Source organism: Anoplophora glabripennis, unplaced genomic scaffold, assembly GCF_000390285.2.
Source record: "Anoplophora glabripennis isolate ALB-LARVAE unplaced genomic scaffold, Agla_2.0 scaffold454, whole genome shotgun sequence".
Classification (NCBI taxonomy): domain Eukaryota; kingdom Metazoa; phylum Arthropoda; class Insecta; order Coleoptera; family Cerambycidae; genus Anoplophora; species Anoplophora glabripennis.
Genome location: NW_019416575.1, coordinates 81,688 through 153,776, shown reverse-complemented (window position 1 = coordinate 153,776; position 72,089 = coordinate 81,688). Strand labels below are relative to the sequence as shown.

General features: G+C 32.8%; 2 protein-coding genes across 5 annotated transcripts in view; both read left to right on the top strand.

Moving 5' to 3' along the window:
* Positions 1–21,550, top strand: part of LOC108912358 (macrophage mannose receptor 1) — a 36,045-nt gene extending 14,495 nt beyond the window's left edge. The window contains exons 5-10 of the mRNA XM_018717566.1: positions 5,403–5,497; positions 5,730–5,838; positions 16,284–16,544; positions 16,879–16,967; positions 18,471–18,579; positions 21,099–21,550. Coding sequence (XP_018573082.1) covers positions 5,403–5,497; positions 5,730–5,838; positions 16,284–16,544; positions 16,879–16,967; positions 18,471–18,579; positions 21,099–21,463 — 1,028 coding nt within the window. The 3' untranslated portion in view covers positions 21,464–21,550. The remainder of the gene's footprint in view (positions 1–5,402; positions 5,498–5,729; positions 5,839–16,283; positions 16,545–16,878; positions 16,968–18,470; positions 18,580–21,098) is intronic.
* Positions 21,551–30,078: 8,528 nt separating this feature from the next.
* LOC108912373 lies at positions 30,079–62,698 on the top strand. 4 transcript variants are annotated; one of them, XM_018717572.2, is made up of 25 exons: positions 30,079–30,152; positions 34,469–34,562; positions 34,716–34,810; positions 38,840–38,948; positions 39,069–39,332; positions 39,457–39,551; positions 39,925–40,033; positions 40,095–40,355; positions 40,663–40,776; positions 42,780–42,890; positions 42,981–43,124; positions 43,186–43,290; positions 43,371–43,391; positions 43,538–43,627; positions 43,681–43,797; positions 47,480–47,572; positions 47,632–47,694; positions 47,748–47,807; positions 49,711–49,755; positions 51,583–51,669; positions 51,783–51,848; positions 51,932–52,005; positions 53,612–53,720; positions 61,855–62,203; positions 62,235–62,698. In XM_018717572.2, exons 2-25 carry the CDS (start codon positions 34,481–34,483, stop codon positions 62,476–62,478), a joined length of 2,907 nt encoding a protein of 968 aa, XP_018573088.1. In that variant the 5' UTR covers positions 30,079–30,152; positions 34,469–34,480; the 3' UTR covers positions 62,479–62,698. The 4 variants fall into 4 exon arrangements, with proteins under 4 accessions (XP_018573088.1, XP_018573089.1, XP_018573087.1 ...); XM_018717573.1 differs by having other exon boundaries at positions 51,756–51,848; positions 61,855–62,169; positions 62,309–62,698; XM_018717571.1 differs by having other exon boundaries at positions 51,756–51,848; positions 61,855–62,170; positions 62,202–62,698.
* Positions 62,699–72,089: the final 9,391 nt, after the last annotated feature.

The window sequence follows — 72,089 nt, the reverse complement described above, 5'->3', positions numbered from 1 at the left end:
AGGGGATGCTTATTTTAACCTCTTCCAAGGGGCAGAAATTTTCGAAAAATTGTTGAGAAGTTGCACATGCATTAGTAGAAAATTTGTGTAAATTGACACACTTTATGGAAATTGGTCTTTCGGTGATATTTCCCGAAAATTTGAAATGTCCCCTTTTTATTACTGCACAAAACTCTTCATAACCACGAAGCCAAATGCCCATTTGGAGGCGGCAGGGTCCAAAAAAGGGTCAAAAACAACTTTTTTAACATATGTATGTATAATGTAGCTTGTTTAACAATGATTAACATATATTTGATAGAAATCTGTGAAATGCTCTCATGCTGGCATGATGACAGATTTTGAAAAACTGTTCTATGATGTTCGGAAGTATTTACTACGAGTATTTCCAAAAAATTTCTTATTTCTGTAGAAAATAAAAGTTTTAGTAGAAAAATATTGACATTTTAATTTTAAGTCTAAACTTACGCAAAAACGGTTGCCGTGTCATGGCGTCTACGTGACGTCACAACTATGTTTGTCCACAGTAAACATAAGGTGCTAATACTTTGTGTTGCAAGATTCATTAGTTAAATAAAAATATAAAGTTACCATAATAGTATTTGCATTTTATTTACCCTCAAATTGTACTTTGGCATAATAATGGATACACATTATATTTTCATGAAGACTAAAACATTAAGAAAATCTGATACATAGTAGTCATCAAATGTAACATTAATTATTTATACTTTTTTATTTGTACTGTAGCTGCAATCCAGCTACACCGAAATAGCCCGTTTGAAGTCCTGTTAAATACATCCACGTTAAAAACAGCTTTGATATTAATCTCGACTCTTCTCATAGACCTAGTAGTTTATAAGGTTTATGACTCTTCTTCAACTTTCATGTCATCTTCATCAGTCCATACGAGTTTTTTAAAAAATGTGTCGCAGAACTGTTCTTTGTATTTCAGTACCAATTTGGTACCAATTTACCAACATGGTCTTTTTGATATTTTATTAACTCGCAGTTGTTGAACTTTCTTTTCTTTCCTTATTCTAGAAACTTTTCAAATACCTAAAGTTTCCTGATTATGGTTTTGGTAACACAAAACTAAGCAACTGATAGTTAACACAAAATGTTTAAACGAAGATAAATACTGCGGATATTCGAAGTACAAATGAAACAAAATGACATTTACATAGATGTAACGTAATTCGTTCTGATTGGTGTTCAACCTATCATGGCGGTTTGCTATATTTTGTAGTTTTATTTTATCAAAAATATTATCTATCTCGGTCACAATATAAAAATAAATACGTTTTTTATAATCCATGAATCATATTTCATTAGATAAATACATAATTTTAGTGATTCTTGGTTACTGTCATCATTCCTATTACTGCTGACATTAGAGTAACTCGATGTGCATACGAGGAAGTTGTCAAGTCGGATTTCACACATCATTTTGCCCTCAATTTCATACACTTTTTTCAATACACATGAATTTAAAAAAAAAATTTTTGTTTTAATAGTGACGATTTTTATTTATATTTATATTACTTCTTACATTCATATATATTTTTTTCTATTTGTATTTTATTTATATTTTATATTTAATCTTTTTATTATTGTTTCAGTATGAATATTATTTTACTTGTAAATCTGTATGTTCATTTGATTTAGTGGACGAATTTTACTAAAATATTATGGGATTAAATATGTTATTTTGATAAAAAGCTGTTAACGATTTTTATTTATACCAGGCGTAAAGTCAATATTAGAAATCCATGAACAGATTTGCTAAATAATGTTAATGATGCAGGTCATCGACTGCCACAAGTAAATCCTAATGATCTTAAGGTTAAGAAAACTTATATAAATCTATCAGTTATATTGACATTATGCTTAGCATAAATAAAAATCGTTAATATTTTTTTATCAAAATAACTTTTTTAATCTCATAATATTTTAGAATTAAATAGAAAAAATATATACAGGGTAGCCCATCGAAAACGTACCGCAAGGCATTACAGGGTAGTAATGAACTTTTCGGAAAAATCCAAAAACAGGTAAAGTTTGCTTCTGAGGGGGACAACTTTTGGCGCAAAAAGCATAGCAAAATCTTCAACCCCCTAAGTGGGGGTGCCATCCCCCAAATTTTTTTAAATGGGAATGGGGGTCAAGTGGGGGGTCATTAGAAAGGGCTTTTAATTCTCTATACATCGATTCTTACTTTTTGAAAATCGATCCATTATTTTAGAAAATATGCAGCTTTGAAAATACGAACAATATTTTTGACGAGAAATGCGAAAATCGATTTAATTTTACTTCAAAACTTACGGTATTAGCTTGGTAAATTCCTTCAAAAGAATTCGCTGTTTTTTTTTTTGATTTGCGAATTCTTTAGCCTGATTTTGGTGAGCAAAAAATTGTCCGCTTTTTGTTTCGTATTTAGATAGGCCACAAGAAGTTGCTAGATAACTGTCTTGTGACTTGTAGTTGAAGAGTACCAATACTGCCGAGTCTTTTAAATTGATTAATTATGGTGTACTCAATTCCAGAAAGAGTAGAAATTATTGAGCTTTTTTTCAAAAACAATGAATGCGGAAATCGGGTCGCCGAACTGTTCAACCAACGGCATCCTGAGAAACATGCGTCTGGAAAAATTGTTCGCGAATTGGTGGCCAAATTTCGCGAAACTGGCTCCGTTCATAACAAAAAGAGGCAGGTTGAAAATCCGGTACTAAATGAACCTACGGAAATAGCGGTATTGGGGCAAGTGGCAATGGATAGTACGCTGAGTACAATGCAATTGGCTACTGCGACAGGAGTGAGTCGTACAAGTGTCCAACGAATATTAAAAAAATACAAATTCCATCCTTATAAGATTCGGCTAGTGCAAGAGCTAAATGAAGACGATTTTGATCGTCGTTTGCAATTTTGCGAAATAATGACTGAACGAGCGATAAACGATAATTTCCTCTTTAATGTGTGTTTTTCGGACGAGTGTACGTTCTTCTTGAATGGTTTAGTGAATCGCCATAATTGTCGTTACTGGGCTGATACCAATCCAAGGATTTTCCATGAGACACACTCCCAACACCCCCAGAAGTTGAATGTATGGGCAGGTATTTTTGGAAATTCCATTGTAGGTCCTTTTTTCCTTCCTGGAAATTTGACAGGCGATATGTACTTGGATTTACTACAAAATGTCATCGACCCAGCTCTAACAAATATCATAGAGGACGACCCTGCTTACAATGAACACGAACTGATTTTCCAGCAAGACGGAGCTCCTCCACATTACTCGCTCAATGTGCGCAATTACCTAAATGAGACGTTTCCAGGACGCTGGATAGGACGAAGAGGTGCAATTGAGTGGCCCCCTCGGTCACCCGACTTAAATCCTTTAGATTTCTTTCTCTGGGGGCACATTAAAAGCAAAGTTTACAGCACTCCACCTGATACCTTGGAAGATCTGCGAGGACGAATCATTAATGTATGTCGCGAAGTAACACCGCAAGTGCTCCAGAATGTTCGACAACGGTTTGAAGACAACCTGTATCATTGTATGCAAGTTGGCGGACAACATTTTCAGCATTTACTTGACTAATACCGTAAGTTTTGAAGTAAAATTAAATCGATTTTCGCATTTCTCGTCAAAAATATTGTTCGTATTTTCAAAGCTGCATATTTTCTAAAATAATGAATCGATTTTCAAAAAGTAAGAATCGATGTATAGAGAATTAAAAGCCCTTTCTAATGACCCCCCACTTGACCCCCATTCCCATTTGAAAAAATTTAGGGGATAGCACCCCCACTTAGAGGGTTGAAGATTTTGGTATGCTTTTTGAGCCAAAAGTTGTCCCCCCTCAGAAACAAATTTGACCTGTTTTTGGATTTTGCCGAAAAGTTCTTTACTACCCTGTAATGCCTTGCGGTACGTTTTCGATGGGCTACCTTGTATATAAGTAAATGTAAGAAGTAATATAAAACCATATAAATAAAAATCGATAATATTAAGATAAAATGTGTATTTAAAAAAATGTACAGTATTTTGTGCTTATTGAAAATATACACGCACATCCACCCGCGCACATACACACAAACAAACTGTCCTTTTCAAGGCAAAGTGATATGCAAAATCCGACTTGATAACCTCCTTGTGGTGCACATCGAGTTACTCTAATGTCAGCGATAATTATCGTTATTCTTTATTTGTGAGAGCATTTTACAGATTTCTATCAAATACGCATGTAATCATTGATAAACAAGCTACATTATATGTCAAACACGTTATATTTACTACATTATATGTCAAAAAATTTATAGAGTGAATAAATTTTTCACTGTTTTTGACTCTTTTGTGGGCCCCACCGTATCCAGATGTACATTTGGAGCTTCGTAGCCATGAAGACTTTTGATCAGTAATAAAAAAGGAACAACATATCAATTTTTTACCGAAAGACCAATTACCATAAGGTATGTGCGGGGTTCTTTGACTATTATACCTTTTTTGGTTTTAAATTACATCCGCTAATCTATATTTTTTTGGAAACTTTGAGAGGCTGTACCAGTTAAGGAGTGAACATTTTGCTAAGGTCATTTTTATGCAAAACGTGTTCTTTTTAACTGTAGATTCACCGGTATCATTTGTGCTACTTCTTTTGAAAACATCCTCTGTAATATATAAAGGACATTTATATAAATTATTTTTTGCCTATCTTGTTGAATATCTGATGTCTGAAAAACATATTAATTTCAATCGGGTAAATGTAGAACATTGTTACACAAGATGATTCACAACGCAATAATAAAAAGCAGTAGATGACCAGGGCAATTAACATAACATCTGCCCATTTTTACCTTTCTGTCTAGGAAAATTTGGTAATGACCAAAGTTTTAGGAAATTTTCCTGTGATTTCAAAGACATATATAAAAGAAAGTAACCGTAACACACATTACAGTAGTAACAGAACTAAGAACGATTTGTAAAATCATCCTTAAAAGCAAATGGTGAGGGTATACAAAAACACTTGAATAATAGATATTTTAATAGTGTGATTTTAAGTGCAGCAAATTAATTTTTTTTTTCTAAATATTTTATTACAACTTATTTTAGTAACATCGGTTCTATTTTTAATGATATGTTTTTAATGTTTTGAATAATTCCGTATAAAACTTAAAAAATGCTTCTCAGCAATAGAATGTCGGTATGTACCATAAAAAATTTGATATACGAGTATTGCCTAAGAATATAGGCATAAACTGCATCGTTAGGTAGGTTCGTCGGTTTCATGTTTTGTTTTATAAGTAGAAAGAATAGGTTGGTAAATTATTTCGATACATTTGGTACCTTTTTCGTATTATTATCTTTCCAATTTTATTTTTATTTTATTTTGTTTTACTTTTTTCAGATTGGAAAAGCATATACGAGAATCCGTTTATGTCCGCCAATGTACCACTGTTTCACTTGAACAACAAGAGCTATTTCCTAGGAAGATATTTTAAGGTATCCTACAAAAATAAAACTAATTTAAAAAATTCAATCCAATAAAAATACATTTCAATACTGTTCTGTTACTTTTCCTCTTTCACACCTGCAGAAAAACAATAAATCGTCTTTTTTTCTGCACACGCAGTTGGCTTTTAGGCTTAAATAATTTTCGTTCAAATAAGAGAAGAGTATTGTTTATTGGTATTATTATATTTTTTAAATACATATACTATTTCTGTAATTTTAGGGAACCTTCCAAGAAGCACTTCAAATATGCAAAATGATGCATATGGATCTTGTATCTGTCACATCCAAGGAAGAAAATGACAGAATTTACAAATATATTCGCGACACAAGTAAGTTTCGTTAAAAAATTGTACCCAATAGATAGTCCATGATAAGGTTCTGTAATACCATCAATATCAATATAATTTTCGGATATATGAAAATATTTCGAAATAAAAATAATTCGGAATAAAATCTTTCAACATTTTTCCACATTTTGCAGAAGCAAGTAAATATTACATAACTAATATTTATTTATTTATTCATTCCAAACAGACAAATTGTCTAATTACATGGAAAATCAGTAAATGTTATGATTTTCCATTCTTACAAATAATGTGCATGGTAACAACAGTAGCATGAGAACTGCAGCAATTTACATCAATTAAACATATTGATAATAATAAAAATATAAAGAGAAAAATATAAAAAGAAAAATATAGGGTGCGAATCAAGGTACATAGCTATAATTGAATAAATTTCGAATTCTATTATAAAATTTGTACATCGATGGTTGGAAAAAATCAATATTATGTGTTAATGAGATATGGTTAACCAAACGAGACATGACTAAAAATGGTGAACTGTAAATAGTTTTAACAACAGGTATAAGAAGTAAACGGTAATGTCTGGCTGTTATGGGCGAAATATTAAATTTAAATAATGATAAAATATACGAGTCATTTATAAGATTATTTAGTATTTTATAGACAAAAACTAATGACGCAATACTTCTGCGATTAAAAAGTGTATTCAATTGAAACTCTTGACATAAATGCATTGTTCTGGTAATGTTATAATCAGGAGGTCTGTTATATTTTTTAAAATACAAAAAACGCAGAAACTTTTTTGCACTGTCACATTTATCTAAATGTTTCTTAGGTTGAGAATGCCATAGAACAGAACAGTACTCTAGTTTAGATCTAACTAACGAGTTATGTAATAAAACAAGACATTTTACATTACTTAAATGTTTGGACTCTCTAATTATAAATCCTAATGATTTAAAAGCCGAATTAACAATATTATCTATATGTCCTCTATATGATAACTTTGTATCCACAGTCACACCAAGATCCTTCACAGATGTTACCCTTTTTAAGTTCGGTCTGATTCATTAAGTAAGAAAAAATAATTGGAGCACTATTTCTTGTGAATGACATAATAGAACATTTTTTAATATTAAAATCAAGTTGATTACTAATACTCCAATTAATAACAACATTAATGTCGTCTTGCAATAGTTTGCAGTCGTGATTCGACTCTATTTCTCTAAAGATTTTCAAGTCATTAGCAAACAGTAAACATGTTGAACTTGACACCACTTCCGGTAAATCATTGATAAAAAATAAAAATAACAGGGGTCCCAAATTTGAACCCCGCGGTACCCCAGAAAGTGCTCTAAATTCGTTAGAGTACATATTACCAAATTTTACCATAAAACGCATCTTTCAGATACGATTAACAAATTAAATGTATTATGAGAAACTCCATAAAAACACAATTTTTTAACAATATAGTAACGAACAAAAGCCTTCTGAAAATCTGTAAAAATTGTATCAACTTGAATTTTTCGTTCAAATGCTTGATGAATTTTAATATTAAATGATAAAAGATTTGTTAAGGACGATTTTCTCGGTATAAAACCATGTTGTGATGTAGAAATGAAACTACTCAAGTGGGCCCATATAATTATACAAAATTTGTTCAAATAACTTGGCATGAGCAGGTAACACAGAAATTGGCCTATAATTTTTAATATCTGTCCTCTCACCTGCTTTAAAAATCGGAGTTACACTGGATATTTTCCACGCATGCGGAAATATGCCTTTTGCTAAACATAAATTATAAATATATAATAGTGGTATTTTCAGATAATCAGAACAGCCCTTTATGATATGCGGTGGTATACCATCAAATCCAGCAGCCTTTTTTCCATTAAGTTTTTTCACCGACTTAATGTAATCAGACTCAGTAATTGATAAGATATTAAATATAGGAATGTTATTGTAACTGGTTAAGTAACTGGTATTGTAGTCTGCAGGAACTGATGCATATACTGAACAAAAGTATTTAGCAAAAAATCTAGTATGTAAGATAGGGACATTATTGTCGTAAAACTGTGCATTTTCATATACTAATTTTCTCTTTTCTTTAATATAATTAAAAAATTGTTTAGTGTCCCTAGTTATCCCATTCTCAACCTCTCTTAAGTAATTCTGATGTTCTTTACTGATAAGTTTTTTTAATTGTTTTCTACAACTAATAAATTTATTCTTATATGTGTCAGAAATACATTTTAATTTCCTATACTTCTCTTTTTCTTTAAGCAGCACTTGTATATCTTTAGTAGAGTAACAAGGATATTTATTCCTATAAGATTGTTTAATATTAAATTTCTTTACAGTTCTATCAAATACATCATTAATTATATCATAAAATTTAGCCACAGCCAGATCTACATCCAATTTGCAGGTTACTTCAGACCAATCACAATTCTGCATTATATAGCTCATCTTCAAAAAGTCTGCCTTTTTAAAGTTATATAAAAGTTTACCGTTTATTTCAGAATACTTATGTCCCAATTGATCACAAGAACCAATGTCAATTTCAAGCGCGGGATCATGAGAATCTTGTAACAGTATAGCCTCACATACGACACATAATTTATTATCATTATATGTCAGTACAAAGTCAAGAATATTTTGTTAAAATCTCCTATTACATATACATTAGGACACACTGAATTTTGCTCAACAACGTCATATATTTCAGAATAAGTATTACTATTTGTATTTGGTGGAATGTACAACAAAATAAATGTATAATGAACTTTTCTAAATTTAACATTCACAGCCAATACTTCTGACCGTTCTTGATATTTTGTAACTTTTGTTATCTTTACATTATTTGCCTTTTTAATGGCCATGCAAACACCGCCACCTCTTAGGTCATTTCCTCGATCACATCTAATTTATATAATAAAGTGAACTATTAAATATCTCACCGTCAACTATCCCGCTTACCAACCATGTCTCACTCAACATTACAACATCATAGTGACAATCTAATGTATTGTTCTATACCTCATTAAATTTTGTTCGCAGCCCCCTGCAATTTTTATAATAAACTAACATAAAGTAGATATACCTAAAAAACAAAAATAAACACGACTACAGAAATAATTAATTACAAAGATAAGGAAAAAGAAATATGTATATATGAACAAGAGAGAGTTCCCAGCGACCCGCAACCTGTATATTAATTCTGGAAATCTTCGACGTAAATCCTCTTCGTAATGTTATTAATTTTAATAAACACCTTATCTTGAAAAGTCCATACATTTCGATTAGCATATTTCGCAGCGGCCTTCCTATACAAAATTAAGGTATCTTTTGATAGCTCCTCGTATATTTTTACTCCACTGCCCTTCAAACGTTTTCTATCGCTAAGAACTAATTGTCTATCTCTAGAGTTAGTGAATTTAACAACAACAGTACTTTTTGTGGCTCCGTTTTTACTGTTCGTTTCTTGCTCACCGATTTTTAAATCCGATACTTTACAGTAAATATCTGCTATAGCATTAGGTGAAATATTTAATTTCAACACATCGTTAAATAAATTATTTACCATAGTTTCAGCTTTATCCTTCCCTTCAACATTCTCAAGTCCATTAATACGTATTGTTGATTTTATAAGAGATTTTTCCAAATACTTTGCTCTCTTATTTAACAATATATTTTCTTGTTCGACTTTCTGCAACTTATTTTCTACCTTTTCAATTAATTCCTTATTTTTCTCATGATGAAACTTTCATTCACCTTATCTGCTAAGGACAAGGACAACTTTTACAAGGATATTGTATTTAACTGCGGAGCGCTAACTGATACGTCTACACCGTACACATGCCAGTATATGATATGATAGGTCTGATATGTATTTCTTTTGAAATATCCAGTACCTTATTTACTTACTGTTATAGTGGGGCAAATTTGACGAGTCTAACTCTAATAGTATCTAAAGATAATATTAGAGTTATTAAACACAAACTTTGCCAAGCAATTTACTTATTTACTTAACATACTTATTTACTTATTTATTAGACAAATTTGTCACCACGTGGACAAAGGAACACAAGTGTCACTTAAAGAATAGCAATGCACTTAATGGACACAAATTCAGAATATTCGAGATACTTTAATCCGAGAACAGGGCTTAGAACTAACTGAAATTGAGATTATAACGTCGCAGGCCAGTGACTTCAAACTTCGCTAAAATCACCGGATATACATGGTGTTTTTGAATGGAGTAGCATAAATGATACCAGTGAATCTACATTTCAAAAGAACACGATCTGCAAAAAAATCGCCTTAGTAAAATGTTCAACCCTGAAGAGATATGGGCCATCAAAGTTTCCAAAAAAATTATGAAAATTGGCTGTAATTTGAAAACCGAACGAGGTACAAATAACAAATTTTTTACAGGTTGTTTACTAATACAGATGCGAGTTTTCAACTATTTTTCGAAAATTTTAACCCCTCGAAAGGGGTTGAAATAACCACCCCTCAAGCCATTTTTTGCCATAACTTTTATATTTCGTAAAAACTCGATATCCAAAAATACGCATTAGATAAACTGGTTCTTTTAGAAACTTTTACCTCTCTAGCAATTTTCCTTTAAAACTTTTCGTTTATTAATAAAAAAATAAAATGTATTACCATTCACCTCACACCGTATATGATTGCAATCAATCAAAGAAAAACTAAGTGTGCTGCTGTCATGCCAGTTGTCACAATTAACTCTTCTGTAAGTTGTCACTGTTATCAGCTAAATACTTTTTGGGTGTAAATTAACAAGAATTATGCCAAATTTTACTAATGATGAATATGTGGACATGCTACAAGTGTATTTTGAATGTCGCAAAAACTGTGCTGCGGCAACAAGAGCGTATAATGAGAGATATCCAAATCGTCAAGTTCCCCACAGACAAACTTTTTCGGCGGTAGAACGAAGACTTCGGGAAACTGGAAAAATACAGCCGCATATTGAGGGTACCGGCCGAAGACCTACTGTTCGTACTATTTATCTTGAGGATGCAGTACTTGAAGAGTTTGACGAAAATCGTCAGACTAGTACGAGAAAAACAGCAATGCACTTAAATGTGTCCCATAGTGTTGTTTGGAATATTGTCCATGATAATTTATTATATCCTTTTCACCACCGGCCAGTTCAAGCTCTACTTGAACCAGACATGCATAAGCGAGTTGTTTTTTGCGAATCGTATCTTAATATTCTAAGAAATAATTTGAATTTTGCCTCAAAGATACTTTTCACAGATGAAGCAACTTTTCAAAGACATGGTTTAACCAATATGCACAATCTTCATTCCTGGGCTCATGAAAATCCTCACGAAGTATCTATGACAACATTTCAACATAATTTTAGTTTAAACATTTGGGCAGGAATTGTAGAAAATGTGCTTGTCGGCCCTTTTGTTTTACCTCATCGACTTGGTGCTGTTGAATATTTGCAGTTCTTAAATGAGCATCTACCACCACTTCTGGAGGAAGTACCATTAAATGTACGTCAGGCCATGTGGTACATGCATGACGGGGCTCCTGCTCACAGCACTGTAGTAGTTAGGCGGTGGCTTAATTTAAATTACCCGAATCGTTGGATAGGTCGCGGCAATGAGGCACCTATCTCTTGGCCTGCACGTTCTCCCGATCTAACGCCCATGGATTTTTTCTTTTGGGGACATATAAAAAGTATTGTTTATGCGACCCCAGTTGACAGTGTTGAAGAGCTACAGGAAAGAATATTCGCGGCGGCTGATGAGATTCGCAACAATCCCATAATTTTTGCTCGAGTCCGTAACAACTTTGATAAACGTGTTAGTTTGTGTTTAGAAAGAAATGGCAATTATATTGAAAATGTCCTTTAACTAAGTTTTTTGTTTTTTTTCTTTTTGATAATAAATTATTTCTTAGTTTCGTTTTCATTGTACTTCTAATTTAATAAAATTTTCTGCGACATTCAAACAGTTATTTGTGCAACTAGTGTAAAGGGTGTGTATTTGTTGTACGGTGCATGAAGTTTGCAGCTCGAGACAAAGTTGAGAGCTGCAATCATGTTAAGTGCAACAAATATGCTTTTTGCACATGTTGCACGCAACATTTTTTCTACGATTGTTTTTATTTCAAATTTTATTTAACAGTATTTTACATAATATTAAAATTTTAACTGACAACTGGAAATTAATTGCGCAAATTGTCAATGTCAGACGTTAGGTACTTATGGATATGCTTAGATTAAACTTGTAATCAATATTTTTTTTGTACTACTGTAAAAAAAGTTAAACTTTTGGCACAGTAGGTAGTGCAATAAGTAGTAAATTTTGCACGATCGTAGAAAAAAACACTTGTAGCATGTCCACATATTCATCATTAGTAAAATTTGGCATAATTCTTGTTAATTTACACCCAAAAAGTATTTAGCTGATAACAGTGACAACTTACAGAAGAGTTAATTGTGACAACTGGCATGACAGCAGCACACTTAGTTTTTCTTTGATTGATTGCAATCATATACGGTGTGAGGTGAATGGTAATACATTTTATTTTTTTATTAATAAACGAAAAGTTTTAAAGGAAAATTGCTAGAGAGGTAAAAGTTTCTAAAAGAACCAGTTTATCTAATGCGTATTTTTGGATATCGAGTTTTTACGAAATATAAAAGTTATGGCAAAAAATGGCTTGAGGGGTGGTTATTTCAACCCCTTTCGAGGGGTTAAAATTTTCGAAAAATAGTTGAAAACTCGCATCTGTATTAGTAAACAACCTGTAAAAAATTTGTTATTTGTACCTCGTTCGGTTTTCAAATTACAGCCAATTTTCATAATTTTTTTGGAAACTTTGATGGCCCATATCTCTTCAGGGGTGAACATTTTACTAAGGCGATTTTTTGCAGATCGTGTTCTTTCGAAATGTAGATTCACTGGTATCATTTATGCTACTCCATTCAAAAACACCCTGTAGATAGATATTCCTATCTACATCAAGAAACTGATCACTGAAGTCGAAAAGTTCGCAGAATATGCAAAGAACCGAAAATCCTTTTAATAAAATGGACATTTATGGGCTTAGACATTACATGAATTCAAGAATAATTTCTTCACTTCAGTTCTTCAGTAGTCACGGACCTGACCCCAAACGTTCAGGCCAATAGCTTCAATCTCCTTAATAAGACAAGCCAATTGTTTATCGTTGCGCATATTTGCAAACTACCTCGAGAACGCTTTTACACCTATAGTATCCATAAATCACATAAATGATGAAGAAATCAATGCCTTCCTAGGTGTTCTGTACTAGCTGTCCACACTAATCTCTAGGCTATGATATAATGCTACTAACAACTATGTATGACATACTTGTCCATACAATGCAAGTTTGCTTCAATTATCACGATACTCAAACATGGAATACCATCAACAGTAGTTACATCGTATTGAGTGATAACCATTCTATGTACTCGTATATTGTTGAAAATATTAAAAGGAATTAAGAAATAGTAGAATATTTCAGTTTTGCAGTGCCACGCAGATGACAATTTTAATCACAGAAACTTTGTAGAAGAAAATATGCGCGTCAGCATTTTTGTCTACACATCGCTTTTCGCTTTTTGGTTATTATTTGGTATTATGTCGGTTTGTTTCTGCTACTATGGCTAAACACTGACGCCAGAAGAGGAAATTTTGCCGACCCTCTCTTTGTCATAGGGTAGGGTTCTTTAGATTGCCTAAAATTGTCCAGATAAGGGACCAACGGTTTTACATCCTCTCCTAGGGGTGGTATGTCTTTCTGTAAAACCTCGCCTAAATTTTTATAGCTTCTGTGAATACACCGACATACCGGCTACTAGAAGGAGGACGACCATCGCGAATCTTCTCCAATTGGCCACCCATACTAGTACTAATGCGATCAGGGTTGCTTGACTATTCGTATAAATGACATGAATGCTGTTGCTAGGTCGCACTCGCCCTCATTTTTGTATACAAAACAAGCCTTTGATGCAGTATGGCATCAATGTCATATATACAGTGTGTACGGATTAAGTGCACGTGGGATGTACATGACAAAATTTTTTCGAGTTGAAATTTGAGCTTCTGGGCATCATCTTTGCTTGGCCTTAAACTAAGAAGTTAGTCCAATTAATTAATGTACAGGGTGTTTTTACGATGAATTTTCAAAAATTAGTAAAGTACCTTTGCTTTGAAAAATATCAAAAATATTTACTTAAATAAGTTTTTGGGAATTAAAAGTTATGACAGACTGTCAATTTTCAATTATATCCGCCAACTTTGATTTTTTTCTTGTTTTTTTTTTAATATCATTGAATCTTAAATGCATTGTTGTTACTGTAAGAGTTCGCAAACAAAATCACATCCATAAGCATCTGTAGTTGCCAACTGCGTGCACTAAACAAACTCCATTAAAATATGGAACAAAATGAAAAAAAAATTTCTATTTCTAGAGAAAATTTTGAAATTGATACTCATTAGCGCGGATACAGGCATGGCACCGACGCACCCAATTTTGAAGAATATTTTCCCAAATTCCAGGTATTCCTCTAATCGTGTAAGCAGCTTCAAGCATACGGTTTCGCAATTCTTCCACCATAGCAATTGGAGTATTGTAAACCAATGACTTCAAGTGACTCCAACGATAAAAGTCCGTTGGACTTAGATAGGGTGACCGAGGTGGCCACGGTACACGTCAAAGCGTTCAATCCATCGCCGAAAAAACATTTTATTCAAAAGTGTCGTTACTTCTCGAGTATTGTGTGGGGGAGCCCCATATTGAAGATAAAACATAATTCAGGCAACCGGTTCTCCAAAAAGTCAGCATATGTTGGTCCATTTAGTCGTCCTTCAAAGAAATAGGGACTCACAAGTACATCGCTTATTATGCCAGCACAAACATTTATCGAGAACCGATGTTGAAAATGAGTTTCCCTAATCGCGTGAGGATTTTCATCGGCCCATATGTGCATATTATGGAAATTCACTTCATCACGGGTAAATGTCGCCTCATCGATTACACAAACATAAACACTTCTTAATTACTTAAACACATTCGTTGATCACGCAATCCGAGGGTAAAATTTGTTGAACAGCAGATGATAGGGGTGCAACAGCTGCGGCCTTAAGATGCGATGTACGGTACGAGATGAGGTTCCTATTTACTATACGAATCGTCGAGTACTAATTGTGGGGTCTTCGTCAAGATTTTCCAACACTGTATCTTCAACATTAAGGTTCACTTGCTGACCACGTCCTTCTCCTCGAGGAATCACACTTCCCGTATCTCGCAGCCGCTGAACGCACTGTAGGATTTGTATTTGCACATGGGGGTGACGTTGTGGCCATCGATCCCGGTACAACCTAGTTGCCTCGAGCGCATTTTCTCCGGCTGCACCATACACTAACACCATATCGACACGTTCAGAAATAAAACATTGTTTTCTCGGTTCATTGTAAAACTAGTTTGTGCACAAACTAAAAAATTAAGCAAAGTAAGGAATAAGAATCTCGTTTTTAATGTAATCGGCACGCTATTCCTATTTTTTACTTCTTTATAAATATTACACGGTCACTATCGTGGAATTACAAAATAAAAACTTTTGTCTGGAATTTTCTACTTTTTAACACTGATGGGTCGATGGACGATCTTAATATTTAATAATTAAGTGAATAATGAATTCAATACAAATACAAAATCAGTTGACTGCACAAATATTTTATCAATGTATATAAATTATGAGGTTGCATCTCGGGTCCCATAAAAACATTTCCAAAGATTTTAATAAATAAACAGGGTCGGCCTTCATTTTCGTTGAATAAATGAACTTTGATTTACAAAAAAAAACGCGAAGATAGAATTTTTTCATATAAGACTTTTCTATTACAAATATCACCAGGAAGCTGTAGTTTAGTTTTTATAGATTATATACGCCACACCCGGTATACCGCAAATATAAATATCGGTCTTTTCTGAAAAAAAATTATTATATACATATATGAAAAGTGGCGATTACGTAGTTCATACCGATAGTTTTTAGATGGTTCTAAATGTAAAACGGATGATATAATTTTGATTAGATAATTCTTCAAATAGTCGCCGTAACATTCTATGTACTTTTACATTTTTGTAAATTAATTACTCTCATCACTTTCAACTGTTTTTTCAGTACTATATAATTGGATATATTTTTTTTACTGTCGAGAGAGAAAAATTGTCATTTAATTTCTTGACGTTCCATCAATTGAATGTTTTTGTCTCCGCCCCTCCATTGAATGTTCTGATATGAATCTGTAACAAAATTTATTTTAAAATTACAATCAATAATTATACTTTCTTATATTTTGTTGCATATTCATATGCATCTGATGTGTCTACTCGCAAAGAAAAAGAACTATATTTTGCTATATTTAAAGGCCTGTTTATTTCATTTTCAGATGGCGGTGACATCTTCTGGACTTCCGGCTCCAGAATGATAGACGGGACTACTTGGGTATGGATGTCGTTAGCTCAGGTCATAGACTATACAAACTGGTACACGGGCCAACCCGACAGTCCAGTAGATCATTGCCTCAACCTCTCGTTCCAGAAAGACAAAGGCTTGTTCTGGACAGACGCAGCTTGCGTGTTGCGTTACGCATATATCTGCGAAAAACCTAGAGAGAGAATCCTGTTTGAAAGGAATGGGATTGTTACAAGTGAGACCATATACTGACACTGACTCTAAATTAAGTTTGTATATTGTATATATGTACATTGAAGTATAATCCTTTTTGATCATCTTCCAATATTCTTGTCACAGTGTAATAAAGTGTTTTAAGATAATATACATAATAGATATAATGATATAGTAACTGCTTTTCAAATTTCCTTCTCCAATCTTTTACTTTTAAATCGATACGAATATTTTTCGAGAAAAAGTAAATCTTTAGTATTAAAGTGACCATAAGTGATCTTATTCCGCAGTAGATACTATTATTGGTAAATAGATATTATATTGCTATGTCATACCATACAGATATTATTTTGTAGGTCAACAAGCCTTCGAGAACCTGAAACATGCTTATTCTGCTCTTATACAAATGGAAAGTCGAAGTTACTATTTGGGGACTCACTTTAAGGTATATAAGTGTACAGGGTTTTAATGAACTTATGTCAAATATTTTTGCCAGGTGTCCGTTATGTCAAAATGAGGTAAATACACGGATTTGTATTAAGCATAATGTAATTTTAAAACCTTCCTTGTTGATTTACATCAACATTGCAAGGAGCCACCTTTTGAGAACTGCTGATTTTCATAGATGTTCGATGTACCCACCGTTTGCTTGCACACAAGCTTCAGCACAACGTATTCAATTCGCTCGCACGCGTTGCAACATTGCCACGTCATCTTAAATCGTATTACAAGCTTTGGCAATACGATGTCGGAGTTGGTCATGTCACGAACTTCCGTGGAATTCACAACACTTTTCACATATCTCCTAAATAGAGAAGTCTAAAGGGGTGGCACTCTCCGAAAAAAGTGATTCAGTAACTACATATTTTGTCGAACATTTAATGGCACGTCTTTCAATAACTTCGACAAGCGATTTTGCAAAAAATCTTGATATGAAGTACCGTCTAAACGTTTAGGCAATTCAAAAGATCCTATTAAAGTGTCATTAACTTTATCGGCCCACATGTTCACTGAAAACTGTTGCTGACAGGCACCCGACGTATTTTCGATAGTCCAGTGGTGAGTGTTGTGGACGTTATGTAGATGCACCATTTCTACTGAAACATGCTTCATCTGTAATAAGTATTTGCGCTGTAAATAGAGAATTTTTTGCTTGTTCCTGAAGCAACCATTCGCAAAAACCTCGACGTAGTGAAATCCTCAGTAGTAAGCGCTTGAACACGTTGAATATAAAATGGGTACAACTGAGCTTCTCGTAATGTCCGCCGCACAATAGGATGCGAAATATTTACTTGTTCTGCGATATTTCTGGTGCTACGATGCGGATCTTCTTCGAGAAGATCTAAAATCATCTCCTCAACATTTAGATTCTTAGTGGTCGCCCTGGGCCACCGTCCCGATCTCGACGCGGTTGTACTTCACCAGCATATCATGATATTCGCGATTGCTAAATAAATGCGCCATTTTCAAAAGAAAACTTGAAAATATAGCTATTAAATGTACTCTCGAAAAACAGCACAGCAATCACTACAAGAAAGTATTACAAACTGACTTTCGAATACAGTTCGGCTTCATAATAAACCTAAAATACATGTATTTCAGCAGTTCCAAAACAGTCTTAAACACATTTTTAATTAGCATTTTCCTCTATGACCTTAAACTTCCGATACAACTTTGTGACAGTTAACTCAGTTTTTGCTCCTTTTTCACCTCATTAAATTATTGACATAAGTTCAGTAATAAGTATTTAACCTTTATTAACAATTCCGCATTTTAAATCATTGTTATTTGTTGATACTGTTTTATTCAACACAGGATAATAAAAAAAAGTTGGTATCTGTACTAGTATTACTTTATAACTTTTTGTAAATTGTTAATCTTAAACAATATTAACTAATCACATTTTTCTTTGTAACAATTTACTTATAGTCAGAGTTTTTTGTTCCAGATAACACAGTTGGAGGCTTCTCAGTTCTGCCAACGTAATCACATGCAACTAGTCAGTATCACAACTGAAGAAGAGGATGAAGAAATTCGCCAATTGCTTCTTCATCACAGTAAGTATTGAAGTGCTGATATCTATTAATGTGAATCATAAATCCCTTTTTCGTAACATAGCAACAGTTGAAGTATCATGAATAAATAGTACGTCAATTTGAAAGTTTGAGTCGACTAAGTAAATATTCAGTAATTATGTTGTTTATTGGATTTTTACAATAATCTTTAGTCTCAAAACACACACTAAGAAAACTGTTATTGTATTTTCAACAGCAGGAACCATTTTCGGTGCAGCAATAATTTAATTTTGAGTTTTGTTTCAATCCTAAGTCTAATTCTATATTTAAATAAATTTTTGCCACTAAGAGTATTAGGTTTAGTAAAATTATATTATATAATGTAATAACGCAGTAATAATAATATACAGGGTATTTCTTAAGTAGAGTTTCTTAAATAAGGATTTTTTGTTATAATTATGGTGTTTTAGGACAGCCATTGTCCAGCTACAGCGTGTCAAAAATTAAAAAATAATCGATTTTTAATTTTTAATTTCTTAACCACTTGAGATAATTTAACTAAATTCGGTATGTATGTTTAATATGACAGTAGATATGAAACAAAAAATTACCAGCTTTAGAAACTTACCAGAGGCGGAGGTGTGGGTAAGGATATATCACGCTATATAAATTACAAATAAAATACATCATCATATGCGTCATTGTATAATCTTCACTTTTTGTTTCTTTACACTTTTTTATATTCCAAACCGATTAACAACAAAATTAATTTATTTCATCAAGTGCATATTTACTTAAATTACTTAAACATATCTTAGGGAGGCCAAGCAAAACAATAATAATAAGAAACCGTCATCTTATTTAATATTGTGTTATGTCAAATTAAGTTTTTTTTTTAAGTTTTATAGTGGTTTATGCATATTTAAATGCTGAAATGGCCAATATGTTTTACATTTATGGCCTTACAGATGGAAATGATACTGGGGCTGTGGAAAGATTTCCAAATCGTCCAACTCCAAATCCAAGAATGTTCAGAAATGTACTTCAACGTCTTTCGGAGTCAGGCTTATTTCAGAAAAGTTCAACTCCTAGAAGACCTTTGAGTGTTGGAACGCCTAAGTTGGAAGATACAAATACTAGTATTAGGAAGATCGCTGCAAATCTTAATGTGAATCACAAATTTGTTTGGTCCATTCTGAAGCGTTAAGAGTTATACTCTTATCACATACAAAGGGTTCAAGCCTTACTGCTGCAAGACTATCCTGCTCGCCTACAATTTTGCGATTGGATTTTGCAAACAATTTAACAAGATATTGACTGTACCGCTGGCATGTTGCTTATCCACGAAGCTATTTTTTCCAGAGATGCTATAATGGACTTCCATAATAAACACATGTGGTCTGATGAAAACATTCATGCCATAATGAAATTTTCTTTGAATGTATGGGTAGGTATTATTGGAAATTTTCTTGTTGTGCCTTACTTTTTACCAACAACTTTAACCGGTGCCTCCTACAGACATTTTCTTGAAAACGTTTTTGCTGAACTACTTGATGATGTTCCCTATGCACTAAGAGTAAGAGTTTGGTTTATGCACGATGGGGCTCCCCCACATTTTGGTTTGACTGCTCGTGAATTTTCAATTGAAAGATTCGTAATAACGTGATTGGACGAGGCACTCAAGAACCAGGACAACCTTGGCCACCCCGATTGGGGGCATCTCCAGACATTAGTTTACAAGGTTTACATTGAATCTGAGGAGCAGTTACGACAACAAATTATAGCTGGTTGTGATGTAATAAGAACTCCTCCTGGAATTTTTGCACGTGTTCGAGCTGCAATTTCAAGAAGATCTGAAGCATGTATTTTGGCCGAAGGTGGCCATTTCCATTTCGTTTGTTATAATAAATCATAGTAAAGTAATTCCATTTTGTTATTATTTTAAGAAATGTAATGGGTATCGTAAAAATGCACTTCGTTAAATAAATCAATTTTGTTGTTAATCGGTTTGAAAGTGTAAAGAAACAAAAAGTGAAGATAATACAATGGCGCATATGATAACCTATTTTATTTATAATATTATACAGGGTGACATTTTTTTGGCAAATAATGACGGATGATACCCACACCTCCGCCACTGATAAGTTTTTAAAGCTGGTAAGTTTTTGTTTCATATCTACTGTCATACTAAATATGCACACTGAATTTGGTTAAATTATCTCAAGCGGTTTAGATATAAAAAAATTTTGACACGCTGTAGCTGAACAATGGCTGTCTTAAGACCCCACATTTATATAACAAAAACCCTTATTTTTGGCCTCAGAATACGCCCCTGAATTTTTCACCTCTACTTCAGAAATACCCTGTATAAAACCCTGATGGTCTACTTAATAAATACAAAGAATCTCATATACCACAGATTACTGGGATCAAAACGATATGATTAAATTTTAGTTGCATCATTTCATTTCAATCCAATCAGTTGGGTTGAAAATTGTCCCAACCCATTTGGGACATCCTGCACATATTTTTATTAAACTTTTAACTCTTCTGTCTTCTAGGTGCAGAGGCAAATAGCTATTGGATATCTGCTCGCAAATTAAACGAGAAAGATAAATGGACTTGGTCAACTGGAACAAGTTTGACATACTCGAACCTCAAGTTTAAAAATTCCGACTCAAACAAAGACCTATTTTGTATCGAAATTTTCTCGAATGGCACGTGGAGTGAGCAGTCTTGCGACGAAGAACGTTATTTCATATGTGAGAAAACCGCTGGGGTGAAAACTTGTCCTAAAGTCCCTCCAATACTGAATATTTATGTTAATAATGAGTCTGCGGCCAAAAACGTTAGCCTGCCTTATGCTTACTTTAAAATAGCCAATGCTACGTTTGATACAATCCCAGAAATTCCAGATCCGTTTTAATTAGTATTATGTGTGTGCGATTGTTAAAAAGTTACATTGTATTTAATAAATGTTCATAAATGTCTAATAAATACCATTTACATCACATTCAATGTATTTATTTTGCCGTTTCCTTTGACAAAATCAAAATGTTTTACAAGCACCCATAGTAGGGTTTTTGTACACCATACAATGTAGATGGTAGTTAACTGTATTAGGATTGTAACTGGGCTGTAAAAATACAGTGCCATACTACCTTTGTTACTATGTAACACCATGTAACTCAATAATGTAACTAAACTGTAACTGAATTATGTAACTCTGATTTGAGAATACTTTTTGAATTAATTTTGTTGGGACGGGACGTACGTTTTTTAAAAGTGAGAGTTCGCCGTAATATTTTAAAATAAAGATAAATAAAGCCAATTCCTTCATTTACTTTTTCTCTTTATTTTTTGGGTATTTTGCCATTTGTGAAAAAAAAATAAACCTTTGAGCCAAAAGGATCAATCAGGATAATTTTTAGGAAAATAGTTTGCCTAATCGAAAAATCTCACACTGAAAAAAAAAGAGAACAAAACACATCACTTTATATCGTTATATTGCGAACTTTAAAAAGTTATCGTCTCAACTTTTTTTGACTTTTCGTTTTAATTGTCAGACAGTTTAAAGGACCCCGCACAAACCTTATGGGTTTGAGTTCCCGGTCGATTCGTCTGAATTTTGATATGTTGTACTTGACAATTAGGCCAGGAAAATAAGCTAGGAAATGACCATTTTGCGACTTTTTGTTTCGGCAAGCTAAATTTATCACTATAGATGCTAAATATTATGTACAATAACATATTAGTTTCCACAGTCATAAAGATGGGGGGAAGATTGTTTACTGAGTGGTTAATCACTTATAACTTTTTTCTGCCCATTTCCACGAGAAAACAGTACCTTTTTTTCGTCTTCAAAAGACCTAAAAAACTAGCCCTCGAGCGTAAAAAATATTGATTAGATCAAAAGTTATAAACAGAAGAAGTTTTGAATTAAACATTTATAAACTGCGTTATTATTACCAGAACGTTTTGGCATCGCATCCTCTCATTCCTTATCACTGTCTAATAACTCACATGAAATCAGTAATCTGTAAGTTTACAAGTTATGGCCTTATAAACAAATTAACTAATTATTAGTCTGGACGATCCGGAGGACCTTCCACAATCTCACTGATTTTTTTCAAGGTAGATTTCATAATAATACGTTGAAATCTATAATTTTTTTTAATTTCAAATTTGCAACTTGGATTTATTTTTATTTTTTAGCCTTAGTTGCAAAATGAAATATACGACGCACGAGCGTGATATACAGGGTGTTACGAAATTCGCGGACACGGACTCTGGGATAATGTTAAGTTAGATAAGGTCATAAAAAATGTCTCTATCATTTTTCAATCAGACCGATATTTTTTGAGATACGGCAGTTTTAAATATCCAAAAATAATAAAAATTTTCAATATTTAATCATTTGAGGAATAATTATAACAAACGAATTGTTCAAAATTTCCACCATCTACTGCTAAACATGCTTCAGCATATTGTGCTACAGCTCGAACGGAGTTGCGTACCTACCATCTCTGGCGTTATTTGTTGTATTGTTTGAAACAGACAGCTCTATAACAATTAATGACAATTCAGAAAGCATTTATCAATACTTTGACATCGTTAGAGTACAGTAAAAGTACCTACCTGTCGATACAAACGGCAAAATAATAGGCCACAATTATTCAAATCGTGAGTAGTAGATATGCTGATGGCTCTTGGAGCTTCAAATCATTGTGCAGGTGAAGCAGTGCGGTTGGGTTGGCAGAGGCGGTTCATTTGCTTGGCCACATCGTTCTCCAGACCTAATGCTATGTAATTTTTTATTTTGGGGCTTCTTAAAAACATTGGTGTACAGAACACCAGTGGCAAATTTGAATGAATTGGAGAACCGCCTATTTCAATCAATACAGCAAATAACACCAGAGGTGATACGCAACTCCATTAGAGCAGTAACACAATGTGCTTAAGTCTGTTTAACAGCAGACGGTGGAAATTTTGAACAATTGTTGTAATTCATCTGTCGTAATTGTTTATCTAATGATTGAAAATTGAAATTTATAAATATATATTTTTATTATTTTTGGATATTTGATACTTCTATATCTCGAAAAATACTGGTCTGATTGAAAAATCATAAAGACACCTTTTTATCACCTTATCTAGCTTAATATGATCCCATAGTCCGTGTCCGCGAATTTTGTAACACCCTGTTACATACAGGGTATTCCTAAATAAGTGTCGCAACGGAAAACTGTAAATTCCTCTTGAAAAGAGAAACATTTTTTTCCATTTCGATTTTTCTCTCCGGGCTTTCGTTTTCGAGTTACAGGGTGTTAAAACTTTAATTTTTTTTTAGTTTTTCGCCAATATCTTAGGAATAGTTTGAACTACAGGACTGAGCTTTTGTACACACATTACCACTATTAATAGCTACTTTTTCGCACCCTTCTTGAATTCATTGGTGGTGGAGATTTTAAGGTATCGTGAGGGTTTTTCCCCCCCTAAATTTTACGCCACTGGAAAAATTGACTTTTGACAGCAAATTCTAAAGCGCCAATGAATTTTACACAATAAGAGTTCTCTTGGTTCATTGCTCTAAAGTCAACCGTTTTCAAGAAAAATGACTTTTTATAAACAAAAGCAAACATTTTGCTAACGTTTCGAAAATATTTTGTAATTCAAAAAATAGGTAGTAATAATTAACAATTTTTACGAAATTTAACAACAGATAGGATTTTAACTTTTTTTATCAATTTGGCGAGTAAAATTTACAGAAACTGTTCAAAATTACGTCCGTTGGCTTGAATGCACGCATTACATCTTCTAATCATGTTTCTTTCTGCCGCTGCGGCTTCACCTCTATCGGTCAACTTTTCGATAGTATTGACATGGATTTCATAAACGATGCATTTCGTTCTCCGGATGTTCTGTTCAGTTACTTGCACTTGCAAAATGTTCAAAATGCAAAATGCAAAATGTAAAAAATTTTCGAAACGTTAGCAAAATGTTTGCTTTTGTTCATAAAAAGTCATTTTTCTTGAAAACGGTTGACTTTAGAGCAATGAACCAAGAGAACTCTTATTGTGTAAAATTCATTGGCGCTTTAGAATTTGCTGTCAAAAGTCAATTTTTCCAGTGGCGTAAAATTTAGGGGGGGAAAAACCCTTACGATACCTTAAAATCTCCACCACTGGCACGTCCAATGAATTCGAGAAGGGTGCGAAAAAGTAGCTATTAATAGTGGTAATGTGTGTACAAAAGCTCAGTCCTGTAGTTCAAACTATTCCTAAGATATTGGCGAAAAACTAAAAAAAAAAATAAAGTTTTCACACCCTGTATCTCGAAAACGAAAGCCCGGAGAGAAAAATGGAAGAGGAAAAAAATGTTTCATTTTTCAAGAGGAATTTACAGTTTTCCGTTGCGACACTTATTTAGGAACACCCTGTATATTATTACATATTCGGAAAGCTTATGAAAAGAGCTTTAAGTTAAAAAAAAATCGTCAAGATTCGTGGAAAAACAACGGAGTTACAGACTGTTAAAGTTGACGGCCGATTGTTAAACAAATTAGGTTGGTAGTGGTAAAAAAATACGTTCATAACCGGCAACCCGAGTACTTTCCCAGGTAAAAATATTTTATTTGTGAAAGTATGTTAAATGCATAAGAAATATTGTCAAAAGTCAGTGGGTCGCTTGATTCTCGGCGAGTCGTGGCGCGGCGGAAGGGTGGGGGAAGCGAACGACAGTGAGTCCAAAGAAAATGACAATAATATTCTTAGTCCTGCCGTTAAATAAGGGAAATTCACTTGAAAATAATATATTTGACAGTCTGTAACTTCGTTGTTTTTCAACGAACCTTGACGATTTTTTTTTTAACTTAAAGCTCTTTCCATAAGCTTTCCGAATATGTTATAATATATAACTATGTCACGCTCGGACGTCGTATATTTCATTTTGCAACTAAGGCTAAAAGATAAAAAAAAATTCAGGTTCCAAAATTGAAATTAAAAAAAAATATAGATTTCAATGTATTATTATGAAATCTACCACGAAAAAAATTAGTGCGATTGTGGAAGATGCTCGAGATCGTCTAGACTAATAATTAGTTAATTTGTTTATAAGATTCCAGATTTCGTGTGAGTTATTAGACAGTGATAAGGAATGACATGATGCGATGCTAAAACGTTCTGGTAATAATAACGTAGTTTATAAATGTTTAATTCAAAAGTCATAAATAAATTTCATTTGTTTATAAGTTTTGATCTAATCAATATTTTTTGACGCTCTATAGCTAGTTTTGTAGGTCTTCTGAAGACGAAAAAAAACGTGCTTTACTGCTTTCTCGTGGAAATGAACGGAAAATAATTATAAGCAAACAACGTGAGTTTACGTAAAAATTATGCAATTAACCACCCTGTAAACAATCTTCCCCCCATTTTTATGACTGTGGAAACTAATATATTATTGTACATAATATTTAGCATTTATAGTGATAAATTCAGCTTGCCGAAACAAAAAGTCGCGTCCAACTCTATACTTGAACTAAATGTCCAGTAGAACCTCTCATGAAATTTACACTGAGTCACAGTTTCGTTGTATTTGAAATCTCAGAAATCAGATATTACAGCGTCCATATGTCAGTTCAAAGGTGAGTATTCACAAAAATATGGTAACAACAGCAATCGCGTAGAGATGAGAAGATATACAGGGTGTTCCGCGTAAGAACCGACACATAGCAGGGGCATGTAGGGGAGCCCAAAATATGGTGATTTAATATAACTTTATACTAAGCTGCACCCTGAGAAGTTATAGCCCTTGGAGTTGGGGTTTCAAATTTCAAAATTGCACACGGTACACGATGTGAGTGTACCAATAGCATTAATCGGCAGTAAGTACAGTTCAATTGAAGCATTTTAAAGGGTTGATAAGGGATGATGCACCATTAAAATGCGACAGAATTTTTTAACACGTTGGCGGACTTAAGAAATTATTTCTTCTTCTTCTTCTTTATTATATGGAGAATTTAATTCTAAAACTTTTGTTAGTTTTCAAAGAACTTTGTCGTTATCAACAAAAACACGAATAACTAATAATACGTATTGTAGTTGTATTATAGCTGTATTACTTAAAATCAACGAATATTCAAAAGTTGGCTATGAATTTAAATGTCAAACTTGGCGATCAGGAAAAAAGTTGGAATAAGAATAATTTAACAGAAAAACAAACAACTTAAACAACAGAAACAACATACATTTGCACTGATAAGTTATAGAAATTGTTCAAAATAATCACCGTTTTATCTTAGGCATAAATATTCCTCATCAAAAATTGAAGTCTATTCCATTCAATAACTGCTGATTGTTTGTAATGAATGTGCATTTATCCGTTACGCAATTCCACAATTCTGCTCGTCTCGAGCAACTGGGGAGAAATACACAAATTCTTATAACGTTCCCCAAAAAAAGAAGTCACATTTATTGAGGTCTGGTGATCGTGGAGGCTAGTTTGTGGGCAATTATTTCCTCTTCCAATTCATTTATTTGGGTACTGCTGTTTTAAAAAGTCTCTAACACTATTAATAAATTGAAGGGGTGCTCAATCATGCATAAACCAATGTTCCAGTCTAAGTTGTAGTGGCACCTCGTCAAGTAGATCCGGGAGAGTGTTTTATAGAAATTCTAAATAAATTTCGCCATTTAGTCGATTCGGTAAACTAACTGGAGCAATTAAATACCGATCAATAACACCGATCCAAACATTTAGTTTAAACTCACATTGGAAATGTCGAGGAGTTACTGAATGAGGGATTCTCATGATAGTTATGTAAACTTGTAATACCTCTGCGATTAAAACAAGCTTCATCAGTAAAGATAATTTTCTTTTGAAAATTATAGCCTCGATATAAAATAAACTGACATAAATTTACCCTTTTAGCCAAATAATTCAGTAACAATTCTTGCACTTTTTGGATATGATATGGGTGTAGTAGATTACGTCTGATCACTCGGTGCACAGAAGTTTGCGATATACCAGTTTGTAGAGATATAATTCCAGTACTATGTGGGTCATCTTCAATTTATTCAAAATAAGTTCTTTGCCTTATATCCTGATTACAATAGCACGTTCTCGAGTGTTACTGAAAAACTTGCCCGTCTTTCAACATTGGAAAATGTTTCTCTATGGGGGATTACACCATTTGGAAATCTTCTCCTTCACAGAAACCTAACACTAGTAGCATGTCAACTTGTTCGCTAAATGAAAACTTCCTGGTCATTTTCAAAACACTCAGCATACAATTACTAAAATTAATGACTTTTTTCCCGATCGTCAAGTTTGATGTTTAACTTCATATAGGCTATTGATTATGTCATATGGTATGGAACTACAACGTTGATGGGTTTTTATTGCATGAATCGTTAAAATGGTTATTTAGATTGAAAAAACCGCGAAGTGCTATTAAATTAGAGGGTGGAAATTGGAGATAGGGGTGAAAATGTACTTTAGCAGTTTTTTTAATATAGCACTAAAACGAAGAAAAATTTTGTAGAGAATTAAATTTCCCATCGAAATGGCTTATTTAAAAAATTTTAAACAAAAATTTTATGCAAAGAATCGTTAATAAACTATTGTAAAGGAAGCAAAGAATAAGATTTTTTGATTTTTTTTTACTTTTTTAAAACAATAATTTGGTAAAAACTTGAGAATTTAACTACAATAGAGTTTATTAATAATGTATATTCAGTGTGTCCACGGATGGAGTTGAAAACTCTTTTGTTTTTGACTGTATCGAAAAATGTCTCTCTTTATAAAAAGTTCTGCCCCTCGAAAAAATGAGACTGTCATACAAACATCTTAGATTAGATTAGATGTACAGGGTTCTCATAAATTAAAAAATAACACGAAAATACTCAAGAGATAAGTACCATTATTTATTATTTTACACAACATTTTTATAGAACAAATCTGTTTATAACCTCAAATAATGTCTTAAGGCAAATTTTAAAACCAAAATTTAATTTTTTGAGGTCATTAGGACATTATTTGAGGATATAAATAGATTTGTTTTATAAAAATGTGTAAAATAATAAATAATGGTACTTCTCTCTTAAGTATTTTCGTGTTTTTTTTTTAATTTATGAACACTCTGTATATCTAATCTAAGATGTTTGTATGATAGTCTCATTTTTTTGAGGGGCAGAACTTTTTATAAAGAGTGACATTTTTCGATAAAGTCAAAAACAAAAGAATTTTTCCTGTTGTCAACTCCATCCGTGGACACAGTGTATATTATTAATAAACTTTATTATGCTTAAATTCTCAAGTTTTTACTAAATTATTTTATTAAAAAGGTAAAAAAAATCTTAAAAAATCAAAAAGTCTTATTTTTGCTTTCTTTAAAATTGTTTATTAACGATTTTTTGCATAAAAGTTTTCTTTTAAATTTTTTTAATAGGCCATTTCGATGGGAAATTCAATTCTCTATAAAATTTTTCCTATGAACTATACCGAAATTTTGCTTCGTTTTCGTGCTATATTAAAAAAACTGCAAAGTGCAAATAGCACACCGCGGTTTTTTCATTTTTAATGACCCTTCGAACAAGTCATGTGATGAAATTCCTTGAACGTCTTATTTCCTTCTTTTTTTACAAAAATGAGAATTAAAACGTATAAAGATAAACGCGACGAAAATCGAAAAATTGACCAAGTTTGAGCGGCCATATATCAGTCAATTTTCATCCAAAAATACTCTATAACCTCTTGTTTTGAAGGAAATTGTATATACTTTTTTTTCAATGAAGCAATACCCATACCTATCTCTGCTCAGACAAAAGTTATTTGCATAAAAGAAAAAAAAACAAAAAATTTATTTTTTTTTAAATTTTTTTGTTAAATTGTTTTTAATATATTTTGCAGTAAATAAATTTTTTAAAATTTTTTAAATAAGCTATTTCGATATAAAATGTCATTATCTACAAAATTTTTCCTATGCAATACCCTCAAATTTTGCTTCATTTTCGAGATATACTCAAAAAACCGTAAGGGTTGCATTTTCACCCTGTCTCCAATTTCCACCCTCTAATTTAATAGCACTCCGCAGTTTTTTCTTTCTGAATAACCATTTGAACGATTCATGCAACAAAAACCCATCAACGTTGTAGTTCCTTAGTACCCTAATTTTTAAGACATAATCAATTCAATCAATTTTCGATGAATTTAAATAGCAGCTACAATACGTATTATTAGTTATTCGTGTTTTTACTCTATTTACTGTCGATTAATCGATCTCTTCATGTTAATATATTTATTTTTTAACAAAATTTGTAGGTACTTAGGTACTAAAAGAACACAACTAAATAAAAATTAATTTCTCAATTCATAAAATATGCTACAATAAATGAGCACATTAAAAAATAGTTATCAGTTCAAAGAAAATATAAAATCTATACAAAAGAAAATCAATCATGATGATTTATATTCAATTAAAATGGTCCATTGTTTTATATTTAATAATATATAGATATAAAAATCATGTGGGTTTTATGTATCCACTTAATTAGGCCTACAGGTAATATATAATTTGAGGAAGCCAGAGGTGCATCGTTCGTTGTGTGCTTCAAGAGGTACGTATCTACCTGTGTTTACATAAACTTTAGTTTTTTGTTTCTTAAATAGTTTTTTATTTATTTAATAATATTTATTGAAGCTATATTAATATATTCTTTATGTTGGGTACTTCTAATTCTATAAAAATTTGTTAGCGGTGGATATCGTTTCCAAACTTGAAACACTTTTTGAAACATAGATATTAAAAAATAATTCACAAAAGTATCTTAGGTTTTTTGTAAGTAAAGTTTTTTATCAAGTTAAATATGTTCTATTATTTAGTCACTTAATTTAAAATTATTTTACTGTACCTATATTTATCACGTTAATTCTGTTTTGCTTTCGTGATTAGTAAGCACAACATATTCTCTCAAATTTTAATCCGTATTTATTTTGCGTTGCATCTGTATACTGTACGTATGTATGATTCATAAATAACACGTTTTAGTGCTCAATTTGGATAAAATTTTGTATACTAGTTCTTAGTATATTGGGCTCGTTCTGTAAATATAGTTACTTCAGTTGCTATGTCGAAAAGTGGTAGCGATACCTACACGAGTACTGGCATTGCCTTTAAATCGTACAAAGCATATAAATGGAAGATATGGAACAGTAGTATATTCTGTAACAAGATTAGAATGAAAAAAATCGATAAGAGTGGAACCACAAGTATCGAATTTTTTCCTTCTAACCGAGTAACAGACCATATTTTCTCCACGACCAAAATGTATGAATCAAAAACAAACCTGAACAAAATAAGTTATTTATTGAGACATGTGTATTACACTGTAATAATATTTATATTTATAGTGTTGGTACAGTTACTAAAATTAAAAACTGGTGCACTAGAAATATTTTCTATAATATTTTTCAAAACAATTTGATTTGTAGTGGCAGACTTAACAGTCGTGTAGCAGGAAGATTGGAGGAGGTTGAGGGAACGGTTACTAACGAATTAGATTCAGTAATCAAAGAAACTAATTGATTTGCTATATTTATTCGATTTTGTAGAGAATTTTCTATGTATCCTTCTGCTACTTCAGAAGCCTTTCAATCCCCATGCCTTTTTAATGTTTAATATGAGCACCTACATCTACCAACGTAGTCGCTGAGGTACGGCGGAAACAGTGGCCGGTATACTCTTGTGGGTTGTCTAAATTCAAAATGTGACAATTTGTTTAGGTATATTGCCCAGTTTATTTATCCCAATTACGTGTCGTGTACATTTATTTTTTTTGAAAATTAATAAAAAATTATTTCAAGGAACATTATAAGGTCTCAAAGCCCAGTTTTTTTCTATAATGTTATAAACATTGTATACTATCTTAGTTTTTTAGTTTTTGTATTAAGAATTGCAATTAGTATTGCGGCTTCCAAATCTTTAATATCGGGAATTTTATAAAGCTCATTCTTACGACAAGCCCCCAAAACACTAATGACAAGGGCGACCTAAAAATAAAAACTACATTTTATTAAAATTGATATTTAAATTTTGATTTTTATTACCTTTGTAGTTAAATATTTTTCATCCGGAGCATCTTCTAAGAATTGCCTAACATTTTCTTCTGTAAAAATCTTCGATTTCTTAGCTACATACTTTTTAGAAGAGAGTTTTAACAAAGTTTTTAATTTTTTGCATCTTGAAATATCGATATCGTGTTTCACATTTATCGTTGCTTTTAGGATTGAATATAATTTCCATAGAGTCGAGAATATTTTTTTAATCACCAGAAAATACAATGAAAACATTTCCGGAAAAGGAGTCTGTTTTCTTTTCTTGTTGCCAATCCCTTAACAGTGCATACTATTTTTCATATTCATGTCTCGATTTTTGCGGCAGCATATTCTCGCTTATACAGAGTGTAAGTAGTTTGACTGCCATTACTGCAGCATGAGATAATCATAAATGAACAAAAAAGTTGAATATTACAGGAGCGTAAGATTAACAGTTTTGAAAGTACGAGTATTAATATTGGAGAGTTTCATCACAACGTGGCAACAGCGCTTGACCTAACGCTATACAGTGCATACCACGTGTGCACGCGACAGACTTGTCCTACGGAAAAAATGTAAACAACTATTATTGTGAAACATTTAGTAAATTTCAAGACAACTGTTTTCCAGTTTTTAAATAAATAAAATAAAATGTATCGATTTTGGAGTACAGTCGGCGCCACCCAAATGTGAACGGCAATATTGTATCGTGTAATTTAAACTTTAAATCATAGTCGTCGTAAAATTCAATAATTGTCAAATATATATGTCACTTAGAGCAAACGTAGTGAAACCTAAACAAGTAACGTGAAATATGCCGGGGCATTTAACTGAGGCGCAAAGAGCAAGGGCTATAGCTAAATTAGAAGATAATTGGTCTTTGAGTGAAGTGGCTGCTGATTTAAATGTCAGTAAGAGCTGTATATTTTATATTAAAAAACGCTGGCAAGAAGAACAAAGATTACAAAGACCTATCAGGCAAGGTGTCGGGAAGGTTTCCAATGACGCGGAAGATAACGCTTTGGCCGAATTTATCCATCAGAATCCTTTCGAAACCGCTGTGAAAGCGCGAGAAGAAACATTATTTCCAGGGTGTCTCAGAACAGCACAAAGACGTCTAAAACAATCTGGCCTGAAAAATTGCACTGCTGGTCACAAAGTATTCCTAATCGCTGAGCATAAACAAAGAAGAGTCCAGTTTTCAAATGAACTGCTACATCAAGGAAATGAATTCTGGAACAACGTAGTGTTCCTCGACGTTCCAATCTTCTAATAGTGCTCAAATATAATTTTCTTCTATAGCCCTAGATTTGTTGTTAATTTTGAAATAAGGTTTTTTACTTTTTATTTACTGGTTTTTTTAATAATTGTTATACTTTAAAATATATCTACTAAAATTGATAAAATTATTATTATTAACTTTCTTCCGCTAATATGTAAGTAAGATTTATTTCGTTAATCTCCTTTATATTATTTGTGTCGTCTTTTTAATTATTAAGTACTATAAGAGACACTGAAAATAAAATTCTATCAATACCCCCTCTGTGCTACGCCACTAAAAAAAGTCTGATGTACTACGATAAAATCCAGATTAAATTTCCATAACAACCAAAATCCGTTCACATTTGGATGGCGCCAACTGTACGAAGATTGTGTTGTGTTTAAATTTTACTCGAATTTTAGCAATTATGAATCTCTTAAAACAGGAACTTGACTTTTAGTCAAATTATAAATTTGAAAAATATGTAATTAAAGTACCCAAAAATTCACGTCGTCCAAATAATCATACGTATTAAAAATAACTTAGATACTTACCAAAAGCAAAATTAAGTAATTTTTAAACGCACGAGTACAAAACAAACTACAACATATGCTGAAAATGTCCATCACCATTTTCGATACACGCACGACACCTTCGAATCCAATTTTCGCGCATTCACTGGAAAGCACCTCAAGAAAAGGAAATAGTGGTACGCAAAAAACACTCAGATACTAACTGAACTGCGTAATGCAATGCGCCGTTGTCACATTGCTCGATATGAATTTTATCGAATTTTAAATTTATTACAACGCTAATTATTTTTTAGAATTAAGCATAAAGAAATTCAAAAAAGTGATAAACATAGTATTTTATGGTATTCCATGCACGCAGTTATGTGAATATTAATTAATCGAACTTTTGTAGATCAATTTGGAGATTTTGATGATTTTTTTCTCGGAAATGGTTGAGTTTAGGACCCATGTCATACCTATAAAGTTTTTTTGTTTATTTTAATGTATTCTGCCGTCTGTTGAAATTAAGGCAGTCAAACTTCTAACACCTAGTATTATTTACATAATTTGTAATTTCAGGTAGGCATTATCAAATTCTATATCTGAATCACTCGATGCACATATTATTTTATTTACATTAAAACTGAAAATAATTATTACGACGCCGTCATTTATATTTGACACTGACAGTTTTGGAATCCATGGAAACCTAGTCTTTTAATTCGATTACGGAATATACATTCTGTACCTTGTTGTAGAATGAAAATACATGCAAAACACATAAGTAGTAAGTGTTTCAGAATAAATATCCTAACTCAAGCGTGATAATTTTAACACTGTATTATTAAAAATGGTTTCGGAATTATTACATTCGGAAGAAATTTTCTGAACATAAGACACTGGAATAGCTGGATCATTTGTCGCTTGCCTCGGTATACCGATGAAAACTATTAAGTTCGAAGCCGAGATGGTGATTCTATTGTTTACATTCAATGTTTGATAGTGTTGCAGTCTGCAGAGTAGCTGTTTTCCACAATATCATTAATTAATAATGGACCTATTTCAGTTGACACACACGATGCATCTTCGACTCTTTTTGATTTTCTTCATTTGTACATCGACATCTGTACAAAATGCGCTTGGTGGTCATTGTGGTGACAGTAAGTAAATATTTATAAATTTCTTCATTAAAATTACAGCCAGTGTTATGATGTGAGTACGTTAAAATTTCGGTGTGCGAAGTTTGTGCAGCTGTGGGATTTTTTATCTAATACTTTTTTGTAAAAGAAAATTATATTTAACTTATTTTTCAGAATGGGAAAAGGTACTAGCAGATAATGAAAAGCAAACTATTATACCACTTCGTACCAGCGAAAACAAAATTTACTATTTTGGAATCAATCATAAGGTATGTGTTCTTCTATTAACCCCTTACTGCATGATTTTTCTTAATTTATTAAAAAAATATGTGGTAGTTGATACTGTTAGATGTATTAAAAAATATATTTAAAATATCATATATTTCTTTTTGAGAAAAAAAATGATACTTTTGACAATGCCAAATTTGACACAAATTGCAAAAATAGAAAAACAAAAAAAAAATTTGAAAATTTTTATTAAAATAAATCATAAAAAATGTCTTTTCTTCAAACGTCATATAAGTAACAACGTATGTGACGTTACTCTATAATATTAAGTGTCATTTATATGGCTAGGAGTATAGTAGTAGCAGTAGGTTGGCCTCAGCCTGGCAAGTAGGCCACATGTGGGCCCTTTTTGCCTGCCCCACCGTCCCATCACCTGTCCACCCTCTGCCTCCTCGAACCTACCGGACGCCCTAATGAACGCCAGGATTTTGGTCCATGGAAGGTCCCTCACTTCAACCTCTTCAGCAACACAGACTTAATCTCCCAATGGCTGCACAGTGTCCCAGAAGGTAGACAAGGGTGTCCTCTCCTTCTCCACTTTTCTGGAATAAAGGATCCTCCTCAATTCCTATTAAACATAAATGCCTCCTAAGTCTGCAATGGCCTATCAGAACCCCCACCATTTGGTTTAGGGCTCTTCGACAGAGACTCAGAAGCCATATCGTCTTAGGTTCGCTAGGTCCTTATATAAAACTATGGGCCCGCCTACATCCTCTGGTCCTCCTCCAGTTTTGACCTAATACTACCTCGTATGATTCCAAGGATTGGTTCAGGTCACAGGCCAGGTCCCCTAGTTCCAAGACGAGCCAGTTGATCAATCCTTTCGTTACCAGGAATACCCATATGGCCCGGAACACAAACTAACTCTACCTCCCTTCGTCTGACAAATAACTCCAGAGCCTCTCCACATTCTTGTAAAATTCGGTACACGATTCCTCTTACTATAGCCAGGGGTAAAATATTAATTTTGGTCAGTTAAGTTAGTAGTGGAATACTGGTAAACCAATTATTAAAAAAAAATTTTGTATTTAGATATTTTTTGGTTTTACCACGAGATTGCTGCTTGCTCCTAGGTCCGACTGATAGTCTTCGAGAGTAGTAATTCCACAACAATATCAAAATTGTAAGAAAAACCGGATACTCCACTTAGAATGATGACTTTATATTCCGATTTATGGGGTTCTTTGGGTTATATTGTTTTAGAGATCATGGTGCTTTCGTTGGAATTATTTGTTCATCTAAGGCCATGTGTTCTTCCTTAGGAACAAGCAGGAGTCTCTCGCGAATTTTATTTAGCAATGGACGTATCTTAAACGTTTATCGAGCCCTGGTTAATTCTATAGAATTTGCAGTGTATTGTCATTGAAATGAAGAAATCATTCAAATCTATTGCATGTCATAGCAGAAAAGATATTTGTAATCTTTAACGAAGAATTCCAATAAGATCTGTAGATGACAGTTACATAATTGATATAAGCGAATTTCTTCTTTGGCTATACAATAGGTGGATTTTTAGGCCTATTCTGTACACCGAAATGGTTTGACTCTTCGGTTATATATATTTCATCGGTAAAACAGAAATTGAAGAATTGGATTTGGTCTTGAAGCTCTTCTATGAAATTCGGAAGTGCTTCACATCCTTTGAATTTGACAAACTCTTCAGAAACAGCTAAAAACTTATTCTGTCAGTCAACTGTTTCTTTTGGCATTTTTTACACTGTGCTTTTGTTTGATTTACCTGCCGATGTTGAAGGCAGATTAACGTCGCTAAACTCATTGTTTTTTGTATGTTTACATTGTTGAACTTGTAAGGATTGCTATATTACAGAAAGCGGCACGTCGTCATCTTCGCTTTCAGTTTCATCACCAAAAACATTGCCTTCGCGGTCGGAAGATTCACACAAAATTCTAGACTTTTTGGGAAATAATTAATTTCTTCTGTGGTCATCTTCGCTCTCATTAGTCTTTGGAATTTGCATGTTTTTTGTACCATAAAATGTTCGTGTATCTATCTGAAAAAACATATTGCAATTATAATTATTATGTCAATAACTTAAAGTATTCCAAATACAGCACACGCGGACAAAATCGTTTTTTACTCTCTTTAAAACAAAATATTTTTATACTATACTATTTAACGGTATTATTTATTTTGCAATATATTAAAAAATTCTCTAGGTTTATGTTAGATCTAGGTTCTAGGTTACTAGGTTTATGGTATGGAAGAGTGTCGTTTGACGTCATTTGATAGCATTAGAAACAAAGAGTAAAAAATGTGATAGCTAACAATAAATTATACAGGGTGTTAAAAAAAGTGTGTAAAATATTTCAGGAGGTAATAGTATGAACCAAAATAAGCAGAAAAGTTTTAATAAACATTCAACAACTATTCGTTTTTCAAACATTTTATTTTATTAGGAATAAACCGACAAAGGAAGCTTTTAACAAACAAAAAACAAAATTACAGAAGATGTTCAAAGTGCCCTCCATCCATTTCCAAGCAGGCACGACATCTTCGTCTCAACGATATTCGAACTCTTTCGAAAACACCCTCCTTGGTTTGGATTTCTTGACACTTTTGATTAATCCGTTGCTGCAGCTCTTCCAGGCTATTTACAGGAGTACCATACACTAATGTCTTCAAATATCCCCAAACAAAGAAATCTAGAGGGTTCAGATCAGGCGATCTTGGAGGCCGTAAAACAGGTCCGGCCCTTCCTACCCATCTATGTGTAAAAGTTTGATGTAAATGCTCTCTAACGGCCATGGAAAAATGAGCTGGAGCACCATCATGCTGGAACCACATTTGTTGCCTCTGATTCAAAGGAATGTCTTCCAAAAACTCATACAGTGTGTTCTTCAGAAAGTTGAGGTAAGCAACGCCTGTTAATCGGTTTGGTAAAACAACAGGACCTAGAAACCTGTCACCTACAATACCCATCCAAATGTTTAATGAAAAACGTGCCTGATGTCCAGATTCTATTAGAGCATGAGGATTTTCGTCGGCCCAAATATGCGTATTGTGAAAATTAAACACTCCATTTCTTGTGAACCCGGCCTCATCAGTAAAAAGAATGTTTGCAAGAAAACGAGGGTCTTCAGCATCATGACGTAGAAACCAGCGGCAAAAAACTAAACGTTTTAAGGCCTGTACTCGTTGCACATGGTATAGATAAAGCAGTTGCTCGTGAAGGATTCTCCAAACAAGAGGACCACTAATTCCTACCTCGGCTGATATTCTCCGCACACTCGTACCTGGATTCTGCTCTACCAGTGCTAGAATTTCTTCTGCTCTAGCAGTGGATACCGACCTTGTTCTTCCGGATAAATGGCACTGTTTACTCAAGGAACTGGAATCTTTAGTGAATTCTTCCAAACATGCGTTGTGAAGGAATCTGGCGATTTGGATAAGCGTCAACATAAAGACGTCGCGCTTCGGTGGCGTTCCCATTAGCACGACCATACATGAAATGCATGTCTGTTAATTCTGCGTTAGAGTAACCAGCCATAGCGAAAGAAAACTTGTGCACTGAGAACAACTGTCAAATACGTACTGTTTATTTCACTAAACATCAACCAACTATTATAAGAAAATACACAACGTTTTTGCTAAATAAAAAAAGGGGCTAAAAAACATAAAACATTCCATATCTCCGCAACCGTTACTTTGCGGACCCATGTTTATTGGGACTTTTCTGCTTATTTTGGTTCATACTATCACCTCCTTAAATATTTTACACTCTTTTTTTAACACCCTCTATGTACTTGTATTTATGAAACAAAATTAGGATACAGTAAAATTTAAAATCATGTTTTATTACATTGTAAAGGATTGCATGGAGATTGCTGGAAAAAGTGAAATGATGGAATCCGTATTCATTTGTTCCATCTGTGTTTCCCTAGAAAATAAGCAACTTGCCAAGTTTGCTGAGGTTCTTTTTTTCAATCAATAAAATGTTACGTCTGACGTTGCAATATTTGAAACACTGACTTTTAACTTTTAATTTCAGGTAACGTTTTTGGAAGCAGAACAGTTTTGTAGAGACATTCACATGAGACTTGTGACCATAAAATCGAGTGGCGAACTGATTGACCTTTATAGACATTCTGAAAAAATGTGTAAGCGTTAAGTTTTTACGATATTTAACAAACATTCGTTTATTGTTTCTCTGTCAATAAATATTTTATAAGCAAGTAAATAAATCGACAAAGATAAAGCATAACATTTTCATTTTCCAGCTGATGAAACCACTTTCTGGTCATCTGGTTCTAAACTCTTGGACAATAAAAACTATATTTGGTTGTCGACTGGTGAATTAGTGGATAAAGTTTACGTAAAACAGGCAAATACAGATAAACATTCTGGAAACTGTCTTACATTAAAACGATCTCGCTCCAAGAAAAAACTCCGTCTTAAAAGTAGAGGCTGTGAGAGAAAATATAACTTCATTTGCGAGAGAGTCAAATATGAACCCCTTGAGACTTGTGACGAGAAAGATAAGAGTAAGTAAAATGATTAATATTAATATCGGACAATAGTCACAATTTCCATCAAAGAATCACCATTATTCACTTATCTTATATCTTTATTGAGCTTTTCCTAAATCTAAATACTTGCTTTTTCAAGAATGGACAGCTTTATTCCAGGATCCCTCGTTAGCCAAAAATATAAATGTACTGCGTACCAAAACCAAAACCTACTATATCGGAACAAATTTGAGGGTGAGTAAAACATTATTTTATTAAACCAAATAGAAATAACTGGACAGTTTATCGGGTGTAATCGTCTATATTTTGGAATTTATTTATTTTTATAAAAACACATGGAGATGGCAAAAATATTCTTACAAAAGTACTCATAGAAATCTCTAACAAGTGAAGGTAATGTGTTTCCAACCCTATGATTCTTTCTTCTGGTTGGTCATGATGTACCCACAATTCGTTTACAATTTGAAGTTATCGAGTTATACACAATTTAACCATCATTGCATCGCAAATTTGATTTTTAAGTTTCTTATTTTTTTTTTTATTAACAACTTTACCTCTTTCTTATTTCTACTTATTCTAATTCCATTGTTATTATAAAATTCTGTAGGTCGCACCTCAGCAAGCAGCACAATTCTGCCAAATAATCAACATGGATCTAGTATCGATCACCTCTAGAAAAGAGAACAAATTATTAGGAAAATATATTCAGAATAACAGTAAGTATAAAGGGTTTATCAAAATTTCCATATATCCACATTATCCATTCGTTAATTTTAGATTTGATAGACAACTTTTGGTCATCTGGAACAAAAGTTCTTGATGGCACCACCTGGGTTTGGCTCGCAGAAGGAGTACCAGTAACTTACACTAATTGGGCATCTCGGGAACCTCACGGTGATGAAAAACAGTGCATTTTATTGACACCAGGAAATGATGGCTTGGAATGGAAGAGTTCTTATTGCAAAACAGAGGCTGCGTTTATTTGTGAATCTGGAGACCGTCAACCAAAAAAACATGATAAAACAAAATGGAAGTTTGGTATGTTGAGAAATTATTGACGCTAGGAATATTATCATAGTTTATAGGAATTATTTTGATGAGGGAGGCATGAGGCGAAGTACAGAGCGTTAATTCATTTAGTATTTTCTCTAAAATATTAAATAATATCTCTAAAACTAAACAAATAACATAACGATTTTCACCACTCGTTCGTTTGTCCAAAGCATCGTATCCATTAGCGGCCTCTATTAAAAAGTGAAAGATGACATATATGGTTCATAGCAAACAATTAATTGTCTTATTTATACCAATATTATCCTAATATAGTATGCAATGATCATTACAGGAAATTTGGAAGACGTGGACGATTATGTCACAAATATGCATGAATATTTACAGGACTTAGGGCTTGTAGTTGGATCTATGGCAGCTCCACTTCAACACTTTAAGAAACCTGCAGGTAAGTTATATACTTGTAAGTGTTGACGAATTATTTGACATGCCATAGTCACTTACATTCTACACACCTTATACACTTTAGAGTTTAATTTAAGACTAAAGATTAGGATATTTTCTTGTGATTTAAATATATTACTTCAAATTCTCTCATAATATGAAACATATGACTGAAAGGGTGTACCACAAATATAGTATTGTAAAACATTCCTAATCAGTGATGGCCTGTTAGACAAAAACTTTTGAGGAATCCGCTTGGTTTAGCTGCACAGCTTGTGCAACTGGACTATGTTCTTTAACAAAATCCATCGTAGGATAGCAGAGTGCTCAATAACGCTTTGCAAGAAAATTTTCTAAACATAGTGAAAGAGACGAGGAAGAGTAGAATGAGACGTGGATACTTTTCAACAATTATATAAAGGACATAGACATTTATCTATTTTGGTTTAACGGCAAAATTTCAATAAAATTAAATTAAAAAATAAACTTTATATAAATCTACAAATAACATTGATGATTACAACGCTTTTAGAGAAATGAGAACTAAAGTTAAATCTTGCATTAGTTTAGCATTTAAAATAGTTAAAATTGAATAGTCAATGATCTATCCTCAAATTCTAAAAGATTTTGGTCCCACATTAACTCAAGATCTAATTCTATCTCTATTCCATCCTGTATGTGTTATAATAGTATTCAGTTAAAGAATCATTCTGATATTGTCAATGCTTTTGCCAATTATTTTCCTGATTCATTTTTACCTATTCACAGTCTTTAATAGTTGTATGCCCACATTGCCCTCTGTTGGCTCTAATACTCTTTGTGTTTTTGAGGTTACAGAAGATGATATAATACATGCAATTAAGAGAATGAAGCGTAATTTTACAATGGGACCTGATTTAATTTCTGCATTTTTAATAAAAGACTGTAAAACAATTTTCGAAAAAAATCTTTAAAACCATATTCAATTCTATAATTACAAATAAAGAATATAAACAAGTATGGAAAGAGTCGCGAATCTGTCCCGTCTATAAAAAAGGTACTAAGAACGACATAACAAACTACCGGCCCATAGATATTAGGTATAAGTAACTTCTTAAAAATCCTAGAAATAATTTTACACAGTCGACTTTATTTTCATATTAAAAAATCATTATCTCCGTACCAACACGGATTTATGAGTGATCGTTCAACTATCCCAAATCTAGATGAGAAAACCCAATTTATTGCTGAAGCTTTGGATGCAGGAAGTCAGGTTGATGTTATATATACCAATTTTCCAAAGCTTTCGATCGGCTTGATCATAATTTATTATAATTTATAAGAAGCTTATAAGAATTTAGGCTTTATTTTGCGTAATTCTAACGACTTTCAGAACGTAGAGGTTCTAAATATGCAGCATTTGTACTTTGAATATGCATTGGTAGTACACCGGAGATTTTTAAAGACTATTCATTTTATTAGTTATGGATTTGATCCTCCTCGTGGTACACCTCAAGAATTACTGCTTTTTTGTTTTAATTTTCAGAGTCTTTGTGGTAGGCGAATTATGTTTTCAATTATATTCCTTTTTAAAATTATAAATAACACTTTAAATGCAGACGCGTTAGTCTCAAGGATTTTTTTATATCATGTTCCTAGACTTAATTCTAGATTTCGTACCAATTTACTAATAGCATCTCCCATATGGTTTCCAATTATGAAAAGTATGAAGATCGATTATATGAATGACATAAAAAAATTGTTTGTCTAGCAAATGTAATCCTTCTCTTGTTAGTTAGCTTATTTGTTTTATTTGCCTATTATTGTTTATACTTAAATTCTTTTGTCTGGATTTTATAATGATTGCTCTATTTTGTGTAGTACTTATATTTTTATATTTAATATTAGTTTGTCTTTTTCTTTTTAAATTTAGTTAAGGTTTTCTGTTTTACCTTACCCTGTAACTGGATATTGTATGTTGGATATTGTATTTTCTAAATAAACAAATAAATATTTGGTTACTTTCAGGTAATGAAAAAAGTGAGGCAGTAAAACACCTTGACCAAAAGACTATAGATTATATTACCCTTCTTTTGGAGCACTTATACGATTATATCTCCACAATTACTAACATACTTCGTAAGTATATTTTGTCATTGAAGTATATAGGAACATTTTATGCAATGCTGTTATAGAAAAATATTTTTAAATAATGCTGCTGTTTTTTAGAAAATCCTGAAGAGCGGGCGAAATACAAGACAGAGGACCTTAAAAATGGAGTTATCTCAATACAGAATTGGTTAGAAGCCATAAGAAAACTTCTTTATCCGAAAGGAACTAAAGCTCCTAAGGATCGTCTTGACTGTGACAATGGTAAGTAAAATGTATATTTTCTCTTCTGAAGATACATTTGTACAAAATACCACGATTATAGTTGCAGTTAGCTGGGAAGAATGTGTTAATAGTCTTAACCGAACCATACAAAACTATGCTGTGCTTACTGGACTTATTTATCTGCCAACTGGTGAAAAACCTAATGGTAAGTTTGAACCGACTTTGAATTCCTGTATTTTTATAAAATTTGTAAAAGGTTATATAAGTAAAATATTATCGTTTCAGATAAATCTCCTCTTGGCTCTGGTAAGTTATAATCATGTTCTGCAGCCTCATACCAATTAATCCAATGTAAATTATTACAAAGGCAAAATATCACGAAATTAGTTTCAGTAGTAGAACGTAAATAAAGAATCATCCTCCAAAAAGACTAACATCAATGTAACTTTTAGAAGCTAGATCCCCTGGAGGAAATAAACCACCTGAGACGTTTGGCCAATCATTCGGAAATGTGCTCAGTACCATTTTCAAACCTATGTTTGGTATGGGTAAGTCAATGAGATTATATTCCCGATCTACAAAAAGAATATTGTAGGCAGTCTGCTGGATCCAAGAAAACCTGAACCTGCCAAGACTAAACCATCTCTTCTCGGATTTCCTTCCCTTCCCGATTTCCCGATCATTCCTGGTGACGATGAAAATCCTAATGACGGTAAGTTCGAATTATTATTTTTTTACTGATATCGATCAACAGAAAACATCTCAAAAAGGAAATGAGTTGAGCTGGAGCAGTTAGTAGTAATAGTAAATACGATATTAGTAGCAATGTAAGAAGAGTAAATTCAGGGCGATTCACAACTCAATGGAAATAGAACAGGTGCGTGTAGAGGACACCGAAGCAAATTGATTTTCATATGAATTTTTATTCGCATACCTACGGTTGCGATGATATTGGCCTGAGGATACCTATGTCTTTAAAAAATCGAAAAACCTCGATATTTCAGCAATGCCATAATACAGAACAACCGCATTTTGTAAATATATTTATTTTATTGATGTATTTAGCTGGTAGAAACTTGAAGTGACCGGCATCATAAGAAAGGGTGGTTTAGGGGTGAGTCACTTAAAATTTTATGAATTTTTTCAACACTAACTTAATTTACAATTAAAGATTTATGGCAAATTGAATTTTACATTTTTTTATTCTTGTCAAATTTTCGATGAACCGTCTGTTTTTGAGAAAATTGCGATTTTGTGATAGGAGTCAAAACCGATTAAATCGGACAAAAATATATGATTTCATAATTGCGGGTAGGCTATGCTACTACTGCTTTAAGGCCCACTTTTATGACCTAAGTTTAAACCCAAACTGAAGTTTAACTTTTAGATTTGACAGAACAATGGACTGTTATGTCAAACCTGCAAGTTAAACTTTAGTTCTAGTTTAAACCTAGGTTACAAAAGTGGGCTTTAGCATCCAGGACTTAACTTAGACATGCATGCAGTAAATAAAATTGGTTGCCAAGGTACTCTAGACCAACGATTTTTTGGAAAAACTTTTAATAGTAGGCCGTGATTAAATTTGTCGGTATTCAAATTTTGAAGATTTTTTGTAAACAAGAAACAAAACATTGTCACTTTATTAAGTTATTTATTCATTTCGTTCAATGCAAAATTTAACAATCAGTACTATTTCTATGAAACTAATTAAGGAATAGTAAAAAATTAGCACTAAAGATGCTGTTCAAAACGGCTCCCATTTTCTCATAACACATAAATGAACCCTTCGCCGAAAGTCAAAGTCTACTCTATTCAATAATTGAATGTCATTTTTTATAATAGTGCATTTATTATTGATGCGGTTCCATAGATCTTCCTCAGTTTCAACAGGAGTCGAATACAGAAATTCTTTAAAGTCCCCCAAAGAAAAAAGTCACATTTATTTAACGGGCGTCCACTGTTGAGGGCAGTTATTTCCACGACCTATCCATCGATTTGGCAACTGTTGGTTTAAAAATTCCTGAACATCCATACTGAAATGCGGAGGCGCACCATCATGCATAAATCACATTTCACGGTGTAATTGTAAAGGCAAATCTCCCAGTAGTTCAGGAGGAGTATTATTTCGTGCTTTCATTGCATATTCGCGACCACCAACATTTCTTCGGCGGTAAAGAGAACCCGTTTCTCGAGCTCCTCGTTCAACATTGGCAAATATCTAATGATTTGGAATAATACGATTAGGAAATCTTCTTCGATATTCCTCTACACTTCTACGGCAATTACTTTCACAAAACCGCAATACTAACAGCATATTAACTTGTTCATTAAATAAAAATTTTCCTGCCATTTTTTGTTTTGGTGTTCTCTACACACTCCTTTTCTATACCGATTGAGTTGTAAATCACTCTGTCTATTACAAACAGGGATATAAACATAAATTACAGAGAAAATTTTTACAGGAATTGAAATCGTTGAAATTCATTGTATTATATTTTTTTATATAATACCCATAAGTTCATGTATGCTCTTTGTGAGAATCATATACACTAGGCGCGTACTCACTAAGAATTCTGATGACATTCACGCATCCAACCTGTTTTTGAAGGAGTTGACCGATGGGGCAATAACCACATATGAAGATAGATCATTCCAATGATTGAACACTATATTTGGGAAGAAGTTTTGAAGTTTTCTCTCGACAATTTAAATTGATGACCACGTAAATGATTTTTTAGATTCTTATACACCTAACGGTAAAAATTATCCAAACGGTGATGATATGGAAGTAATCTAAATTTGGTGATACATTTTGTGACACTTCTCTGTACGCTCTCTATCAGATTAATATCTTTTACCAGGTAAGGTAAAGATATGTTCACACGGACACGGTTTCTTTTCACCATGGCGGAAATATGTCTAGACCAGGTTAGACTGGAATTGATCTAAATCATTCTGGTTTTCGACAGTTGTTATAAGTTGACTTTGATCGAAAGTAAATGTTATCTTGGGATTGTTTGTACTAATATGTATAACAGTACACTTATTTAAATTCAGTGAGATGAGCCAATCGTAGCACCAGGGTTAGATGGAAATAATATCATCTTGTAGAGTATGATGGCCTTACAGTGCATTCCCAAATATCTTTGTATCATCGGCATACAGTGCATGCTGCGATTTGAGCTTTAGCGAGAGGTCGGCTGTATATATCAAAAATAGAACTGGTCCCAGAACAGAATCTTGTGGTACCCTTGAGATTCCGAATGTGATTTGCCAACCCGTAATGAAAACGTTCAATTTGCGAGAAAACTATCTATCCAGGCAAGTAATGGACCCCGTATTCCATTATGTTCTAATTTGTACAGTAGCCTGTTTATTAGGACTTTATCAAACGCCTTAGCAAAATCAACAAACAAAACGTCGACTCGAAATCCCTTATCTATTCATAGTGTCCTCGAGTTCACAGACGACAAAAGGTTTGTGAAGGTAGAACGACCTAGAAGGAAACCATGCTGTGTATCAGGGATAATGTTGTGGGCAAGTAAGTAGCTGAGAAGTTGCTCCTTTTTGATACGTTACAAGGTTTTTATGCAGACAGATATTAAATTTATTGGTCTGTAATTATTTGCGTTCAGTTTACATTATGAGGAGTCAGTACGGAGCCGATTTAGAAGTTTTAATATCACCTTTTCAGAAATGAAGATATTTTCTAAAGAATTTTCAACACGTGGATTTGGTAAACGAGGAAAGGGTCCAAAATGTTCAACATAAAATACTGACTGGAACATATTTGAGCACTTCAGCAGCTTCTACATCACTAACAGAGATAGATCCATCGGATTTTTTTACCATAGGGATTTTGACAGCAGTCTGCAGTTGACTTCTAGTATACTTATGTAATGCTTAGGACCTTTCTCCACAATATTTTTCTCAAAATTTTCCCTAGCAACACGAATGTCATGGGACCACTTCTATTGCCTCTGACTCAAACTGAGTGAACTTCTGAGCATTTCCATCTTTTTCACTAACATATCACCCTGTTGAGTCACAAGCCTTTTCCTTGGGAAGCTGCTATCTCAAGAGATAATGAGGATGTGAATTTTTCCGCACCACGACGGAATAATATGAAATGGTGAATGCTCCCACCTCAATGATATCTTTCTGATTGGTTGTGATATATCCAAAAGATTCATGTACAGGGACTTTTATATATCTGAAAGTTTATATATTGAAACGTTAATAGACGGGTTAACACGCGCACCAAAAATTTTGAGAACAGGTGGACTAACTGCAACATGCTTTATGTTATAAGGCGGAGAGGCTGTCAAAACAAACAAATTCTGATAGCGTTAGTAAATAATCGAATTAAAATTTTAATCCCACTAATTTTTCAGAAGATGAACCCTCAGAGGAACAGGACGCATATCCATCTGAAAGACAACAACTCACACTTCCCAATCGTCCTACTCCACCTAAAATTAAGTATGGTGAGTAAAAAAAAAATATTAAACAGTCACGGAGAAAGTTACCCTTCTGAATTTTTCAGTAAAAGATGAAACTGACAGCGAGGAAGATGGTGAACTTCTTCTTAATATGTATAAGGATCAGGGTAAGTTGAAACACATGAATCTTTACAATATTGTCACAATTTATTTGTTTCAGCAGTACCTAAATCAGGAAGGGCAGAAGATAGTCGTTTAACTATTAGTCCGCAAGGCCCCGGTAAGTAATATTCCTAAAGGCAAATATTAACAAAACAAATTTTGAATTATGTATCTCTTTTATATTTTTATCTTGTATTTGCAGGTATAAAGTTGAGTAATTATTGAAAAAAATAACATTTTAAAGACATTTAATAGACATATCCTTTCCCACAAAACACCTAAATAGCGCGCATCTCCATCGTCTAATACCGTATTTTTGAGGAGTTAGCAATTATTGAAATAATAATTTTATGGTTGTTTTGATGGTAAGAACCTAAAATTAGACCAAGTTTTCATTAAGCAGTTTTTTGGTCATTTGGTTGAAATTTTTGTACTTAGGCGGTATTGTTTCTTCAACGACGTTATACAGGGTGTAAGAAGTTTCATCTTCAGCATGAGAGTAATATGAACAAAAAATGCATGAGAGTAATATGAACAAGTAAATGAACAAAAAAGTTGTATGTTACAGGGGCGTAAGATTAACAGTTCATAATACAGCGAGTATTAATTGGGGAGTTTCATCACAACGTGACAACAGCCCTTAACCTGCTGATGCACACCACGTTTGCACGCGGCAGACTTGTCCTATGGAAAAAATGTAAACAACTACTATTATGAAACATTTAATAAATTTCAAGACTATTGTTTTCCAGTTTTTAAATATATAAAATAAAATGTATCGATTTTGTAGTACGAAGATATTGTTGTGTTTAAATTTAAGCTTACTAAAGAGTAGTTATAAATCTCTTAATACGGAAACTTAACTTTTAATCAAATTATGTATTTGAAAAATATGTAATTAAAGTACCCAAAGATTCACGTCATCCAAATATTCATACGCATTAAAAATAATTTAGGTAGGTACTTACCAAAAAGTAAAATTCAGGGATTTTTAAACGCACAAGTACAAAACAAACTACAACATATGCTTAAAATGCCATATTCGATTAATACACGACACTTTCGAATCCAATTTTCGCGCAATGCCTGGAAAACCCCTCCACTAAAGGAAATAGTGGTACGCAAAAAACACTCCGACACGGTCGAATCCAGATACCAACTGAATTGTGTATTGTTGGACAGCTTAGTACCTCATGTTATTATAATCGCCGCGCCGTTGTTACATTGCTCGATATGAATTTTATTAAATTTAAATTTATTATAGAGAAGTTCAAAAAAGTGATAAACATTGTATTTTATGGTATTCTATGCACGCAGTTATGTCAATATTCCTCAATTGAATCGAACTTTTGTACATCAAGTTGGAGACTGATATTTTTTTTTTCTCGGAAATAGTTGAATTTAGGACCCATGTCATATAAGGTTTTTTTATTTTAATGTATTCTATTGTCTGTTAAAAGTAAGGCAGTCAACCTGCTAACACCCTGTGCAGGGTGATTCACAAATGGTGACCAAAAATGAAACCTCGTATTCTTTGGTGAATTTTAAGGGGAGTCTTTCCTATAAAGTTTTTATCTAGGACGCTTCGTTAAAAAGATACAGGGTGTTAAACTTCACAAAATATTTTAAATTTTTTTTAATACATAATTTAAAAAATAGTAATGAAATAATTTGAAATTGGGCACACGTATTTATGTAAACATTGTGCAAAATCTGAGGCCTTTTCTAAAATTTAAATGCTTCAGTGGCGGAAATACAGGGTATCGCTGACATATTTTTCTAAATAAAATAGTACGCCACTGCTTTAAGCTATGATATTTTCGGATTCGCCTTTAAATTTTCTACAAATTAATACTATCTTATGTTTTTCGAAAAAGTCTGATTTTCGAGTAAAACTTAAAAATTAACTGAAAGACTTAAAATTCACCAAAGAATACTAGGTTTAACTAATATGGAACGTGGCAATATTTATTTTGTTTGTCTTGTTTACTCCTAGTAAACTAATTGTTTGAGATTTTTAGGTGGAAATAACAGAACCTATCCAAGCGGTTCAAACTCCTTTGTTGGTAAGTTAAAAAATATCTCTAAATAATGTTCAAATTAAATTTCAAGTTGGTTGGCATTTACTTTTTATTTCACAATGAGAATAATAATATACAGGGTCGCTGATATTTATGGAAACGGTCGATTATGTCCTAAAGTAAGATAACTATCGAAAGATTATAAGACACAACCATTTTAGGGTTGTTTAAAATCTATTACAGTAAAAAAAAAATAAGTATACATGATCAGTCAAAAAGTCATGACGAAATAAAATTGCTTTTTCTTTGGATGGAACAACCTTTGTATTATTACATATTTCAATTCTTCTCGAAATTCTAAACAAAATTCATATAGCACGTCATGTACCTAAATTAACCGTTTTCGAGATATCGAATTGTGAAGTTTTAACTTTTTACCACTTTCAAATTTGTAGAAGAAGAAGGGTCCCAAACTATGGATATTTATTTTGAAATAACGCAAGATGGAGGGTAAGGAAATGATTTAATTTTATTACTAGTTTTTTTACAGAAAATAAAAAAGCATAGTAAATACTTCGGCATTGATAAAAATGCATGAAACGAAAAAATGTATTTTTTAATGAAAGTTCTGGATATTTTAAATTTTGAGAACAATAGTTATGCCAGAGAAAAAAGAGAGAAAATAAGCTTTAATAAATAACAAAAATACTTTCTTTGAAATTCTATTTTATAAGATGCTCAAAGGGTTCACCGTTTACCTCCTAACAGTAATAAATTTGCTGAACAATATTTTATAGAGAATCTAAAAGTGTGGAAATTTCATGCCTTATCCTTTCCTTCAACTCTTCAATATTTATACTTATTTTTGTAGACTACAGTTTTTATGTGAACCCAAAGAAAAAATTCAAGCGGGATCATATCGGGAGACCTAGCTGGCTATTCAATTGCTCCTCTGCGTCCAATCCATTTATCAGGAAAAGTTTTATCTAGACGTATTATACATACGTCCAAAATGAGAAGGAGCCCCATCATGTTGATACCATGCTTGTCCTTCCGGTAAATTGGAATAATTATTGTTCGGAATAATCGTCTAAACTCTGGAATAATATGTTATTGCAGAAGTTGTTATATCAGAGGTCAAATTTTTGCTTATAAAATAGGGTTCTATGACGTGTCCGCCAACAATGCCACACCAAACATTTACTTTGGTCGTTGGGTGTGAACTTCCTCCATACAATGTGGATTTTGGTCTGACCAATACCTACCGTTGATTTAGAAAGACATTCCTGATCGGGATGCAATTCATGAAAAATATCCAATACTTCGTCACAACTTCGCCTTCTATCACCATATCCTATGATCAAAATTTCAGTATGCTCGGTTTCACTTAAACATTTTAGCCAGAAAATTATTCACACTAAATGCTAGAAACTTTCAAAAGTAACTATAAACTTAATGTACTAAAATATTTTTGTGTAGTTTATAAGAAAATGATATTTAAAATTCGATATCTCGAAAAAAGTTTAGGTACATGAGGTGCTATAGGAATTTTGTTTAGAATTTCGAGAAGAATTAAAGTATGGAATAAAGGAATACAGGATGTTTCATGAAAGCAACTTTGTTTCTTCATGAATTTTTGTCTGATCCTGTATGCTTAATTTTTAAAAAACCCTAAATCGTTTATGTCTTATGATTTTTGATAGCAATATTACTTTAGGAGATAACTGACCGTTTCCATACATATCAGCGACCCACTAAACACTAATATCGCTTGGTTTAGACAGTTACTAATTAATTAGAAAATTTAATTCGAAATCATCTAAACATGCAGATACATATTGAGCACACGTACTTAAAAATGTTTTCTTCTAGGAATGTTGGGACCTTTATTAAATGGATCTATCCAAATAACTAAACCAGGGGATGAATCTAGTAACATTTTCTCTAATTTACACAGTGGTAAGCTTTTTGATAGTCATCACAACATAACAGCTTTCAATCTTACAGTATTGAGATGCTCACATAGGTATTATTTTAAATGTTAGGTCTAATCAAATCGTTTAATACCACAGGAGGTGGTAATAGAGGTCCAGTTATGGTTGGAGGCTTAACTCCTGGCTTGATTACGTTCGAAACCAGTAAGTAAGAAAAACTTAAAACGTTCTTCCAAGTATTTTGAATTAGTTGTCCACAAATCGTAACTGTAATTATTCTGTTGCAGTGGTGCAGCATTCTCAAATATCTATGACCGAGTGGACACAAGATGGCAGAAAGTTTATGGCTGTTAGATACAAGGTGAGAGAGAAAATAATATTTAAACAACTACTGTTTTTAAATCGTTAACAAACATATCTATCACTGATGTAACTGTAACTAATATCTGTTCCTTGAGGTACTCCAAATGAGACTAAATATATTTTAGAGTTAACATAAGAAATTAAACTCTTAGGTACCTTCATGAAAATATAATAAAAGATAACTTTCATCAGTCAATGGAGTCCATTTTACTACTTTCGTAATCTATTAGTTTTTCAAAACGAACAGATTATTATTAATACCTGGGTCAAATTAAAATTAAAAATAATACAGCTTTAATTATCTCGTCAAATATACAGTGCGTCCCAAAAGTAACGCAAAAAATTCATATTTTCTTTTGTGTTGAATTTTCACAAAAACGCTAAAACACGTCAATTAGTAAATTAGAATTGTCGTTTTGTCATGTTGCTTAAACCTTATTTTGCGCTATGTTTCATAAACCTATGACGTCATCGACATTTTTTTTAAATAGCACCACCTAATTTTTTAAGCATAAATGGATAGCCCTTTTGAAGGGAAATGCGTCGATATAGGGTTTGGCCTACTTTAGTTTGACAGGAGCGAAAAAAGCCAACGATTGGAATGAACATGGTTTGAATTAATAACAAAAATAGGTATCACAAACTTATGCGCGAACAGTGCTATAGCAAAAAATCTGTTTTGGTTGATTGTTGGCACATGTTTTTATGTAGATTGGGTAGGTACACGCGATCACAGTGGCTATGTAGGCTTTGTTCTGAAGACGACAGTTAGCGAATGCAATAGTGCCTCATATCATTGTCACAGTTACAAATACCATAACTTAACATTACGATGGTGTTGTGTTTAAATGAGAAACAAAGAACTGATATCCTAATTATGGTTGAATACGGAGATATAGGATCCGCAGTTATGATGAAATATGTCAATTATTCAATGCCAAGTATCCAGAACAATTAATACCTCCGTGTAGAGTATGCAGATTAGTACTCAAATTTGAAGACGCTGGCCATGTTAGAAATGTGTCTAGATCTAGAAGGCCAACGACAGTGACAGAAAATGATAGGCAAAATGTTATGTTTAGCTGTCACTGAAAATCCACACCTTGCCATTCGTCGTATCGCCGCAAACGCCAACATATCAGTACATAAAAACATACCTACAATCAACCAAAACACAAAACATACTCAAATTTCCATTTTATACTGTAGCACTGTTCTCGCATCAGTTTATGATACCTACTTTTCTTGTTATTTTAAACAATGTCAATTCCAGTCATTGGCTTTTTTTTCCGCTCCTGTCAAAGTAAAGTAGGCCAAACCCTATATCGACGTATTTCCCTTCAAAAGGACTACCCATTTATGCTTACAAAATTAGGTGGTGCTATTTAAAAAAAATGTCGATGACGTCATAGGTTTATGAAACATAGCGTAAAAAAGGTTTAAGCAACGTGACAAAACGACAATTCTAATTTACTAATTGACGTCTTTTAGCGTTTTTGTGAAAACTCAACACAAAATGAAATATGAATTTTTTGCGTTACTTCTGGGAGGCACTGTATTCTAAATTGTTCTTGGTGCTATTCTAAATTAGATGTTATTTTCAGACAAACCCAGAGCAAGCTGCCAAAATATGTCGAGATCACGGAATGGAGTTGATAAGTATGAAGGATCGAAGGACTAACGACATAGTTACTCGCTTCCTTGGAAGATCTGGTAAGAACATTAATTAGAAATATACAAAAACTTATCTCGAGTTGCAATATAAAGTTGTCTAGCCATAAATAAATGATATATGGCTAGACAACTTACATTTAGAGTTTATTATAAACTGAGATAGTAGTATAAAAATATCGAAGCCTATATATAATTTTTTTATCTCTACGTGAATTGGTTTTAATTCACTTGGTATTAATAATATTCAATATCACTGGTAATAAATAAAATATTAATGGCGATGAAATACATTGGAAATTTTTTGTTCTAAATGGAAAGAAGACAAAATTGTTGTGTTATATTACCACGTTTTTATACCTAATAAAATGATTGGTTATCTTCTATCTAAATAAAATCAAAGTTAGTCTGTACGTCACTTATAAACTCAAATACTCAGATTTAAGGGTTATGTTCGAAACATTACCGGAAAGGTTTAGAAAGTAGTTTTAACAATTTTCAATAGGTGGCGCTGTTCATTATTACCATACAATATTCACAATAGATTAAAATTATTATAATAACGCACTGAACAACTGAAAATAACCAATGCGAGCGTGATAGGATCAACTTGTTAGTTTTTAAAAATTTGGGATTAAGATGTGTTGTTCTCAATTGATATTATATTTTTCATATTTAATTCTGGGTTTTCCAGCGAATGTTCGTAACCGCTTTTTTTAAGACACGGTAAGTGAATTTAAGTATTAATCGCAATCTTCCTTTTCATAAATTTCTAACTCATTACGTTATTATTTCTAGCCATAGAATCTTCTGCAGACTTTTGTCGAAAGACAGCTCAGCACAGAGTACAATGTCATTAGTTAAAGGACTGTACAGTTTTGAAAGACGAATGTTAAAGTAATTTGATAAAGTATTTTGATGTTTGGTAGAATTCCTCTTTTATTTACTCTACGCACCAAATTTGTGTTGAGTTTTTGTTTTTTTTTTAATTAAATATTTATTCGTCCTCTACATATACGTCCCCTTGAACAGCTGAGTACGCTACTTATAGATAATATAGAAAACAGACCATAATAAAATTTTAAATTATATTTTTATAACCACACTAATTTTTATAACTCATTTCTTAATTTGATATTGTCGTCTGTTATTGTGATTGTGTCGTTTTCCTTCTGTATCGATACGTTGCTTATAATGATTAACAGTGCCGTTCTGGACCTATACTGGTGCAATAGATGTACTTTATTAGCTTTATGCTGATGACCTGAATATTTTCAACACTCTCAAAATCTTAGTGGACTGTAGGCGACTGCATGATAATTTGCTGAGAAACGTAACATTAATCTTGCATACTTTGTTGGCCTAATTCATTGTTGGCGTCATTAATCAATGACGATTTTTTAAACTGCTACATTTTAGATGTTTAGATGATGTTTACTCCACCCGTGGAGTATCCTTAGTGTAGTTTCCCAATTACATTTTCCTAAATTTTGTTTCATAAAACTGTTCACAATAGTCCTAATTGTCCATTCATACTGGCTATATTAGATTGACTTTCTTGTTTTATTATTGTTTCTTTCTTTTTGGCAATATGTTATGTCATTTTCATTCTGTATCCCTAAAATTACAAGGGTTGTGACATGTTCAATCTGACAACAACTAACGTTTCAACATTCTTGAAGTAGGTTCTTTAAACATGGTCGACAGGGGGGAACAGTACAAGATGAATTAGATTTAGAGAAAATTTAAATATTATTTGTTGTTTAGGGGAAGCCACTGACGTCTTCTGGACGGCAGGAAAGAGACTGCCGTTTGGAGGTTGGGTATGGGGCGACCATTCCCCTGTAATGTACAGAAATTGGGCTAAAGGAAGGCCAGATGGCTTTGGTACCGGCGGACTTTGTCTCAGCATAGATAACAAGGGCTTGTGGCATGACTCGGCTTGCGACAGAGATAATGATTTCATCTGCGAATTAGAGAATTCGCACCACATCGACCTCGATAAACCTTACATCCAGATATCCATCGCTAGTCGGTCGGGTAAAAACCTAACAGCCCCTGTAACCAAGGAATAACATAAGTATTTTTACTCGCAAACGGCATCCAAAATTTGACAACCGAGTAACCAAAGATTTATTCTATCTACGGTTTTCGTACAACCAAAGCTTCAGTAAAAGTGTAACAAAATCTTTGCAATCCATCCCGACTCTGGGAACTATGGTTTCTTACAAGATTTATTTGTTTTCAAGTAAAAATACTTATTTTGTTCTGGCTTGTTTTACGTTTAGTTCTTTTTTATGAATTTGTTACAATTATAACAACTAGTGCATGCAATAAAATGTTTGAAAAATGTTAATTTTTTTATTAACATCTTAATCCTTAAATCACTAGTAGAGAAACTGAAAACAAACAAATAAATTTTGTGGAAAGCACGGATCCTAGAAACATTATTGTTGAATTTGTAGTCAATAGTCGGAAGATAGACTTAATTTCAAAAACAATATTCTTACTTATCAATCTTTCGTCGAACTCAAGGTTTCGTTTTGACATATCTAATGCAAAAAATGTATAATAACGAAAACAATACATTTTGCACTAATGAACTTGTGCATTTTAAGAGGGTGCTGTGCGGATGTCAACAAGGCAATCACAAATAATGTCAAAAGAAAAATGGAGGATGATTTATCCCATAAAAATAATAGTACAAGTTTTTCGAAAATTCAATATCTTTTTTTTTTATTAATTTATGATTTTTTATTAGTTACGCAGTTTTTATTAAATTGAGAACAAACTCCACCTAGAAAATTTATCATACCTTTTATATTTTGAAAAATTAAATAAAAATGTGACAAAAATGTCACCTTAATCAAGTCCAGGAAAACCTCCATTTAATGATTTTGGAAAATATTTAGAGTTGTCGACCTGCAGAAGAAGATTTTTCAATAATCTTAATATTAAAAAAGTTATAAAAATTTTTTCTAATTAACAAGATTTAGAACTTCAAGATTTGCTGTGATTTTTTTTAATATAATGCAACTTAGCAAAAATAAATATACCAGATTGGTGACTTAACTGCACAAAATTATGAGAAGATATTAATTAATTGCAACATTGAGGATATGTAGTCTTTAATATTGAATTTTCAAATAATTGATATAGGAACATTGTACGCGGGAGCGCAAGTGGCTTCATCTGTCGTGCTGACTCCCAACTGTGCCATTCAAATGGCTACAGTAGGAAGCGACCTGCTATATTGCAAGTACTTGTTGCACGACTGCCACCCACAGAGGGCGAAGACAATGTTTCAATTTGTCAGTGTTGAGAGGAACAACTACTCCGAGGGCTATATGCCCCTACCGGCATTGTATTATACTCGCAACACCTAGTGCAACAGCTAGGATCGTTCGCCAGTTTAATCCACCAGACACAGACCGTCGGTTGTCTCACCTATGGCACACTGATGAGGACTAATAAGTCCGAAACCGGTCTGTGTCTGGTGGGTTAAACTGGCGAACGATCGTAGCTGTTGCACTAGGTGTTGCGGGTATAATTCAATGCCGGTTGGAGCATATAGCCCTCGGAGTAGTTGTTTGTCGCAACAATGAGAAATTAAAAAAAATTATATAGGAACAATTTCTATAAAAAGAATCACTCACTACATTTGTAGTATTATACTTGCAAAGAAAACGTCGACTAGAAAGAAATTGTTTTCTTTGAAATTAGTCCTAAATCGGCACAAATTTCAATTTTTGTAGTTTTCAGTCCTATTTATGCTGAAGAAGAAAGTCCTATATGTAGATAAATACAGCATATTCATTGATACATTTGGTACTATTGGTGCTTTCAAAAGTTAATTTAGCTAAATCGAAAGGATATACAATTTTAATGAGAAAAGAAGCCTTTACCAGAAGTCAAAAGTCTTTCTCCCTCTCTCTCTCAATAACATTTTGATCAATGACAATTGGGATATTCTAATAGAGGAGAACAGTATACGCTATCATATTATTTTTATCGTTGACTTTTTCTCCAAAATATAAACAATTTGACTAGGTATTAGGTTTTTCCTCAATGGAAGTTTTAGAACGATCCAAATTATTATTTCTCTATCTATCGTTATGAACAATACCGCACGCAATTTGCGAAAGGAGGCTCATCGATTATATCATTTACACTTTAATTATGTTATGTGGGAACTTAGAAATATTGTACGTTCAGAGAGTGAATTACCGTTCATTTGCTCACGTAGCATTTAATCCATGGGTTGGTCGTACATGGTGTTACACTCTTGCTCAATGGGCACTTAATTTAAAAAGAACAAGAAACCACCAGAACTTCTTAAATGAAACAAACAAAACAACTATAACACAACGAATTTGGAATCAAGACCCATTAACAAATTAATCCAGAGACTCTAAAGTTAAATAGACCGGACTGTCTGGAAACTCAAGGAGAACTGCTCTTACGGGGATCTCACTGCCCGCTCATTTTGATTTCGGAAGGCTTGTTATCACTTTATTTTCCAATTCAAAGGGCAAAAATTGCGTCTCTTTCCTTAGGTACTTGCTATTTTGTTGGTTCAACCCCCCTCCTGCATCTCGAAAACGTTTTAGGAATGATTTTACCATTTCATATTAATAATTAATATGAAATATTATTAATTATATTATTAATAAATTAATAAGAACCAATATCTTCAAGGTATGTACCAGGCTCGGTCCCTAAGCAGCAACTCGGCATTGAAATATTTGAAAAACTTATTCCCACATTTATTTAGCCATTAGTCCAAGCATTATTATAGAGAAATGCTTACAGAAATTATTACCTGGACAAAAAAAATATGACCGTATAGAAAATTTAATTTTAAATTGAGTTTCTTGTTCTTTAAACTCGATGCAAAATGGCGAACATGGTTAAAAAAAATCGCAAAGTTGCAAAGAACGGTTTTTCTAAAATAACTAAAAAAATATAGCACCGATTGAAAAATTTTAAATGAGAAAGTTGTAGATTTTAAAAAGAGATATCGACTGATTTTCTATAAGTATCGATTGCTTTGTTACTTTTCGAGATATATCGAAAAAATCGTTAAAAACCTTCTCTTTTCTCTTCTTCTATAACTCGTTTACATTTACGTTCCCATATTTGCTATTTACTGCAAGCATAACCCGCGACAAGCCAAAAAAGTATATTTTTGAAAAATTTAAAAATATTAATTATTTTTCGAAATATATCGATTTTTTGAAAAAAAGGCGCTCTCGAAAATTGGCTAGATCTTCTCAGCGGATCGGCATACAGTGACGATTTTTGGTCAGCGCCTGCACACTTGAGTTTATTACTCAATTACTAATACTAAAAATCAAGTAAATATATCCTACTATTTTTTTTTAAATATAAGTATTCAATATAAACCTCCATCAAGCGCATCGCTGTAAAATGTTAATTGCGTCCTCCAAATTTTTTTTAAATAAAAAACTATCTCGGCTCCAGGTCGTAGAAAAACATTTTTTTTTTAAATTCGTGAAAAAATTGTCAGCAGTTTCTTTCTTTAAAAGTCATTTTCATATCATAAAAATTAAAAGTGTTATTTGAAAAAAACATACCCTAAAAAGTGCAACTTTTTAAGTCATTTTTTGATCCTTAAAATTAATAAAATCGTCAACATTTTTAACCGCATCATAATATAACTCTTTACGAAGAAAATAAACCAAAAATCGTCACTGTAGGGCTATCCGCTGAGAAGATCTAGCCAATTTTCGAGAGCGCCTTTTTTTTTCGAAAAATCGGTATATCTCGAAAAATAATTAATATTTTTAAATTTTTCAAAAATGTACTTTTTTGGCTTGCCGCGGGCTATGCTTGCAGTAAATAGTAAGTATGGAAAGTAGATGTAAACGAGTTATAGAAGTAGATAAAAGAGAAGATTTTTAACGGTTTTTTCGATATATCTCGAAAAGTAACAAAGCAATCTATACTTACAAAAAATCAGTCGATAGATCTTTTTAAAACCTACACCTTTCTCATTTAAAATTTTTCAATCGGTGCTATATTTTTTTAGTTATTTTAGAAAAATCGTTTTTTGCATGTTCGCCATTTTGGATCGAGAAACTCAATTCAAAATTTAATTTTCTATACGGTCATATTTTTTTTGTCCATGTGATAATTTTTGCAAATTTAACATTAATCCGTGACAGAATGCTTGGACTACCTACCCATATACAGATCTGGTCGAACGAAAAGTGCAAGTGATAGAAATGTAAACTTTTTTAAGAACGCCCATGAAACGCATTAAATTTGATTGCTCGGTTTTTTATGCATGTTCAACTGACTTCGGAAGAACTATACCTGAGAAGCCAGTGAAGAACAAATATCGATTTTTCCCTTCTAGTTGTCCCGAAAAGATGCGTACCAGATGTCTAGAAATGTTTGCAAGTATACGTATTCAATATGCTGTCAAATTTATATGGTCCTTTTTGTAAATTTTGTAAATTTATTACATTTGGTTACAACGCACAAATAATGTTGTCTAGAAGGGGCTAATATTTATTACCGTTTGAATAAGTCCAAATCTGGAAACTGATCAATAGTTATATCTCCTTGAATATTTAAGCATGTTCAAAAGTAAGAAAATATATTAGGTATGATCGAAAAAATGTTAAATTAACAGCATTTCAAACATATAAGGTGTTTCAATCAAAATTTCTCACCTGGAAAATATCGGAATTAAAAAAAACAAAAAAAACAGACACGTCATGGCACCCTATGTTGAGTGACACCTCATTTTAAAGCTTCTTCAATTCTGCTCACGACGACATACGACTTTTTAAATTTTGGTTTGAATATGACAATGAAATAATTACTTAAAGAATAAGATAAAATATTGATGAATGAAAGAATCTTATTTTATTAAATATTTTCATAGAACAATCTTTGCCCCACTTCCAAACGAACATTTCGACGACGACGCAACTCAGGTGAGTTCGGTCGTGTTGCATAAATTCTCGACTTTAATCGTCCCTATAGAAAAAAGTCTAAGGACGTTAGATCTGGCGATCTGGAAGGCCACTCAATTTAACCTCTGCGTCCTATCCAGTAATATGGAAATTTCTGATTAAGAAAATCACGCACAGCTACAGCATAATGTGATGGAGCACCGTCCTGCTGAAACCGCACATCCTCTTCTGGTAAATCGTTATCATTTTCCAATACTTCCTCAATGTCTAGTGATGATTTTATTGTCATATTCAAAACAAAATAAAAAAGTCATATGTCATTGTGAGCAGAATTGAAAAAGCGGCCATTTAAAGTTTAAGGGCAATTTTCGCCTCTACCTAAGGGGTAGAGGCGAAAATAATAATAATAATAATAACTAATATGTATAAATTATAGTGACATCAAAACGATACGACTTAAAGCCAGTCGGAAATTCAAAAATGCGCTAATTAAGAAATGAAATAATGCAACGCCTAAAGTAACGGACACACTTCATAATAGAAAACATGCAAAAATTATATTTAACGCAACTTTTGATTGAAATATTTTTTCGTATTGTTACATGTCAGACAAAAAATATTTTAATTTAATATAAATTTTAATCTGCAACAGTCAGTTTTTATAATCCACTCATCAAAAAAAAAAAAAAAAGAAAAAACTTTAAAACTAGGAATTGTCGAGTCTAAATTAAAGTAAATATCTAATTTAGGTCTAGTCTTTAAATTTTAAACATAGAAAATGTCAAATTTTATTAATTTTTAATACAAAAAATATTAAATACCGGTATTACAACATTCCTGTTTGTACGGGATTATAATGCACCGCCACGAAAAGCCCAATTTAAATAGTTAAAATTTCACTACTTTATTTGGAAATATTCAACTATACTAATTCATATCTGGAATATTGGACGCTTTTTTGTATCGAACCATTCTTCAAAAGTTGTCGCAACATCGCTTTTATACCATGAAGAAAAAAAATTATACTATATGCAATACTGCCTCTTCCTCATTTGCCTAATAAAGGTCTCTGTCTCATGTTTGGTTACAGCAGATTTTGGGAAAATAAATTTATGTTAACGTTTTCAAATTATTTAAATATGAATGTATGGATAATTACAGTTAAGCTAGTCCATTTGCAAGAGGTAAATATGACATATATTGTAAAACTAAAATCCTATGTTGTTTAGGCCCGATAGACCTCGAATTCTACTGGACGTCAGGTACGAGGCAACCAGACGGGAAATGGGCATGGGTTGACAAGTCACCAGTTGAATTTACCAGTTGGGCACCGGGTCAGCCAGACAACTTGTCCGGTAAGGAAGACTGCATCTGCATGGACGCAGGTGGACGGTGGAATGATGCGTCGTGTGACAGGAAACACAACTTCGTCTGCGATGGAGAAGATGTAGAGCATCCCGCACAAGGAACACAAAGATCCGAGTTCGTTCAGCCTCGTCTCCCAATCTTCAAACCCACAGTTGAAGTATATCAATCTTTCGGCGGCCGTATGCAAACAGACAATCAAACAGCTTCACCGTATGCAAACAGACAATCAAACAGCTTCACCTTTAGTTAAAAGTTTCAGCAGCCGTATGCAAACAGACAATCAAACAGCTTCACTTTTAGTTAAAAGTTTCAGAGGCCGTATGCAAACAGACAATCAAACAGCTTCACCTTTAGTTAAAAGTTTCAGCAGCCGTATGCAAACAGACAATCAAACAGCTTCACCTTTAGTTAAAAGTTTCAGCGGCCGTATGCAAACAGACAATCAAACTGCTTCACCTTTAGTTAAAAAACCATCTACTGAATAGCATTTCGACTCGACAAACGCTCCTGAAATTTGACAACCGAATAGCTTTCATTAGAACTTCTTCATTCTTCATGGGACAAATTTGTTAATATTTAGATCACATTTAAACTAAAAATACTTGTTTGGAATCTATTCTCGCTTATTGAATTCCATGTTCTTCGTATTGCTACGTATTTTTTAAATTGCTTTGCAATTTTCAAAATCCGCAAAAAAATAGGCAAACAATAAAATATTGTTAAGTATCTTAGTTTTATTTTTTATTACCGAAAATTTCGTCTAGGTAATTTATTCATAGTAAGAAGTTGATTGAATCAGAAAAAATAACAATCGTCGACTACAAGGAAAAGTTAAAGATAATCGGTTAGACTAATGGATGATACATGGGATGCAATGAAAATGGGATAGTCAATATAACAACATTCTATACCATCCGACAAACTACAGACTACAGCAATTTAAATAAAGAAGTCAGAAGAAGCAAAATTAGTGGAAATAAAGAAATGCTTACACAGCCATGCACAAAAAAAAGTTGTCTGTACTTTTCATGCGACATATGTTATCCGTAGTATTTTTGCCTTCTGATAACGAATCCGGTGTCAGAATTGAGCTATCACATCACAGGAATTTCCTAACCTCAGAAAACAGGTCAAAAATAGCAAAAATTTACGAAAAAGTGTTAGGAAAAGTACAAAAAAATGTTTTTTCTATATTCAAATGTTCGTTTATATAGTTAAGACCCTGCCGAACGTGAATCCGCGGTCAGAATTGATGGTTCTTTTTCTAACCTAAAAAAAACGGGTCAATTCACGATCACGGTCAGATATCATGAATTTTCAAAAAATAACAGAATTGCGCCAAATTTGGTATAGGGTGACTTTCGGGGTCGCTGATCACGGATCCGAGGTCAATTTTGCAAAATTCAAGATGGCGGATCTAAGATGGCCGACCAAATTTTCAAGAAATAGCAGATTCTGACACCGGATTCGTGACCAGGAGGCAAAAATACTACGGATAACATATGTCGCATGAAAAGTACAGACAACTTTTTTTTGTGTGGCTGTGTTATAAGAAGTCCTTCAAATGAATATATTTAAGCCCAATAAATAAAATTTATATTGTACTTTACAAACACCATTGACGTTATGCAAATTTTGGACCATTCTGTAAAAATGTTAGCAAATTGTTAGACAAAGGAGAATGGGCATTTTAGGCCATGGACAAACAGAGATGACGTGTTTACTTAATTGTATGAGTTTTCAAATACTGCATATCTATCTGTAGTATTGTCCTGAAAACTTATTCCTTCATGAAGTAAGCTTCAAAATGTTGAAAAGTTTCGTATCGTTTTCTAAAAAAACATATAAATGAAACCGATAATAATAATGATACTAGTTCGATATGAAGACTAGAATGAAACGCGTGTAACCTTAAACCACGAGTAATTTTGTTACACCAGTTTTATTAACAAAGTTCACATCGAACGTGTATCATTTAAAATTTATCTACGACAGACGGTCCAAATAGATTTTATTCGATTTATCTTAAAATATCAGAATAAAATTGAAATTCAAAATTATTGCTCTACTTTGAAGATGTTACGGTAACCACAGTTATTAATTTAGTACAGTCATTGAAGCTTTTCACCTCCGAATTCTTTGAAACTGAACCGATCGACTTGAAATTTGGCAGATAGTTAGAGAAAAGGTCAATGAACATTAGTGACATAGCGCCGATTGACGCTTCCACCCTGTTGGGGATTGACACCCCTTCTCGGGAGCTTAAATTTTTTTCAAAAATAACGCTGGAAATCCATAGATAATCAAATTTTGAGCAACAAATATTCGAAGAATTTTTTCGAGAAATCAATACAGCTTTTCAAAGTATTTTTCGCGAATAACTCAAAAAACCATGCATTTTATTTAAAAAAGTGTAATGAACAAAAATGTAGCTTGTAAATAAACAAAGAAATTTTTTTAAATAGTGTTGTACGTCCTATACAAAGCGAAATGGTTAGTGGAAGAGGACTTGTTTTGGGGATAATACTCGAATCGATATATTCAACGTCAAATAACGGAAAAGGGATTAATTTTACGTGTATAATGCACCAGGAGTTTTTTGTAGTACCAAAAAAGATCTTCAAAATGAGTACTTATAAAAGTTATTTAGAGCAAAATTGAAGGAGTTATCGTCAGAAACAGATGGGTTGCTCATATTTTTTAAGGAAAAATTAGCAGTAAACTCTGTACCATTTCCATTAGAATTAAAATTAATCTTAGACTCTTTAGTTTTGTTTTAGTGTTTTTCATACGATCCTGAAGTTAGACCGGTTTAGAATGCGTATTTTTTTAATAATGTACGATAAAAGCTGAAAACTGTAAAAGCTGAAAGGTATTTTTCATTATTCAAAAAAAATTGCCTTAATTATATAATAACTCTGAAACTATAAAAGATACGTAAAAAATAATAGACAACAAAAGTGTAGCTTTTTTTTCAACAAATAAGTATTTTGCTTTTCTTTATTTCTATAGCATAAAAAATAAAAGACATATCGCCGCTTGAAGTATCCATTTTAGTGAAAAAACGATCTGTCTCGAGCCCTTCGATCCTTTCCCTTTAAAAAACGAAGGACTTAAAAGGTTTTATATGCAAACGATCTTACTGCTTTTGAAATTATCTTTAAAATGCTTTTTTGTAGGATACTATAGCTTCAAAATTAACCGAGTTATGGAAAAAAAAGAACAATTACATCTTTTCGGAACAAAATAGGTTTTTTATGATTGATTATATTTAAAAATAGATTATAATAAAAATATTTTGCATTAATATTGGTAAAAATAAGAGTTGAAAATGGCAAAAGTAAAATATTCTCTCATAAACAATATAAGGGAATCTTTATTTTAAATTATTGCACAATTATAGCATTTCAAGATTTAAAACGTAATTTTGTATAATTTATTTAGCACAGGGGTGATTTATAAGAGTTGAAAAGTATTATGAGATACAAATTGTTTCATAAGCAATGAGGAAATTTTTATTTTAAATAATTGCACCGTTAAAGCCCAAGCTTTTAAAGTAATTTTTTATCATTTTTGTCAATACATAGGTGGTTTTTAGGATTTGAAAAGGAAAAATTCTTTTATTAGCTATAAGGTAACATATTTACTAATTTTTATCATTATTTTTTGCATAGGGGTAGTTTTTAAGGGTTAAATAAAGGGGCGAAATGATCAAATATATCATAAAACATATTCGAGAACATGGAACATTATTTAAACATTGTGTTTAAACAAGATTTTTATCAATAAATGCTTAAAACTTAATTTTTTCAATTTTTTTCACTTAGTGGTAGTTTTTACCCCTAAAAAACAAAAAGCGTCAATCGGGCTTATGTCACTTTTGAACTTGAGCCTAAGATGAGCCTTATTCTAAATTTTCATGCAAATCCATGCAGTTTCAAAAAATTCGGAGGTTACAGCTCATTTTCAGCTTCAATGACTGTACTAATTAATTGTTTTAAGACTTTGACAACTTTATTATCGATATTCAGTTTTGTGTCATACGTTCAGTTTTAGTGAAAAAGAATATTAATATGGGTGATTCTGATTCTATCGAAGACATTGCACAAAGCGTTATCAACTTACCGAAAAAATCAAGACATACGTACGAGCAAAGTTATACAAACTTGAAGATTGGTGTAAAGAGAAAGAAATCAAGAATAGCAGCAATGAAAATGTTCTTCTGGCATATTTCGAATATCTTTCAAAACACAGCAAGCCTTCGTCGCTTTGGGTGTATTATTCTACGTTCAGTTATATCAATGAAGAAAAATACGGATATTAGTAAGTACGTCCATTTAATTGCGTTTCTAAATCAGAAGGATTTCGGTCAAATATATCTAAGATTTTAACAAAAGAAAACAAGTCAGTTTTTGCTGGAAGTCGACGATAGAACTCATTTTATGAAAAAGTTGCATTGATAGTAGGGTTTGCAGATGCTTCTATCTGCACGTATAAAATATTAAAGATAAAGGATAATGCATTTACATTATTATTCCGTCGACGAAAACAAAGATATTACGAGATTTTTTTATCACAAACGAAATATGGAAGGAATAAATATGGTTGAAATGGTTCTATATACATACAGCGATGAGCCCAAGCAACACATATCATACTCGACTTTTTGTGGGGTACAGAAATTGAAAATGCATCAAGCATCCTGTTGGCATTAATACTTTTGGTAAATGCCATGTAATACAGCATTGTGCCTGGGTCTTGCAATTCCTCAACAATATACTGGACATTGTTTTTAAAGATCATCTACGTCGTTGCTTGCAGATTGAGGAGTCGATTTATTAACTGTTCAGAAGCATGGCGGTTGGCGCTTTAACACAGTGGAAGAAAGCTATATAGAAGATTCCAAAGAAAATAAGAAGAAAGTGGCCTCTAATATTTTGGGTAACGTTTCAGGCATTGATGGCTCTCCAACAAGTTCAAGCACTCGAGAAATAAACTTACTTTCTAAAAATACAGCCCATTTATCATCTGCTGGAATTAATTTAACATTGTTCAAAAGTTGTAATTAATGTTTACAATAAATAAATGCTGTTGATTTTTTTATAGTTAATAATAACAAGTAAAAGTGGTGACTAACTTTGATTTTGTTTATTTTTTACTTTAAAATTTGCGTATTATGAAATCATAACGCATTGAATGTTATTTTGGAGGCCATAATGGCATCCAAATGAGGATGCTAAATGTGTCATAATGACACCCTCGTACACTAAAAATATAATGGATATCCCTTTTTAAACATCACTCCCCGACGTCTTGAGTATTTGTGACATGACCCACAATGACTTGATTCTGGGCCAACAGCTGCTTCGGTTGATCCCATACCGGTGGCTGGCGTTCCCCATCCGGTACATTCACCACTCGCATGATCTCTCCTCCAAGGCGAATTCCAGAGGGATCGCTGTCAATTCTTTCGATTCTTCTTTCTGCCATGACGGAGTCAAGCACACCAGGCACTTAGCCGAACCATGCTCGTTGCCACCACCAGGGAGAGACCCGGCATTACAGTGATGAGAGAGACCCACCTTGATATAGTTGTTACGATTTCAGTTAGAACCTGAGAATCTTAAAGCACCAGGACCGTCTGCAATTCTCTTGAAATTGCTTCCTATGCTTTGGCCATGATCTGTCTCGTAATTTATATGGGACGATCCACGTGAAATCGATCAAGCCTGTGCCCAAAATTTGAGAGCACCTACGAAGATGGTTTTCGGCTTAAAAAATTCGTCTTTCCAAGTACTTTAAGATGCTAATCGGCAGAATTGAAAAATACAAAATGGCGGACATAATATGGCGCCTAGAAGTATGAGAAAAATAAAGAATCGTCCGATAAGTGACGGTGAGTTTGTTTGATGATATAATAACATATATGGATTCTAACCTCAGTAATATTTAAAAAATCTCGATTTTTCGTTGATATAGCGAGCTAAACCTCAAAAGAATAGACAATTTTCATGTTTTTAGGGTCGCTGAAACATGATAATGAGTTTTTTTGATGGTATCATACCATACACTGATCCTAACCTCAAAAGTATTTGAGAAATCTCGATTTTTTTGTTGATATAAACTTATTTTATTATTATTATTCTAACGCCTGCTCACTGAAGAATCGTATCTCAATTGATGAAATTATCACAAATTGATCGGGAGTCACGGAATATTCACTGGGTACATCTCTTAATGACGTTTATAATGAAAAGCTATTCTAAATGACATTTATTTGACTATAGATTAGAAATAAGAAGTGGATCTTATTTGTGGAAGGGCGAAATGGGCGGTGATTATTAGACGCCTTCATTATAGCCACCTTTCTCTATCGCAGGGATTTCTATGACTTTCTTTATCGCTCTCACGTAACGGCCGATGAACCATGGGGACTTTCTGACCCTGTATATAACCATCTACTCTCTAAGAGACCGATTTTCCCAATACAATTCTGGCACATTTTTGTTTTTTACGAATAATGGTAATGGTCTGTAATTTTGTATTTAACCATAACATCTCTCGGTCATTAACAACAATAAAATCATCCTACCTTGTCCAACCTTTAAAAGATCCTAAATTTTTTTAATTACTACCACAACATAAGAAATATGCAGTGTTCAATATCGCCATATTATTTATATCTTCCACTGTCACTTCCTCCACTTAAAAAATGAATTTGAGCTATTCTGAAGGGGAGATATCAGAAATAATAAGAGAACAAAATATTTACTGCCGGAAAATTCTAGAGAAGACATTAAAAGCAGTACATCGCATTAATGAAAATACTCTAATCGCTTATTTCGTTAGCAATTTTAAAACCAAAAAATCTTTGATGCTACTACTTTATTCCAATATTATTTTATTTATATTTCAAAAAGCTACTAATCGGTTAAAACAATTAAAAATAAATTTAAAAAAATATTCCTTACAATTGTGTAAAATATATTAATATTAAATTAACAAAATACAATTTATAACCATATTGATCTTTATCTTGCTTCACCCGATTTACATAATTTCTACTCTCTATTTAACAATTTCCAAGAAATTTAGTTTAACAACAAACCTGTTTTTTATAAATGCTTGATTTTTCTTCTTCTGTCTTTCTTCTTTTTCTTTCTTCCTTTCTTCATTTTTAAAATCGAGAAGTTGCTAAAGTTTATTGTAAACAACGAGCAAGGATATATTGTTGATTAACAAGTTAATGTGAATGAATTTACATAAATATACAGGGTGAGTCAGAAAGAATGGATTAACACTAAACTGGAGATACTAGACACCAATATATTATGTTTGAGCTCATCATGCCTTATACGAATATCGCTAGTTTAAGAAATACAGGATGTTTAAGGTTTAAATTTTATTTTGAAATTTCTCAATAATTGGGAAAGTTTTAATAGCATGACTCTGAAAATTGGTACTATTGGGTTTATTGGTGTGAGAATTATGAATTTGAAGCTTACTTTGACGTTGCTCCTAGAGGGCGCTAGTTTCGCCGTATTATTTACGTAAATCAAAACATATTTTTTTTACCTGTTGACCTATGCTTAAGAAAAGTTAAAAGTCTAAAAGAACGTTCAATTCTACATAAAAACTGTATTTTTGTTTAGGTCACCTAACTTTATCGGTTTCTGAGTTATTTGCACTTAAAAGTTTCAATGTATTTTGTGGTGATTTTCTTTCAGGCGTTGATATTGCTATTTGTTTTCTAAGTAGGCTTGTCATTTCAATAAATATTAGTGTATTTTGCATGCGTGTGATTTATTATTAGTGCAAAATTGTCAGCTAGTGCTCAAAAAATGCCACGACATAATAATTTTTCAAACAGTGAGATGCGTGATATGATTTGTGTTTTTGCCGAGGTTAATTTTAGTGGATATGCGGTGGCCCGAAGATATGAACACATGTACCCAAATAGATTGCAACCTAATTATAAACTATTTAGAAATCTTTACAACCGCTTAGGCGAATCTGGATCTTTTCGACCAAAAAGTAACCATGGTACTCCAAAATCGATCACAGTCGATGAAGAAGAGGAAATTTTAATTTGGGTTTCGGAAAATTCCGGTATGAGTAATCGTCTGTTAAGTGCGGCAATGGCGGTAAGCCAATCGTCTATTTGTAGAATTTTGAAAAAAGAAATGCTCCATCCATATCATTATACTCCGGTTCAGCAGTTATTGCCTCAAGATCTACCAGCTCGCCTACAATTTGCTCAGTTTGTATAAAATATGCAAATGGAAACCCATATTTCCTCAATAGGATTCTATTTACCGATAAGACGATATTTACTAGACGGGGAGTTTTCAATTGGAAGAATTTGTGGGATTCCGAAAATCCGCATGCTGTAAAAGAAAAACATTTTCAGCATGAGTTTAAGGTGAATATTTGGTGGGGTTTAATTTTTGGTTTTTTCATATGACCTTTTGAATTATCACCCAATCTAACTGGACCTCATTGTTTAAACTTTCTTCAACATAATTTAAACGAGCTTCTAGATGATGTACCACTCGCTTTAAAAAAGAGTATGTGGTTTAAGCACGTCGCACTATAATTCATTTGGACTTAGGTATGGACAAAATTAAGTAGCGTCTCGTAGAAAAAAGATAAAAAAAACAAAAAATAGCGTTTTAAAGCTTAAGAGGAACAGATTACGGGAAAAATAATCATATTTCACCAGCACCGCATTTACACCCTCAAAATTGAGCCCCAAAATTATAATTTTGAAAAAAATTTACATTTTTTTGCTCCCTCGTTTGCAATTTTTTTTTTTAATTGATACATAACATTTTTTTATTGTTTTTGAGATGAGGAATAAGGATCCATTGTTTAAATTGAACTAAAAAGTTTAGAACCCTTAAATTTACGAATATTTCAGTTTATGATGTTTTTAACTCTGATTTCCGCTCTTATGCATCGATTTGCTTGAAATTTGGAAAGTAGATGGGGAATAGCTCAAGAAACAAAATACACCCATGCTGATATATATTTTTACCCTGGGGGTGGTTTCTACCCCTTTGTAGAGTTGAAAATAAATTTTGTCAAAATAATACCGGGAATCGATAGAGCAACTAATTTGAAACAAGAAATGTGTCATTCAATTTTTTTGGTAAACCAATAGTTTTTGAGTTATTTGCGACTGAAAACTAAAATATTCAATTGAAAAATTGGGTTTTCAATCGCATATAACTAAAAAACTATTGGTTTATCAAAAAAATTGTATGACACATTTTTTACTTCAAAGTAGTTGCTCTATTGATTTCCGGGATTATTTTGGCAAAATTTATTTTCAACCCCTACAAAGGGGTAGAATCCACCCCAGGGTTAAAATACATATCAGCATAGGATGTATTTTGTTTCTTGAGCTATTCCCCACCTACTTTCCAAATTTCAAGCAAATCGATGCATAAGAGCGGAAATCAGAGCTAAAAACATCATAAACTGAAATATTCGTAAATTTAAGGGTTCTAAATTTTTTTAGTTCAATTTAAACAATGGATCCTTATTCCTCATCTCAAAAACTATAAAAAAAATGTTTTGTATCATTTGAGATTTTTTTTTTTCAAACAAGAGAGCAAAAAAATGTAAATTTTTTCCAAAATTATAATTTTGGGGCTCAATTTTGAGGGTGTAAATGCGGTGCTGGTGAAATATAATTATTTTTCCCGTAATCTGTTCCTTTATTTTTATTTAAAACGCTATTTTTTGTTTTTTTTTATCTTTTTTCTACGGGGCGCTACTAAATTTTATCCCTACCTAAGTCCAAATAAATTATAGTGCGACGGTACGACATCACATTTTGCCTTGCCAGTACGCCAGTATTTAAATAAACATTTTCCTCATCGGTGGATTGGCCGTGGGAGTGAATTTTGTTGGCCACCGAGAAGTACAGACTTAAACCCTCTGGACTTCTCAGTATGGTCAAACTTGAAGGATGTGGTGTATCGGGAAGAAATTAATTCTGTTGAGAAGTTGTGGCAGAAAATACAAGTAGCCGCGAATGCATTTAAAAATAATAGGGACATTTTGTTTAATATTCAGAGACATTTAAGAG

Excerpts from the sequence above, each read along its gene's own strand:
- LOC108912373 (XM_018717571.1), top strand. The coding sequence starts at position 34,481 with ATGCATCTTCGACTCTTTTTGATTTTCTTCATTTGTACATCGACATCT. Across the intron at positions 40,777-42,779 it reads ACACTTTAAGAAACCTGCAG|GTAATGAAAAAAGTGAGGCA; the intron begins GTAAGTTATATA and ends GGTTACTTTCAG. Across the intron at positions 53,721-61,854 it reads TCGCTTCCTTGGAAGATCTG|GCCCGATAGACCTCGAATTC; the intron begins GTAAGAACATTA and ends TATGTTGTTTAG.